Consider the following 72,089-nt stretch of genomic DNA (forward strand, 5'->3'; position numbering starts at 1 on the left):
GCTCCTAGCTTCGGCCTAGGCCAGCCCTAACTGTTGTAGCCATGTGGGGCATGGACCCTTCAATAGAAGATTTCTCTCTGTCTCTCTTTCTGTGCTCTCTGTCTTTCCATTTTTTTTTTTAAAGCACACACCCAAAAAAGATTAGCCCTAGTTAATTAAACGGTCAAGTTCATTACCTTGCCACATGGCATCGATCTGCTTTGATCGGGCAGAGACTGTACGGTAGCTGAGTGGCAAGCTTTCTTCCGGAGCGTTTCATGTTTTCTCTTCTATTTTCCCTCTTCACCTCTGCTGCTCTGTAGTCGTCTGTGCCTTGCACTACCTCCCATGGTTTTCGTCACTTGCCTCCGTTCTTCTGCACAGTGTTTCCGCTGCCCTGCTGCTTCCCCTCCGCTCTCTAGCTGGGTTTAGGTTGGGCAGTTAGTAAGACAAAGCTTCCAGTCTGAGCTAGGCTGGCATGACATTCCATCCAGTAGAGGTCAACACGACAAAGGGAATTTCCACAAACACAGGCTTATGCCCAGGCTGCGGTTAGCGTGATAGCACGAACAGGAGGCTACTCGTGACTGCTCGCAAGGTGAACAGACTATTCTCTCCCAAACTGCTGTATTCTTTCATGATCAAGAGTCCTTTACTTTAAAATAAATTTTAAATAATTTTGAAACAGAGAGCCAGTATAAAGGTAAAAGTTTCTCACAGTCCTTAAACATCAGGGTAAATGTCAATTCATGCTTTCTTCCAAAAAGGAAAAGAAACCAAAAAAGGGGAGGACATTCAGTGAAAATGTCAGTCCTGGCAGGTGGGTTTAAACACCTGGCATGTGCTTCCAGGTCTGTCGTCGGCCAAAAAGAAGAGGCAGGTGTAACAAACTTGAACAACCACCAAAAGAATTAAGTTGGATGAGCCTGGAACCTGATCTCTTGTAGCTGTATTCATTGGTTTATAATGAAAGAACAGTTGGATAGGAAAACATTTTCAGCAAATACAGAGAAGACGAGGGGTATTTGTATAGTTGCCTTTGATATCTCTCTCTCTCTCTCTCTCTCTCTCTCTCTCTCTCTCTCTCCCCCAGGACACAGAGCATGCAGGTGCTGTCTTCTTGCGGCTGGTGGAGAGAGGTGTTCACACATCGTTACACTGCAGGCATTTAGAAGAATGTCAATTTTCAACTTCACAGACTCCCTGAGTGCCCAGTGCAGCGCAAATCGGATCCCTAACGCTGGAAATGAGACCTGATGGGTTCCGAGGGATTAGAACTTCAGGGTGGGGATTCGTCCTCTCGGATTGGCAGGACTCTGACCGCAGAATTCAGTTACACTCTCTATTACCTTTCTGGGGCACCTGCAACTGAATCACAAGCTGAGTGGCTTAAAACAAGAGAAATTTGTTCTCTCAGTCTAAAAGAACAAAATTCCAAAATCAGCTTCCGTCAAGGCATCCACAGGGCCAAGAGTTCCCCCTGGGAACCAGGGCAGAGTCTGGAGAGAGTGCTGATGTTCCCTGGGTTCTGCACTTGGCTCTACTCTCTGCCTCCAAAGCCACATGGCCTCCTCCCCTTCAAACAAATTCCCCTCTGTTTCATTGACTTTTTTTTTTTTTTGAAGTGGTACATGGTTTTATTTTTCTCATTAACTATGGCCAACTCTCAACTCTCTTATTCATGGCTGTTCAGAGATAACTTTTTTATTTATATAAGGGGAAAACTTAATGAAATACACACATATGTATACATATACAGTTTTAAGAACATAATAATCCTCATCTTCACTCTTTTTAAAAATATTTATTTATTTACTTGAAAGAGAGTTACACACACATGCAGAGAGAGAGAGAGAGAGAGAGAGAGAGAGGTCTTCCATGTACTTGTTCTCTCCTCAAATGGCCACTATGGCTGGTTAGTCCGGTCTGAAGCCAGGATCTAGGAGCTTCTTCTGGGTCTCCCATGTGGGTGCAGGGGCCCAAGTGCTTGGGCTGTCTTGTGCTGCTTTCTCTTGCACATTAGCCGGGAGCTGAGTCAGAAGTGGAGCAGCCAGGTCTTGAACCCAGCACCCATATGGGATGCTGGCACTGCAGGTTATAGCTTTAACTCACCGCACCACAGTTCTGCCCCCTGAGCGTCACTCTTACAAGGACATTTATCACTGGGTTGAGGGCCCGTCATCATAATTCAGGAGAACCAACCCATCGTAGCAGTTGGTTTAAAATTTCACCTGCAAAGATTCTTTTCCAAAACTGGGTAATATCTACAGATTCTGGAGATTAGGATGTGGACATACCGTTTGGGCACCACTACTCAGCCCTCTGCATACATCATGTATACACAATGCTGAGGGCCCCAGGGCTGTTCAGACGCCATTGATATCCTACACAGACATTTTATGCTGCTTTTGTTCTTGTTTCTTCCCTGGTAGTGATTATAACAAGAACAGTTAGCCTATGGTGACTGACTAATAGAGTTTTACATTAATCGCTCGTCAGATTTTGACACAGAGAATCAGCAGTTTCCTTTAGTAGCGTGGATTCACATATTTAAAACTCCAATTTGCTTGAAAATAAAGTGATCATTATTATCCCTCTCTTATAGACAATGGAATTGAGATGTAGAAATGTTGGGGAACTTGCTGAAGGGCATTTTGGTAACTGCTAGTAGTGCTGGTACTTACCCCAGATAGCTCAGTGCCTGCACTGCTGGTTTAAACTGCCTCCAGTTGAGATTTTATGCCTCTCTCTCTAGGATCTCTTTGTTCAGTTGCAATTTTTCACATGAGATTTGTTTGTGGCTTACACAGGATTTTGAACTGGGGGGCAGCTCTGGTTCTTGGTGGTGACCAGGTCATTCTGTACCCATTCTCGCATCTGCACACAAATCACAGAGGAGGAAGAGAAACTAGAGGGACCCTGTGAAGGAGGTGAGGGACAAAGGGACAAAGAGAAAGAAACAGAAGTTACAGAGAGTCAATGGAAAACAGAAAAATGAAATTTCTTTGAGGAAAAGAAGGCAGGGATACGCATATGTTTTTGGATACCAAAAACTCCTCTAATGATTTACTCCACTAGCTGTTAGTACTCAAGATCCCTGCCAGTCTTTCCTTGTTATCCCCAATTCATGGCTGGAAACTTAGAACACCCCATGAGCAAGCGACTTAGACACTGGAACTTAGATAGCCAGACAACGAAAATGAGGCAAAAACAGAAGTGGAAGAAACAGTTCAAACAGAATACTCAGCGATCTCCAAGCCAGATACTGACTTCTGAAAGCAAACTCTGTCACACATAATCAGCCCTTAATTCAGAGATAAATAATTAGGAGAGAGACAGATTCAGTTACCCCCATGAGGGAAAAGAGGTAGTAGGTGATATAAGGGAGTGTTTACGTACGTAACTGTGTCCTTAAGGAGGGATGACTTCAGTTCTGCACCAAACCGTGTTCTCATGTTGTTTAATGCAAACGGAAAATGAAGGGCCAGCATTGTGGAGTAGTGGATGGAGTTGCCATTTGCAATGCTAGTATCCTTTTGGGTTCCAGTTTGTGTCCCGGCTGCTCCACTTCCAATCCAGCTCCTGGCTAACGGCCTAGAAAAGCAGCTGAAGATGACTCAAGTGTTTGGGCCCCCGCCATCCACATAGGATACCTGGATGAAGCGCCTGGCTTTGGCCTGGCTCAGCGCTGCCGCTGTGGTCGCTTGGGAAATGAGCCAGCAGATGGAAGTCCTTTGTTTCTCCTAATCTCTCTGTCACTCTGTCTTTCAAATAAATGACCCCCCATTAGGACATACTTTTTTTCCCCCATTCTTTATTATCCCTTATTGTATTTATACAGTAACAGGACCTGGAGAATAGGATACCGGGCCCCTTGGAAACAAATTTCTACAAAAAGGAGTAACTACAGACATATGAAGAGTGGAATGCTCATTGAAGAAGGACCCAAGATGTCCTCAGGTAGAATCTTTTTTTTTTTTTTTTTTTGGATAGGCAAAGTGGACAGTGAGAGAGAGAGACAGAGAGAAAGGTCTTGCTTTCTGTTGGTTCACTCCCTATATGGCCTACACAGCTGGCGTGCTGTGCCAATCCGATGGCAGGAGCCAGATGCTTCCTCCCGGTCTCCCATGTGGGTGCAGGGCCCAAGTACTTGGGCCATCCTCCACTGCACTCCCAGGCCACAACAAAGAGCTGGACTGGAAGAGGAGCAACCAGGACAGAATCCGGCACCCCAACCGGGACTAGAACCTGGGGTGCCAGCACCGCAGGCAGGGGATTACCCAAGTGAGCCATGGCGCCGGCCCTCAGATAGAATCTTTCAATATCTACTTCTGGGAAGATCACATCCATGCCTTCTATAAAGGTTTGGTGATTTTCTTCTGTAAGTGCCTCCTGCACAGTTGGGACACCTGTTGAACAAGATCGTCACTTCAATTCTGTGACATGTGCTTTCGTTTATATTTTCATGGGTACTGGATTCCTCTATTTTTCATTTCAGGCAGTGAAATTTCAACTAGAATATTTGTCTTTTAAGTCGTTTGCCTTTTTTATTAAATAATGTCATTTTCCTATTGATTAAGAAGCAATGTATATTCTCATAGATAATCTACAAATCTGGATAATTTTTTTAAAAATGAAACTATCTAATAATCCTAATACCCACAGATGACCTCTATTAACACTGACTGTATTATCTTAAAGCTTTCTTCAGATTTATAGACATATAATATAAAATGAAATATTACTATGTAAGGAATACCAGTTTTCATCTTTTTTACTTAACATCAAATAATTACTGTTTTCTGATCTTGAATATTCTTCACAATGTGATTTTTAAATGGACATTTTGTGGTATGATTGTCATTTTTAGCTTTTGTTTATGCTTCTATGAACTGTGATCTTCCTGCTTTCTACTTGTTGAATATTATGGTTAGTGGTGAATTAATCCTGTGAACATAGAGTAGATTAAAACTGATGAAGAGAAGGGAGAGGGAGAGTGAGGGAAGTGTGGTTGTTGGAACTAAACCTACAGTATGTATGAAATCCTTTCTCTTTATATTAATTTTTTTAAAAAAGAATAACATGATTCTCCATTAATGTGTCTTCAGTCAAGGGTTCCCAGAGACACAGAGTCAATAAAATGGAGAGAGAGAAGGTGAGGGAATGAGGAAGGGAGGGAGGGTGGGAGGGAGGACGGGAGAGAGAGAGAGAAAGAGGTTTGCTGTAAGGATTGGGTCTTAGACGATGGAGACTTCTAGACTCACGTTCTGGAAGCTGGACCAGTGGCTGAAGGAGATGCAAGAAGAGTCCATGTTCTAGTCTGAACTTCATCAATGAAGAAGAGGCACTGTTACAGAGGAAGTTTGAAGACAGCCTCTGGACAACCCATACTTATTCAGTTGAGGGTCAATCTTTTCACTTGCTATGGTTTTAACTGATTGAAAGCCTACCCATATTATGAAAGACAATTTACTGAAGTTCATGAATTTTACATCTTCATCTCAACCAGAAGTAGCCTGACAGAAACTCCAGAAATAATGTGTTTCATCTCTTGACCTTGTCCAGTTGACTCATAAAATTGACCGTTAGTATCTATATATAGGCATATCATGAAGATATTACCAATTAGCTCCAGCCCTCCACAATAAAGTGAATCATACAAATTTCTTGGTGTCTTAGTGCATTTAAAAGTTACATTTACACTACACAGTAGCCAATTAATTGTGCAGTAGTTTTGTATATAAAAAAGATAAAGGATATGTAATATCTTTACATGATAGAATATTACTCAACCACAAAAAAAGAATGAAATACTGATGTTTGCAACAGACTGTGTGGAGCAGAGATCATTAAGCTAAGTTAAATAAGCCAGACCCAGAAAACATCACGTGTTTTTCTGTTATTTGTGGAAGTTAATATATAGAGAGTATAAAAACTGTGTGAATGTCATATCACTTGGTATATACTTAAAATATTACTTCACTGAGTAGTATCCTGTACATGAGAATGTACCCTTCTTTACCTACATTATGACCATTGTCATGCTTTCTCACTATCTTTGTTCAAGAAACAATATATATGTACATGTAAAATAAATACATAAAATGTATATTTTTTGATTTTCAAAATATTATTAAAATATGCTAACAGTCATCTGAGCCACCTTCAGCAAATGTTTTTTGCTGAAAGTCAGTCTTACTCCAACGTTGATGGCTGCTCACTGATCCGGGTGATGGTTGCTGAAGCTGCGGAAGCTGTGACAATTTCTGAAAATAAGGCAGTGAAGTTTGCTGCAATTGATACTTTTTTTTTCACAAGGATTTCTCTGTGATGTAAGTCGCTGTATGACAGCAGTTTACTCACAGCAGAACTCCCTTTAAAATTGGAGTCAGGGGCAGGGGTTTAGCAGAGCAGTTAAAATACTAGTTAAGATGCCCATGTCCCATATGGGGAGCCTGGGTTCAATTTCAAGTTCTGGCTCCTGACTCCAGCTTCCTGCAGATGCAGACCTTGAAGACCGTGATGATGAGCCAGATAATTGGAGGTCTCCTGCCACTCATGCGGGAGACCTAGAATGAGTTTCTAAATCCCAGCTTCCACTAGCCCGTCTGCCAGTGGTGGCAGGCATTTGGGGAGTGTGCCAGGAGAGGGGAGCTCTCTCTCTCTGTGTCTTTGTCTGTCTCTTTGCCTTTCCCCAGTTAAAAAAAAAAATTGGAGTAAATCTTGTCAAATTCTGCTGCTTCGGTTTACAGTTTTCTCAAGTCTGTGAAAGTATAAATAAAGGAAGAAAAGTGGAGTTTTTTATAAAGCAGTGCAAGGACTTATGTGCTGCCTTCCCTGTGTGGAAGAAATGGAGAAATGCCTTAGGATATTGGAAGTATCCTTTATTGCATAGCGATAATATTGTTTTAGTGCTGAAACCATATGGATCATGATTTGGTAAACATTATAGTTGTTTACTATCATACTGCTTTGTTCTTCTCTTTAATTGGCATACATTTTTATGACTTCTATTTCACATAACATGATGTATTTGTGTTCACAGTGCCTTTTTATAATGATAAAATAAGTCTAGAATTATTTTGGATAAAAATGTATGACTTCTCTATTTTCTTATTTTCTTTTATGTTGAGTCTTTCTTTCTTTCTTTCTTTTTTTTTTTTTTTTTTTTGGGACAGGCAGAGTGGACAGTGAGAGAGAGAGACAGAGAGAAAGGTCTTCCTTTGCCGTTGGTTCACCCTCCAATGGCCGCCAGGGCCGGCGTGCTGCAGCCGGTGCACCGCGCTGATCTGATGGCAGGAGCCAGGTGCTTCTCCTGGTCTCCCATGTGGTGCAGGGCCAAAGCACTTGGGCCATCCTCCACTGCACTCCCGGGCCACAGCAGAGAGCTGGCCTGGAAGAGGGGCAACCGGGACAGAATCCGGCGCCTCTATTTTCATACCATGGTAGACCACAGACAAACTTAAGAACTGATGTGTGGTCATAAAAACATCCACAACGCGATGTTGGTTTACACTGGTGTTCAGAATTTCCAGAAAAGGAATGGAGTCCTCTCGCAGGAGGCCAGCACAGGTGCACTCTCTGAGAGGAGCAGGAGGAACTTAGCACCTTGACTTCTTCTGACATTAGTGGGCATAGCACAGCCAGATCTTTGCACCCTGCCTTGAGAATTTGCCCAACTGTAAAATTATATTCTACATAGCTTTATGTGGGAATATGACGCATGTTACTTCTGGAAGCCATAACATGTTCCCTACAAATTATGTCACCCATCATCTTTTACTGTGGGTAGTCAGTGGAGACTTAATTTTTTTTTTTTTTGCCTTCAAGTCAACTGCTAGAGAATGGCAAAGAAAGCTAATTTAATTGTTGCAAATCTATAACATCAAGGTTGAGTAAACTGAATTATTTACTATTGTCTTAAAATTTGTTATGGTAATAAAATGGCATATTGTTTTACCCGATGCCAAGTTGATCACTAGGAAGCCTGTTGACAGCTTCTAACTGACAGATGTTGAACTGGCTACATTAAAAGTTCTGCATGGTAATATTACATAGTTAGTTCTTCTTTATCTGGACTTTTCATGTAGGTTTAGGACTTTGTTGATCAATTATATGATTTTCATAGAGTCAATTTTCAGTTGACAAAGTATGGTTTTACTTAAAACATGTGGTAATACTAAAACTGTGGGTTGAGACATATTAAATCATTGTGAATGCCTTCTCTTTTATAATGAAGTCTCCTGAGCGCTCAAATCGATTTATATCTTTTAAAAATTTTTGTTCAGCAGTTCATTGTGACAGGACAGTTGTGTTCTATACACTGCACTACCTTTGTCTTTTACTAGATTATGACTCAATGTCTCTAATGTACATTTCTGCAACTACAACGACAAAATAAATTATTAACTATGCAACAGGTTTTATATAAGAATTTAATAAGATAATATATTTAAGCACTGAATGTAAGATCTAGTTATGGTAAGTGTTGTAGACATCCATTAATTTTTTTTTATTTGACAGGTAGAGTTAGACAGTGAGAGAGAGTCAGAGAGAAAGGTCTTCCTTCCATTGGTTCACTCCCCAAATAGCCACTATAGTCGGTGCTGCGCCAATCCAACACCAGGAACCAGGTGCTTCTTCCTGGTCTCCCATGGGGTGCAGGGGCCCAAGCACTTGGGCCATCCTCCACTGCCCTCCCGGGGCACAGCAGAGAGCTGGACTGGAAGAGAAGCAACCAGGATTAGGACCGGCGCCCATATGGGATTCCAACGCTGCAGGTGGAGGATTAACCAAGTGAGCCATGGCACCGGCCCCTACATTCATTAACTTTTAATTCAGCATATTCAATTTGTATGGAAAGCTATATCATTCAAATTTTTATTCTTCAATTCTTTCTTCAACTTCACAACAGTGCTCACAAAATGTTTGTGAGCATTTAAAATAAATAAGTAAAAACTCTCTTGCTGCTTTGTCAACTAAGTTTATGAAATATTCCTAGCATTTTATTTTAACTATTTTCATAGCATCTTCATCAAGAGTAGATTCTATCTCAAGAAATCACCTTCTTTGTTCAGTCATAAAGCAGCTCCTCATATGTTAACATTGTTCATGATATCAATGCAATTCAGTCGCATCATCAGACTCTCCTTCTAATTCTAGTTATTTGACAATTTGTAGCACGTCTGTAAGTACTTCCTCAAAGTCAGCCATGAGGATTAGAATCAACTTCCTCCAACTCCTTTTAATATGGACATTTTCATCTCTTCCAGAAATCACTGCCATTTTTGACATCTGGAAGGTTGATTACTTTCCAGGAGGATTTTTAGTTACTTCTCTCAGATCCATCAGAGAGTCACTATCTATGTCATCTACAGCCTTACAAAACGTAATACTTAAATAATAATACAAAAGTCAAGAGTGCTCTTTTGTCCTAGGTGTTTAGAATAGATATTGTGTTGAGAGGCATAAAAAACAAACACTAGTCTTGCTGTACGTCTCCATCAGAACTCTTGGGTGAGCCGGTACATTTTCAATGAGCAGTGGTAATCTGAAAGGCATCTTTTCTTCTTCTTCTTTTTTTTTTTTTTTTTTTTGACAGGCAGAGTGGATAGTGAGAGAGAGAGACAGAGAGAAAGGTCATCCTTTTGCCGTTGGTTCACCCTCCAATGGCCGCCGCAGCCAGCGCACCACGCTGATCCGAAGGCAGGAGCCAGGTACTTCTCCTGGTTTCCCATGGGGTGCAGGGCCCAAGCACTTGGGCCATCCTCCACTGCACTCCCTGGCCACAGCAGAGAGCTGGACAGGAAGAGGGGCAACTGGGACAGAATCTGGCGCCCCGACTGGGACTAGAACCCGGTGTGCCGGCGCCGCAAGGTGGAGGATTAGCCTAGTGAGCCGCGGTGCCGGCCAACATCTTTTCTTCTGATAGTAGGTCTGAATACTATGCTTAATATACACTTTGTTGTAAACAGATGTATTGTCATCTAGATTTTGCTGTTCCATTTGTAGATCACAGGCACAACAGATTTAGAGTAATATTTTTATTAAAAAAGATGAATTGTTTTTATTTGAAAGGCAGAGTTATGGGACAGGGGAGAGAAAGGAAAGGAGAGAAAGAGGAGAGGAGAGGAGAGGAGAGGAGAGGAGAGGAGAGGAGAGGAGAGGAGAGGAGAGGAGAGGAGAGGAGAGGAGAGGAGAGGAGAGGAGAGGAAGGGAGGACTTTCTATCTGCTGATTCACTCCCCCAAAAGTTGCACCAGCCAGGGCTGGCCTGGGTGTGGAGCCTGGAACTGCATGTGGTTCTCCCAGATTTTCTGTAATTCTTAAGGGCCCTAGGATTTCTGGGAGAATCAATGAATGTTGACTCCAATTTGAAGTTATCAGCTGCACGAAGCCCTTACAGAAGGGCAGCCTGTCACTTAAGGTTAGCGTTTGGACTATCTTGCTTTCAGCATGACTAGGCTTAATCAGTTCCTGCTTTTGATTTGCAATGATAGATGCATGAGTCTTCCCTTCACATGAGCACTCACAGGCCATTGTAAGGCTATTAGGTGGATTAAGTTTACTGTTGTGTCTCAGAGAGTAAGGAGATCATGAGAGAGGGATCATGGCTGGTTGGCAGTAGCCAGAACATGTAAATGTTTATTAATTAAGTCCACAATTTTATATGGGTGCAATTGGTGAACCTTCCAAACAATCGCAGTAGTAACATCAAAGATCAGTGGTCACAGCTATAGAAGATCCCGTTACAACAGAAAGTTTGAAGTATTTTGAGACGTAGCAACATATTACAGGGACATAAAGTGAGCACATGCTGTCGAAAAAATGGCACCAATAGACTTGCTGAATTCAGGGTTGCCACAAACCTTCAATCTGTAGGATGTGATGTGTCTGTGAATCTCAGCAATGTAAAGCACAATAAAATGATTATGCTGGGGTCCCTATATTTCTTTAATCACGTTTTCTGCAGGGTATACAGGTGCACAGAACGTTACAAGAAATTGCCCTCTTTCACTCGTGATAATCACTGATATATCACTACACAACTCTTCCTACTACGAATGGGTGGAGTTTTTTAAGCGCAGCAACCCAGACCCCCCAGACTGTCAGTCATTCAGAGTGGACGTGTCACGAGAAAGATGTGTGTCCTTTCCATCCGTGTGTCTCTGATCACCTGGTGTGAAATCATGGTCTGCTCCCACTGCCCAGTAGTCAGTGTCCCTGGGGCAAAGCTGTAGATGTAGATGTAGATGTAGATGTAGATGTAGATGTAGATGTGTATATGTATGTGTATGTGTACATGTATATGTAAATATATGTATATGTAAATGTGTGTAGTGTATGTGTGCATGTATATATGTGTGTGTGCATGTGTATATGTATATGTATGTATGTGTGTATGTGTATATGTGTACGTGTATATGTATGTGTGTATGTGTATGTATGTATATGCATGTGTATGTGTATAGGTATGTGTGTATGTGTGCATGTGTGTATATATGTATGTGTATATGCATGTGTATGTGTGTATGTGTATGTGTATATGTGTATATGTATGTGTATGTGTATATGTGTGTATGTGTATGTGTATATGTGTATGTATGTATATGCATGTGTATGTGTATGCATATGTGTGTATATGTGTATATATGTGTGTATGTGTGCATATGTACATGCATATGTGTATGTATATGTATGTGTATATGTATATGTGTGTATGTGTATGCATATGTGTGTATATGTGTATGTGTGTATATGTGTATATGTATATGTGTATGTGTATATGTGAATGTGTATGTGTATATGTGTATGTATGTATATGCATGTGTGTGTATATGTGTATGTGTTTATGTGTATGTGTGCATGTGTATATGTATATATGTGTATGTGTGTATGTGTATTTATGTATGTGTATGTATATGTGTATATGCATGTGTATGTGTATATGTGTGTATGTGTATGTATGTATATATGTGTATGTGTATATGTGTATATGCATGTGTATGTGTATATGTGTGTATGTGTATGTATGTATATATGTGTATGTGTATATGTGTATGTATGTATATGCATGTGTATGTGTGTATGTGTGTGTGTATATGTGTGTGTATGTGTGCATGTGTATATGTATATGTGGATGTATATGTATGGACCTTCCCTGCCCCCAGGACGCCCTCGCAGTGCTCTTTGTCATCTCAGCTGCTCCAACCATAGGAGTGTAAATTTGCCCAGATCCAATGCCCATCTCACCATTCCCCGCTCTACTCTGGAAGCCAGTTTTCTCCATGGTGTTTTCAGTTGGTTGTGTTGAAGGAGGGAGGGTACAGGAGGTCACAGGGAATTGGCAATGCTACAACATCTCAAAAAGCAGCACATGGCAGGAGAGGTCCAGCGAGGCAGATTATTTTCCACTATTTGTTTTTCCATTTGGTCAGGGCCAAGTGGTGGGAGGTGCCAGTTGTCTTCCTAACTCCTACACTCCCACCCATCCAACACCTGAAGTTTCTTTTATACAGGAAAGTCTAATTATGACATCAAGTGCATTTCAGGTATGTCTGTGACTGTGTTTTTAATGTATAATGCAGCTAAATTTGCCTAATTACCGGGAGAAATCCTCTCCAGATTCTGGATTTAGGTTTCCTATTGGTATTGGTGAGATTTTCACCTGACTCATTTTTCACTGGTAGAGAATTTGAGAAAGACTGCTTCTGAGCCTGCGAATGAGACATAATCTTAACTGATGACAGGTTTTACATATGAATCCCCGTCACTCTTATCTGGGGCTCTTATAGACACACTGCAGCCACAAAGGCTGGTGCCCTCACAGATTGAAGTGACTTGATAGACTCGAAGCTATTTCTTAATGCTCTATTGTAGATTTTACATTTGCAACATTAACTAATTGCTTTGAATGTGAAATCTAATTAAGACTTCATGGTGCCATCTGTGTTCTTTGGTTAGAGGACGTGTACTATTTAACATGTGCTGAAAAGGAGGTACTGAAGGAGTTACTTAAAATTCAATTCCTTCTATTCTCAGAGACAGGATGGAGGCAAAGCATAATATTCCATTGTAAGACCCAGGCTTTAAAGGTTCCTTGGAATCGTCGCTAATTCGCTCATTCGTTACAGGCTATAGATTGTACCACAAAATGTACCCTCACAATCTCAGCCATGGGGAAGAGAGAGAAGTTTACACACATACACATTAATAAATTAATAGACAAACCTTAATAACACACACACAAGCGTTTCCTGTGAATAATGCCTTGTCTTCTGTCACCTCAGTGAACTCAAATGAGAAGTGTTTTGCCTATTGTACTGCAAAGCATGGGAATTTCTTCGGCCTGCAAATGGACTGACTTCTAAATAACATTGTCTCTTCACGTCCCGGGTGCAAGTTAATGAGAAGGAAAGAAAGGGAATCAAGAACGCGTGCTGTGGGACTAACCCCACAAAGCTGCAGTACACTGACTTCCATGATTTCGCCCACACCAGCGCCCACATGTGACTCATCCGGCTTCCAACAGTCACGCGATACCTGCAAAGATGGCAGCGGTAGTAGAGGGTTGGCTGAGATGCCAAGCTCAGGAGCTGAGGAAGCTTCCCGGAGTCCTGTTCCTTCGGAGAGACGGCACTGTCGGCATTCACCCTTCGTAGGGCTCAGACGAAGACGCTGGGCGCTCTGCAGTTTGTAGAGCAGCAGCTGCAGGCTCAACTTCAAGACGCAGTGAAACCATGTCAAGGCTGCATGCATCTGTCGTGACAGAGAAAGCTCAAGGCCGGCGCTGCAGCTCACTAGGCTAATCCTCCTCCTGCGGCGCCGGCACACTGGGTTCTAGTCCTGGTCGGGGCGCCGGATTCTGTCCCGGTTGCCCCTCTTCCAGGCCAGCTCTCTGCTGTGGCCAGGCAGTACAGTGGAGGATGGCCCAAGTGCTTGGGCCCTGCACCCCACGGGAGACCAGGAGAAGTACCTGGCTCCTGCCTTCAGATCAGTGCGGTGTGCCGGCCGCGGCGGCCATTGGAGGGTGAACCAACAGCAAAGGAAGACCGTTCTCTCTGTCTCTCTCTCTCACTGTCCACTCTGCCTGTCAAAAAATAAAAAATAAATAAATAAATAAATAAAAAGAAAAAGAAAGCTCAGACAAACGGGCAGGGGCTGCCGACTGTCGTGACGGTGGGCACAGGGAGACAGCAGTTCTTTGTCAGTGGAATTGTGTGCTCAGGGCAACCAAGCCAGCAGTGTAGGCATCAGCATCCACTCCCTGGCCCTTCTGTAAAATGGCCTCCTTATTCACTCTTCAGCAGTGGTCTCAGCCTGTTCTGCACTGCCGGGACAGAACACCACAAACTGGACAATTTATACAGAACAGACGTCTGTCTCTCACAGTTTCAGGGGCTGGGAGGTCAGGGGCCAGCATCTGGTGTGGGCTTTCCTGCCGTGTCCTAGTGCGGCCGAGGGCAGACGTGGCCACAGCAAGGGAGCTGTCAGCCCTCGGCCCATCCTCTTCTCGAGGGACCAGTCTGATCAGGGAGACTGCGACCTCACACATCATCCAGACTTAGTTACTTCCAGAAGCCCCACTTCCAAATACCATTAATAGATGCTTTTGAAGCTAAGCTTCTAAGGCATGAACTTTCAGGGACACAGTCATACCCTACCAGCAGTCATCAGTTCACAGGAAAAGGGCCGACACTGTGGCATAGTAGGTTAAGCTTCTGCCTGTGGCACCGGCATCCCCACTTTGGGCGCGTTTATGTCCCTGCTGCGCCTCTTCCCATCCAGCTCTCTGCTGTAGCCTGAGAAAGCAGTGGACGATGGCCCAAGTCCTTGGGGCCCTGCACCCATGTGAAAGGCCTGGAAGAAGCTCCTGGCTCACGGCTTTGGATCAGCCCAGCTCTGGCCATTGCAGCCATTTTACAAGCAAACCAGCAGATGGAAGACCATTCTCTCTCTCCCTCTCTGTATGTAAATCTGCCTCTCAAATAAATACATCTAAAAAAAAAAAAAAAACACAGGAAAAATAGAGTGAAACAAAGTCTCTTTTCCCTTGGTTTGAAGCTGTGTGTCTTAAATACAACAAGCCCTGCAGAAGACCTGTGTACAACATAGTGATTATAGTTACAAATAATACACTGCATTCTATGTGAGTCAAGTACATATGTTATCTTGATTTAGCCTTCCCTGAATGTATGTATAGTTCAGAGCATGTTGTGCATGATAAGTACATATGGTTTTAATTATCAATTAAGTAAGTTAGGAAAAAATAGCATTGATTGGGGCAGTGGGAACTTCAGACCCTCACCCACTACATGAGACCTGCTACCTATTTTTTTTTAAAGGCTGTTCCAATTAAACATCAGGCAGATTCATTCATGATCAGAGTATTCATAGCAACCGTATACTGGTAGGCAAAGCAGCTTTGTGTTCTGACACGATAGAGGGTAGTTAGGCTCAGAGGTGATAAGTGGTCTCCTTGTAGCTGATACAGGATGAACATCCGGTTGTTAAAGCAGCTCTGAGTCACGTGGGCATACACACACCTTAGTTTGAATTCTGATGTCATCATTATTTTTTTCTCTGAAACCAAGTCTCCTTTTCTGTTTGTGGTTGATGTAGGAATGAAATGCAATAATTTATATCTGACAGCAACAACAAAATCCAGCAACAACAACAACAACAAGATAGGAGTGGCATACCTAGGATTATGCCTGGCAAGTAACATGACACGAGAACAGGCAATTTTCCCACCACCTCTAAGCGTGCAGACCTACCTAAAGGACCTACCTTAAGACCGTTTTTGTTTAACAGAGAGCCAGAGGGACAGAGCTCCCATTCACTGGTTCCCTCCCCAAATTCTGGGACCAGCTAAGGCTGGGCTAGGGCCAGAGCTGGGTATGCAGTCCAGGTATTCCATGTGATAGGCAGGAACACAACTACTGAAGCCAACAGCACTGCCTCCCAGGGTCCGTGTTGGTAGAGAACGGCAGTCAGAAGCCGGGTTCCAAACTGTGTGCTGCAATGTGGTAGAGGTGTCCCAGCCACAAAGCTAAGCACCCACGGTATCTCAAAGGAAATTTAAAAGAATCTGTAGGGTTCCATCTGTCCCCTAAAGCAAGAGTCTCACAACTCAGGGACAGCCACACCTCGGCCAGATTACGCTCTGGTTTCTGGATGCCATCGCCTAGAGGTAATGCGGTTTTTTATTTAAGGTCTCTGTGTAAAGTTCTCCCCAGCCACCTGATCAGCTCTTGTCCTGCTCCTTCTGACTGTGGATGGAAGAGGACCAGGCAAATGAGATCAGTGGTCATTTGAAGGCATCCTCACGAGAACAAATGAGAAATACTAGATTCTAAAAGGAAAACTCTGTGGTTTCCAGTTTACACCTTTAGATGCTACGTGGTTTTCAGACTTAGGGAGAGCTCTTAAAAGAAAATTTCTCAACAGACCTTTTACATTCAAACACACTCACACGTGCCGGAGCGCCTGACCCTTGCAGAATGAATTCTGTAGCCAGAAGGCCTGTGTTCTCTGTACTGACTCCCGCAACAACCCGTGCTTCTTTAACGGACTAGGCTTCAGGTAACACCTGGGGACCCTTAGCATCTCAAGCAGATTCGGAGGTTCCCTAGTTATGTCGCTTTTACATATAAAATAAATTTATGCCGATAGCATATAAATCCACTGGGCCCTTGCTGTTTGCCAAGCACCATACCAGGATTTGACAAACAATCCCACCCTGAGTTGGGTAATATTAGTGCTTTCATTTCACAGGAAAAGAAACTCCAAAAATCTCCTGGAGGTATTCAGAGCAGGCACTTAACATCGCATTTACCATGTGCACTGTCAACTCTGTATCTTCCTATCTAAATATACACGCATACATAATATGTACAAATGTAATAAACATATATATATATACATTCTTCACAAAAACACTAGGAAAGGAGAATTATTATTTTATTCTCATTTCCAAATGAGAAACTGGAGACAAGCAGAGGCTAAGAAATCGCCCAGACTCATACAGTTACAAGCGGTGCGTAGCAGACTTGAACCTAGAATTTCTGTTCAGAGTCAATACTCTCAATCACTAGGCTACAGTGCCCCTGAAGTGCTCAGAAAGGATCTCTGTAGAAACAGGTGGATGAATGTACGGGTGAACATCCCTACAATGATGTAGCAAATAAAGGATGCAGCAGAAACCCTGGATCTCAGCAACGGTGCTATCATGCTTCTCACCTTGTCTGAAAGTTACTTCAGTTGGCATGGATTTTCCTTTAAAAAGATAAAATCCTCAGTTTTCTGCGCTCATCAGCGATATGGTAAGATATTAATTGCTCTGGGAGTGTTGCCTCCTGGTTAATGCAAATGTATTTTACTTACCATTCCTTTCAGTAATTGGACAAAATATTCTAAATATATTGTGGAAAAAATAATGATAAAGAATCACACATGTATTAGTAAGCTCCCTCATGAGCAGGAGAACTACCACCTGGTTTAACGTAACTGTTAATATTTTAAGTCATCAGAAGGGAGAACAGGAGACACAATCTATAGAAAATGTAGCATGAAAGGCAAGTTTTCTCATTTGTATGTATCATTATGTAGATAATATCTGATTCACAAAAAATTGGCAATTGTTTCAGAATGCATTTGCTTTTTAAAATATATGCTGCCTTTCACAGAAGTTTTAGATCCACATAAATTTGGACAGAAGGTACAGAGAGATCCCAAAGGCCCGAGGACCTCCCACACACATGCATGTATGACAACATGCATCCACCATTAAGGTAACACACAGAGGATTTCCACAGCCCTACAAATCCTCTGTGCTCTGCCAGCTCATCCCTCCTCCCTGCAATCTCTGATATACAGTGAGACTGTTACTGTCTACATATTTGTCTCTTCCAAAGTGTCATTTAGTTGGTTCATAGAGTATGCAGGCTTTTCAGACTGCACTCCATTTGTTTCTTCATTTGGTAACACGCATTTAATTATTTCAAGTCTTTCCACTGCTTAGTGCTTTCTGTATTGTCAGTGAATAACATTCTTCTGCAGGGTTGTCCATGAAAGACATCCTGGTGGCCTCCAGGTTTTCACAAATAGGAATAAAGCTGCTAGTAATAGCCAAGTGCAGGGGCTGGCGTTGTGATGTAATGGGAAAAGTAGCTGCCTGCAAGGCCAGCATCACCACATGGAGCCTACTTCATGTCCCAGCTGCTCCACTTCTGATCCAGCTCCCTGCTAATGGCCTGGGAAAAGCAGTGGAAGATGGCCCAAGTGCTTGGCCACTGCCAGCCACATGGGAGACCTGGAGAAAGCTCGTGGCTCCAGGATTCAGCCTGGCCCAGGGCTGGCTGTTGTGACCTTCTGGGGAGTGAACCAGTGGATAGAATTTCTCTCTCTCTCTCTCTCTCTCTCTCTCTCTGTCCCCAACCTGTCTCTCCCTCTCTTTCTGTAGCTCTGACTTTCAAATAAATTAGTAGAATCTTTAAAAAAATATCCAATTGATATTTCTCCTAGCTGATACTCATTTTAAACCAATTTAGGAATTAACAAATAGTGTTAACTATTGAATCATATAGTAAGAGTAGTTTTGCAAGAAGCTGTCAGTCTGTCTTCCAAATTGGTTATACCACTTTGCATGCCCAACAACCAATGAGGTTCTGCTGTTCCACATCTTTGTCAGCATTTGGAGTTTCTGTTCTGGGTTTGGGCCATGCCAAAAATGCACAGTGCTATTTCATTGTGGTCATATTATGTGGAACATTATTTTTCATTTGCTTAGTTGACATGTGCATATCTTATTTCGTAAGGTGTCTCCAAAAGTGTTTGGTTCATTTTTGATGGTGTTTGTCTCTCATCTGCCTGCCGTGGGCCAGACAGGGGCATAGTTGAAGCCAGGAGCAGAGAACTCAGTAAAGGTCTCCCACACAGTAGCAGGAGCTCAACTACTTAAGCCATCACCTACTGCCTCCAAAGGTATACGAGAACAGGACATGGAATCAGTGCTCCAGACAGGACTCTAATCCAGGCACTGTCATGTGGGACACAGGCATCTTAACCACCATTTTAACTGCAAGGCTAAGTGCCCACACTAGTGTGGATTTATTTATGGTTGAGTAAGAGTTGTTCATATATGTTGGATAAGTCTTTCAGAAATGCCTTTTATGAGTTTTTTATTCATCATGTGTCTTCTTTTCTCTTTATTCTCTTTGTAGTGTCTTTTACTGTGAAGAGATTTTACACTTGATTTAATTTTTATTTATTTATATCATTTAAGGGACAGGAAGAGAGAGGGGAGACACACACACACACACACACACAGAGAGAGAGAGAGCAAGCGAGCAGGTTGCTAGAGTTGGGAGACAGAGCCAGGACTGAGCCCAAACATTCAGATATGGGACACAGTTGTCTTAACCAAGTGCCCACTCCTAAGCTCTAATTATGATGAGGTTCACGTTAGCAATAATTTTCCGTCCCTTACATCCTTGGTGTTGTATCTCAAACATCACAGCCAAAGTCCAGGTCAGGTAGATTTTCTTTTATGTCATATTCTAGTAGTTTAAAATTTTATACTTTGAAGGAACTGTTATCACATAGAATACTAAGAATAAGACAAGATGAAATGTTTTTACTTTCACTCACTTGTTTTCTGATGCTGCTCTATTCTTTACATAGATCTGAGTTTCTGCCGAATGTCTACTGGCATCAGATGCTCTCAAATTTTGTTTATCTGAGGAAAATCTGAATTTCTCCTTCACATTTGAAGGACAGTTTCCCAGGATACAACTTCTAGATTGGTGGGATCTTTTCCTCTCAACACTTAAAAAGTTTTACTCTGGTCTCCTCCTGCTTGAACGGTGTCTGAGACATCAGCTTAACTCTTCCTCTTACTGCTGTTCACGTACGGCATTCTTCTTGCTCTGGTTTCTTGTAGGATTTTTTAAATTTTTCTTTGGTTTTCTTTTGGTTTCTTTTGGTTTTTCTTTTGTTTTTTTGACACATTTAGGGATAGTTTTTCTGGCATTTGCCCTGCATGATGTTCTCTGAGCTTCCAGGGTCAGTAGTTTGATCTGATATTAACTTAGGGAAATTCTTACTTATTTTTATTTCAAATATTTCTGTTCTTTTCTGTTTTCCTCTTCCTTATAGGTATCTTACACATTCTGTAGTTGTCACACAGACCTTGAATGTTCTTTTCTTTTCTTTTCTTTTTTTTTTTTTTTTTTTTTTTTTTTTTTTTTTTTTTTTGCTTTTCGCCCCTTTGTTTCTCAAATTTGTTTCTGTGAGCTATCCTAAGGCTTAATAGATCCTTTTGTCAGTTATGTCCAGGAATGGGCCCATCAGAGGCGTTCTCCATTTCTGCGATCGTGTTTTGTCTATCTAGTATTCCTTCCTGGTTCCTGAGAATTCCCGTCTTTCTGTTTCCATTGCTCGTCTGTTCATTCATGTTGTCTACTTTATCCCTAGAGCCTAATCAAAGTCATATATAATTCCCAGTTTGAGCATTCCAAGGCCCTGACATATCTCAGTCTGTGGTACCTGTTTGCTCTCTTTGACATGGTGTTTTGTTTTTTGTTTTTTTTCTTTTTTCTTTTTTTTTTTTTTTTTTGAGTATGCCTTGTAATTTTTTCCTTGATAGTCAGCCATGGTGTGTTGGGTAAGAGGAACTGCCATAAATAGGTGTCTAGTACGTGGTGGGCAGAAGGGAGGACCTTGGCAGTGTTCTGCAGCCCTGCCACGAGTTACCAGACCTCGGTGAGCTCATTCCCCTGAGGGGGAAGCTCACAGGTGCTCCTCCGAGCCCTCCTCCTTGGTGGGACGGGACTGGCAGAGGCGGCTTCAGAGAGACAGCTAGAGGTAACTGGACTTGGCCCTGTCTCGCACCCCCAGGAAGTCGGCTCTGGTAAAAACCCAGCCTCAGTCCATCTGAATCAGTTCCTTTTGACAGCAGCCTTCGTTAGGAACAGAACGCTTTGGGGTGTTTGTAAGTGATGCTTTTTCCCCTCGCCTTCTGAGGGTCCCTGGGAGAATTTGGTAGAGTTTGGTTTAAAAAAATCACAGAAACACTGTGGAGCTAAGATTGGATCCCCCGTGCTTTTTAACTCCCAGGGTTGTTTACACTGGTTCTCAAGCAGTTTGTCAATTACAACTGGGGCATCCCTTGCTCCAGGGCTGATTCATGGGGAGATGTTTCTGGAGGAGGTCTGTCCTCAGCTGTGGTTCTTTGTAATTGCCTTTGGGAGTTCCCAGTTCAGAGCGACTGGCGTGTTCTTGGATCTTGCCTGTCTTACACAGCTAAGCAGAGTGCTGATTTTTCCGTTTGTTAAGCCCTTCACTCGTTGTTAGGAAGGAATGAAGATGTCCATGCCTATTACATGCTGGACCAGAAACCACAAGCCTTTGGTTTTCTTAAAGACCCCCAAAACCTCCTAGATCTACAGACAGACAACTTTGGTCAAATGGATCCAGGATCTAAAATCCAAGTGCAGATTCGTGCAGGATCCTTAGCTGACTTATCTTTTTAAGCAAATATTATTTTTATAACTATACATTATAAAAATATTGGAAAATACAGAAAAGCATAAAGATGAACTTTATATATCGGTATTTTAATATATTGATATATGTGTCCAACAATGTGAGTTGTTTCTTTAAGTCTGCATTTTATGAAGTGATGATTGTAGTTTCATTTTGGCTTTTACTATTTTTTCTAAAACATAATTTTAATGCAGAATATTTTACTGATTAGGTGAGCCACACTGTATTTAACCAAACCCCAATTCAACATTTAGGCTTCCTGTTTTAAACAATACTATGTCACACATTCCTGAACACTGTCTGTATCTCTGATAGCATCTTCAGATTATCTAAATATTTCTCAATAATTTAACGAAGAATTGATATCTTAAGAAAAACTATATAAAATATGGTTTGCAAAGTACATTTAAATACAAAAAATTTGAAAGCGGTATATGCTTTTTCTTTTATAAGTAAAAGTATTAGTTGTATATAAATTCAACCAATGGTTTTCAGATTAGAGTTGACTAAATCGCATCTTCACAGCAATTAAAATATCTTGTTATCAAGATTATTCTAGTTTCAGCTAAGGATTTGGAATGGCAATTTCTTCACAATGCTTACACATACTATGGTGGGCCCTTAGGAGAAATATAGAAGCAGTAGCATTTTCTCTGGGAAGAAAGAAAATGTTTAAGTATTTAGCATATGCAACTTAGAATGATATAACTGGCATCCATTGGGATACTATTTCAGTCTACTGTTAAGATCATGTGAAATACAAGAACACTTACTATCCAAAGATAATTTTGAATTTTTAAAAAATGTTTGTTTGTTTGTTTGTTTATTTGAAAGGCAGAATGACAGAGGGAGAGAGAGGGAGAGGGAGAGAGAGAGGGAAATATCTTCCATCTGCTGGCTCACTCCACAGCTGGCTGCAATAACCAGGTCTGGGAAGACCAAGGCCAAGAGCCAGGGGCTGGAAAGGGCCCAAGGACTCTGGCCATCCTCTACCGTGGGCAATACCGGGAGCTGCATCCGAAGGTGAGCGGCTGAGACTTGAGCTGGCACGCTCACATGGGATGCCAGTGATGCGAGCAGCCGCTTAACCTGTTGTGCCACAGCGCAGGCCCTGATCATCTTGAATTTTACAAAGGGCTCATGTGTTTGCACATTGTCTGTGATGAAAGTATACTATGGCCGGCGCCGCAGATCACTAGGCTAATCCTCCGCCTGCGGCGCCGGCACACCGGGTTCTAGTCCCAGTCGGGGCGCCGGATTCTGTCCCAGTTGCCCCTCTTCCAGGCCAGCTCTCTGCTGTGGCCTGGGAGTGCAGTGGAGGATGGCCCAAGTGCTTGGGCCCTGCACCCCATGGGAGACCAGGAGGAGGAAGCACCTGGCTCCTGGCTTCAGATCAGCGTGGTACGCCGGCCGTGGCGGCCATTGGAGGGTGAACCAACGGCAAAAGGAAGACCTTTCTCTCTGTCTCTCTCTCTCACTGTCCACTCTGCCTGTCAAAAAAAAAAAAAAAAAGTATACTAAATAAAGCAGAACATATTCTCATGTGAAGAATCCTCATTCCCCCCAAAAAAGACCAAATAATAACATTCTTGACTTTGACTCTAAGTACCATCCACATATTCCCACATCCATTTTCCTTACTGCCATTTAAATATTTACGTGATTAACTGGTGCACTCTTTTAAAACCCGCGTATCTCCAGGATGTTTGAGTTGGTTTAAATACGTGGCTAACAATCCCGATGTGAACATTGTCACTCTGGGGAAGAGGAAAGAGTGAGCATGCAGACAGGGGTTGCGGTTGGCAGCTCTTCAAGGAAGTCCTGTTGTGGCTGTGCCTTTGGTGGCCATGCAGTCAAGCTAAGGCTGGAGAAAATGTCCCCGGTGTTGCTCTTCCACAACTCTTCATTCCATTAATGAACTATAAAATCTTTGCTTTTCTGTGAAGAAGTGCTAAAGTAGAAAACTCTAAAGGCAAACTCATCAAGAGCTGATTCTCTTTGTTTTTTTTTTATTATTATTTACTACAATTCTCATGTTAATACATTATTAATGCAAAAAGCAGATTCAATAATGTTCATAGATACAATTTTAAGAATATATTGTAAGAGCCAGCACTGTGGCGTAGCGGGTGAGGCTGCCACCTGCAGAGCCAGCATCCAGTTTGGGCGCCCCTTCAAGTCTTGGCTGCTCCACTTCCAATCCAGCTCTCTGCTATCACCTGGGAGAGCAGTAGACGATGGCCCAAGTCCTTGGGCCCCTGCATACATGTGGGAGACCAGGAAGAAGCTCCTGGCTCCTGGCTTCAGATCAGCGCAGTTCTGGCAATGTGGCCATTTGGGAAGTGAACCAGCGGATAGATGACCTCTTTCTTTCTCTCACTCTCTTCTCTCTCTCTCTCTTTCTCTCTCTCTGCCTCTTCTTCTGTGTGTAACTCTGAGTTTCAAATAAATAAATAAATCTTTTTAAGAAAAGAATAGATTGTAATGATACTTCCCTTCCTTCCTCCCTCTTCCCCTCCTCCCTTTTTCTTTCTGTCTCTCCTTCCCTTCCTTCCTTCCTTCCTTCCATTTCTAATTTTTGAGATAATATTTTTACAGATTTATTTGTTTATTTATTTGAAGTTCGAAGTTAGTGACAGAGAGAGAGAGAGAGAGAGAGAAAGAGAGACACCTTCCTTTTGCTGGTTCACTTCCTGATGGCTGCAATGCCCAGGCTTGGACTAGGCTGAGGCCAGAAGCCAGGAGCTTCATCCAGGTCTCCTTCATGGGTGGCAGAGGTCCAAACACTCAGGTCATCTCCTTCTGCCTTACCAGGCCATTAGCAGGGAGCTGGATCAGGAGTGGAGCAGTAGGGACACCAACCTGCACTAATATGGGATCTTGGTGTCTGCTTTACCCACTCTGTCACAATGCCAGACCCGAGATAGCATTTTTTAAAATTTGCTTTGTAGTCAAAGGCTTATTGTTACACTAAATAAAAAGTTCAACAAATAAAATTAAAAAGACCATAGATCAGCACAATTATAGGCAATAATCGAATGAAAAAATTATAGACAATAATCAAATGAAAAAAAATGTCAGTTTTACTCACATACAGTAAACTTTAAAATAACCATAGATGATTAAAACTATAGAAGTATATCATTTTTAGCCATTTGTGTGACAAAGATATAAAACAAAGCTTGACAAAACTATATTTGCAGCATATGGATTTCTTTCTCGTTTGCTTTTGTTTTTATTTGATTTTTTTCTGTTTTTTTTTTTTTTTATTTTATCTCCCCCATATAAGGGAGAACACACAGAATTTGTCCTTCTGTGATCCATTTTGATGCAAATGGTAGAATTTCATTTATTTTTGTAGCTAAATACTATTCCATTGTGTGCCTCTGTGTATGCGCCACATTTTCTTTATCCGTTAATCTGATAATGGACACCTTGACTGATTCCGTATTTGGCTACCGTGAACAGTACTGCTATAAACATGATGATGTGGAGCTGCCGACAGTGACTGTCCAGAGACCCTCCCACACAGCCACAGTGTTTCCACAGTCTCGGCATACAAGGCTCTTGAGGATCCACTCTGCCCTGCCAGTCCATCCTGTCCACAGAGTGGCGGAAACACTCCCAGAGCCAGCTGCCTGTGGCTACTCCATCAGGCAGCCTAAGCCTCAGAGCCTGTGATGGGCTGGGAGGCTGGGGGCACCTCACAGTCCTACATAAGCGCCTAATCCCCGCACCCGCAGCCCTCCCAGACTCAGGCATCTCCTCTCAGCTGGTTGCTGGCACGCGGACACAAGCTGGGCCAGCTCTTATGTATGTCCAAAACAACACCTGCCCTTTTGGCTAATTGCAAGGCACTGTTGTTGGGGGTCAAGGAGAGAGAAACATGCAGTTTTTTCCCCTCTAGGTTGGCAGGTGCACCGTCCCCCACAGGCCTCTAGGCCAGACGAGCGGTATCAGCACAGATTTATCACTCGCAGATAGGGCTGCTGCAGCCTGGACCATCTCACTCTTTAAAGTTGATGTGATGGGTCCCAGCCACTGTGGTCTTGTGTTGTTTCTCTGTCCATGCTGTGTGTCTGCACCCTCCATGGAGGGTCACGGCGTCCCTCTAACTTCTGTGGAGTTTGCGGGGCAGTTTTCTCCCTAACTTCCCTGAGACTGCACTCTCTCCACATGTTTTAAACTATCTTCCCCTAGACGAGAGCAGTAATCTCCCTCCCTATTCTGCCATCTTGGAGACATTCTGTGACATGCACACTTAATCCACCTATGATTTCAATCATCGCTGGAGGGGCAGTGATTTGCAAGTTCAGCTTCACCTCCTACGACTGGCTTCTCCCAGCCAGTAAGCACCAGGTTCTCCCTGCATTTTCTAAAGTTTCTGCGATCCCTGGGCTGATGTTTGCACACTCATTCTGGAGGTGTAGGGGAGTTAATAACCAAGAGACAACCCCATAGGTAGTAGAGCAAGTGGACCAATTCCCAAGCTGGTTCTCTATCTCCAGGTGGTCTACTTTGGCAAGTATTCCACCTGCTCCTCAGGGGGGCCGGGAGGAGGGAAGTCCCTACTGTTTACATGGGAACGTTGATGACAAATCTGTTTTCTGGTCCTTCCTCCTCGCCTTTCTCATTGTCTTTACTCCCTCATTACTATTTCTTGGAATCACTTCCCAATGTAACCTCTAGTACTCACAAACTAAAACAACATTGTTTGGTTTAAATAAAAAATAGGCAAAATAAACTTAGGGAAAATGTTGTTTTCTCTTGAAAACTTTCAAAAGATGATATGGTTAAAGTCACAATCAATACAAGAATGTAGTACAAATATCGATAGTCATTTCTGTAAGGATCATTGGATTTTAATAAAACATTATGGATCTCACCAAAAGGATCAAAACACAAGGTTGACTGATTCTGAAATTCAACTCTTAGCTTAGATCTTCCATGGAAAGGAATTTGAGGTAACACCTTGTCTTAAAACAGTAGTTAGCATAGCATCGAAGCTTCCAAGTTTTTTGATATCATAAAGTAAACTGAGCAAAACAGGAACAATTCTTCCCGCCACTCTCCTTCCAAAATTCAATTGCCCCCGCAAAGTAAAAAGTAAAGGTCTCGGATGCTGTGTCACTCTGCATGGAGCTTCTTGAGAGAGCAGCCATTAGGAGAGAACCAGTCATGCTGAGATAATTGGTGTAAGCTTGGATCGGATCACAGTGCCCCCCAATATTCTAGATCGCACGCCAATGATGTTGTTTGTGAGGCTGCTTTATTTAGTCTCCCGTAATTTACTGGAATTGACCATTCAATATAAGGAACATTCTGGAAATGACTGAAATGGAAGGAAAAACAGTCACACTAAAAGCAAATTCATCTGAGGATGAAAAATTAACACATCTCCGTAAATGTCAAAACTTCATGGCTTGTTTTAAAAACGAAAGGTCAACAGTAAATATTCATTTTCTCATTAAGCTTGTCTCTTTAATTTCCTGACAGATGGGTGAGATAAATCACTCAGAGACATCGGGTATCGACTGGTCTGCCCTTCGGGATGACCCAGTCCAATTGTTCCCACCCTAACTGGCACAGCCTCCGGATGAGTCATGTTCAGATTCATTCTCTGTGATGCACACCACTAGTTCTCACAACATTCAGACTGAGACTGTGTGAAAATTACCAATATTTTCAAACTACAAATATTTAATAACACCAGAGTCAGGACTCAATCTCATGGCTCTGAAATTTCTGACTTTAACTATGCTAGGATACCTTGAACATCATTTTCATACGTTGAGCTTTAGCAGATACAGCATAAAGTATACTCATTTTAATTACATAGCTTGATGGATTATTTCATAAGTAAAGAGCTCTATAGCCACTACTTCATCAAAATGTAAAATTCTCACAAAGTTTCTCTCGAACCCCTTACCAATGTGTAACCTAGAAAGAATTACCATTCTGACTTCTGTCACCATTTGGTTAGTTTTCTATGTTCTTAAACTGCATAGAAATGGGTTCATAATATGCACTTGGAAATATTTTTATCAGCGTATTTTTATTATCTGTACCTCTATTATTAACATTATTTGGAGTAAGTTGATTGAGAACCCAGTATCTTAGGAATGGAAAAGAAAATTTATATTAGCCTCTATGAACACCACTAGTAACGTTAGTGCAGTCCTCTTTGAGATAGGTCCAGCTGACATTTGCACCTTGAAATGGCTTTGGGGAGAACTAGATACCCTGAAAAGTCTCTCTATATAAATTAAGTAGAATTGTTAATTAAATTTAACCAGTATCTTTTTAAATGTACGAATGACTTCACAGACCTACAAGGTAAATTACCAAGGACCAAGAAGATTAAAGCCAGTGGAAAACTAGAAAAGTAATTTCATACTCTGTCCACGGTAGCCATGCCCTCAGCACACAGAGGAAACCACAATCCACGGCAGGAAGAGGCTACGGAAGATTCTGCCTGTTTCGAGGACCGCCTGGCTTGGGGCTGCCTCTTCCAGCTGGACACATCACAGTGACCCATTGGAGGCACGGGCAGACTAGGAGAAAGCCTCTTTCAGCTGCATAGGGAGGTGACAAAACCAGAACATATGCATTTAGTTTATTTTTTATTAATATGAAGAGTGCATGCATTCCATAGTACAGTCTCAAGCAGACAACCACTCTTCACTCCCTTCCCCCAATTCTCCTCCCCCCTCCCCTCTCTGCCTTCCGTCAGGTTTTGCAAAGACATAATTTTTATCTGTTTAGAATACGCAAGTATGGCAGTCACTTTGCCTGGGTTTGATATTACAGCTTCATGGTCTAAAAATTCTTACAAAGGAACTAATATAAAAATGGTCAAACTCTGGGCACTCACCCGAGGAGCCACATATCCCCTGGGATCTACTGGATCCTCACGGAGAAAGCCCTTCAAACGTGAGTTCAAGATCCACAATATACACACATGGAAGTCAAGATGTATGTGCAGATATCAACATTATTCATGTGATTTTCATTATTGGCCATCTGTTAAAATTTGATGAAACAATAAAAGCGAAATCAATAGGAGAAATGAATAAAACACTATAAAAAGATCAGGAAGATGAGTGTAATGTAAAATTTTGTGATGAAGTATGTAAACATATACGCATATTTGAATATTTATATATGACACATACCATAAGTGGAAAACATATTTAAGATAGTTATCCAGAAGAAAAACAGAATTTTGTAAATGAAAAACATGAAATAATTTAAGAAAAGTGAAGAAGAGGACATGCTAATAAAACGTAATATACATTTATTAAGTGTTTCAAGGTATGGGAATTCAGATAAAAAGTTGTTGAATACTATTCAAATAGAAAAAAAAAGTCATATGCTATTCCAGAATGGATAAAAATCATGAAATTTTAGATCTATAAACTATAATAGATCCCAAACATAATAAATATAAATGAAACCACACCAAGTAGAAAAAATGTGGAATACCCAAGAAAATTAAAATGTGAAAAGCAGGATGTGTGATGGGCATCAATACTTCCCAAGTCAAGATAATCCACCCCAAGTCAAGATAATCCACCCCAAGTCAAGATAATCCATCCGAAGCCGAAGTGCCTCACTGACTCCTGGCTCAAGCTCTTGATTGCAGCTTCCTACTATTGCAGATTCTTGAAGGCAGTGGTGATGGCCAGAGTGATTGGGTTCCTCCCTCTCATGTCAGAGGCCTGGGCTGAGCTGCCAGTGTTGGGCCCAGCCCAGCCTCGGCCACTGCAAGCCTTGGGGAGCGAAACAATAGCTGGGAGTTCTCTCTTTCTGTCTCTCTTTTTCTCAAGTAAATAACGTAAAAAATAATTTAAACATAAAATAAAGGTAGGAAGTAAATAAATCGGATTATAGGAATGATACTGAAGATTTCTCAAAAGCAGAAATAAAGTTTGAAGAGACAAAAATAGATAAAATATGAGAATAAAATAATCAATATAGATTTTCATTCCCAACAGTATTACTATCAAACAATAAATACTAAAAAAGGTATTTGAAATACGCCAAAAGTCACAAAGTCCATGTGTACTTTTCCTTTTCCTTACATCACTCTGTAGCTTTGTAAACCAAGTCAAATCCACTTACTTACACACATGTAAAATTCTTTAAAAAGCTATGTAAGAAAATGAAACTTGACATTACACCAGAAATATTTAACCTAAATGTAATGCCACATGCATGACCAAGTTTGGCATATCACACAAATACAAGAAACATGTAATATTAGAAAGCATTCAAAAATATATATTAGAGTGACATCATCAATCCCTTTTGTTTGAATGATACACCTTCATCCATCTTTCAGATAATATATCATAGAAATCAAATAACCTACTATAAAGTCTAGCACAAAATAGTTATATTTTGTATTTTAAATATGAATTTAAATAAACATATTGGATGTTTTATGACTCGGATATGACTATATAATATGCATTAACACAAACACAGTGACTGAAACCAATCCACACACTTACTGTCTCGGAAGCTGTGTGGGTCTCAGAGCAGCGTGCTTCGATTCGCTGTTTCAGGATCTCACGTGGCCACAGCGGAGGTGCTAGCTGGGCTGCCGTATACTCTGAAATTCAATCAGGAAAAACTCACTGCCCGTGTCTTATGGGTTTTGGTAGCCATTTAGTTCTTCCGGGCTACCAGACTGAGTGCCTACGTTATCTTTCTGGTCGTTACCTAGCAGTAATCATGAATTCCTTGTCAACTGGGACCTCCTATTAAGACCACTTACTTCCTGAGAGACTCCAGAGAGTCTCCTAGAAGTGTGGATCACAAACTCAAATGTCATAAGCACAGCAGTGACATTCCAGGACTGTTGCCATCTTTTGTTGATGAGAAGCAAGTTACAAGCCCCAACCAAGTTGAAGGGGCAAAAAGTCACAGAGCATGAGTACCAAGTCAGGAATGTGAGAGCCACCTTAGACTATACGTGCTACAAATGTATTTATGGACTTATCTGTTAGCTCTAAATATATGACACATATTTTTCTTAACCTCTCTTTCTCTTCTTTTTCTCTTCTTTTCTGTTTGAACTTGCACTTATCCCATCGAGCTGGTGATATGGATTCTTCTTAGGCTGAGGTAGGTGGCACCATCCGTGAGTCATGATCTTAGCCATCTATCCACATCACAGCATATACTATGACTCGTGGGTTATTTTAACAAGGTTATGCCACAGGAACCTGTGGCACGGGCAATCTTTCCTAATAATTAAGTAATTTAAAGAGATGATGATACTGGAGGAAAAGAAAGCCAACTGCATAGAAACTCACTCAACGCTTCAACTCATAGAGTATGGCACTGAAAGAATGGATTTGCACATTTCATTGCATACAACTAACTCAAGTTGGAACCTACTAGACTGAGAATAAAATTCTCTTGTGTGTTAGTCTGGGATTTTGTTATTCTATCTTGGCAGAATGAATTTTTCGGGGAGGTAATCATTTATGTCTATTCCATTGTCCTGTAGACAAGGCTAATTTCTTTCAAACAACCAGAGCTCATTAATTTAGACTACTTCTTGGAAGTCTAGCCAAAGTGTTCAGAAATAACTACATTCATTTCAGAAGGACCATAGAAGTTCTCACTATAAAACAGCACTGTACTTTGGATTTTGAAGCACAGGATGTTATAATTAATAAAATCTCTATGTGTCATTGTAACTCAACTAGATCAACAAGAGACTGTCCTCTTCCACCACAGTGTATTCACACAACTCCTTCCTTTACCAGAAATACCAAAAACACTCTCCTCCTTTAAACAGCAGCTCTCCTCCCCTTTGTTAACCATCCTGTTAAACCTCAGCTCCACCTTTACTTGCTCAATAGAGCCTCCCCTGATCTTCCAGAGGAGAGTTTATCTCAATATTAATGCATTTCAAAGCAACATGTAGTTCTTTTCCCTAACAATTAACATAACTGCAATTTCCTGTAGTTAATGCAAATGTATGGTTAATGTCTATCTGATTACTAGATTGTAAGCTGTATTAGGGCTCTGTGTGTTTCATTTGTCATTTTCTAAGTCACGTATTCACAAAAGGGGTCAGTAAATCTCTGTTATTGATTCAGTGTATCATGCTTTCACCATAATGCTCCCTCCGACTGTTGTCATGTATGTGAGTACTCAGAGGGAAGCAGTAACTTGAAAAGCTGGTGCTGTACTCTCTGTACTGTGGTACACAGAGATCTTTTAGACAGGCTCAGGGACCAACAAATCTTTAATTTCATGATGAAAATTATAGCTTGTCTGATTACTCTTTGTCATCACTTAATGGCCAAGAACAGGCAACAAAAAAGAGAGAGTAGCACGTGGGAGGAATTAACAGTTCAGAGGCTGGTTTATACCGCATTCCTTCAAAACCCAACACAGTGTACCAAGATGAGTTCCAAAGGTACCCACAGTGGGATGCCTTGCATGATACAATTTTGTTGTCCCAATAAGCAAGAGAAGAAGACAAAATCTCTAAAGACAAAGTAGAGCAGAAACACTTCATACTCACCCCATGAGGAAGGGTGTGGATGGAGGATACTGACGTGGCTTGGATGTCAGGAGCTAAGAGCTCCTGCAGGTATAAAGCGAAGACACATTGCCACTGTGGGTAATTAGTGATTGTAAGGAAAGGGGATCACTTCTTTGATATGCATTCATTTTGCTCTTTGTAGGAGAAATGCAGGAGCAAGCACAGATAAAGTTATCCTGAACCTAATCATTAATGGAAACACTCTCTTCCAATGATAACTAAGTGTCCTACAGTCAGAACTCTGAAACACTGCCCATCTTCTTTCTTCCTACCCCTGTTCTGAGCAATAGAGCCTTCCAATACCATTCAAAGATGACAGCAAACATTGCCTTGAGAAATCATCAAGAAAAAGCCACCTAAGGCACACTTGAATAAATAGTCTGATTAGATATGCTCTTACATTTTATTTTATCCTAAGTAGAAATACTATAGACCACAGTATACTGAAAATGATAAATAGTGTTATTAGCAATTTTAGGAACTAATATTCTTATAAATATTTTAAAACTCTCTTAAGCAATATTTGAATCAAAGACAAAAATCAACATTCCAATGATATACTACAAATTGGCAGTAATAATCTCTGAATAGAAAACCAAACGTTTAGACAACTAAAATGACATTACATCATCCACACACTTGTATTATTAAACCAGAAAGAAGAAAATCAATCACTTCTATCAAAATCTTGAAAAAAATCACAATAAGGAAAATGGAATTAAAACCCTAGTAAAAGAAACATACCAGTTAATAGATTAAAAAAGAGTGATATAAAAATGTATCCTTAATACATGAAGTAAGGTGTTACTGATTTTTTAATCCAATAGCACCTAACTTTTTGATACAGGCTAAAAATGGGAAACTAATCACAAATTACTGAAAAGGAGAAGAAATAATCACACCTTGGGAAATAGAAAATATACTGTAAAGTATATGCAAAGTTATAAAATCTAGGTGCATTCTTAGAAAAGCAGAAGTTAATTTAGTTACTAAGTGTTATTGAAATGTTTTAGAAAGAACATTCAACAGTCATTTCTGGTTATAAATCCTTAATAAAGTAGAAATAAATGGAAAGTTTTTTTTAATATGTGTTTATTTACTTGAAAGGCAGAATGAGAGAGTGAGAGAGAGAGAGAGAGGTTGATTGATTATTGGTCCATTGGTTCCCTTCCCAAATGGCCGCAATGGCTGAACTGAACCAGCTTAAGCCAGGAGTCAAGAACTCCATCCAGATCTTTCACGTGTGTGTCAGGGCCCAATCACTTGGGTCGTCTTCCACTGCTTTCCCGGGAATATTAGCCAGAAGCTGGATCTGAAGTGTAGCAACTGGACTCAAACTAGCAGTTGTATGGTAGCCTGACACTGCAGGCAGTAGCATAACCTACTGTGACACAATGCAGGCCATGATAGCTTTGATACTATCTCTCACACAAGCTAAGCATAAATACCCCCCACCCACAAACACACTCATACACACAGACATAAAATTTCTAGAAACAATAAAATGTGTAAGTACCACTATAATTTATTAGTATTGTGAATATACTGGCCAATACAATTAGTTAAGAGTATAAAATAAGATGTAAATATTGAAAGAAAACATTATTATTATTATTTGGTGATACACCTTGAAAATACATGGGGAGATATTGTGGTACATGGGTTTAGCTACCACTTGTGACACCAACATCACACATCAGAGATCTGGTTCAAGTCCCAGCTGCTTCTCTTCTCACTCAACTCCTTATTGATGCGCCTGGGAAGGCAGCAAAAGATGGCCCCAGTGCCTGGGCCCCTGCACCCATGTAGGGCACCAGGATGGAGTCCCTGTATCCTGGCTTTGGCTTGGCCCACACCAGGCCGTGGCAGACATTTGAAGAACCAATCAGGGGATGAAAAATCTCTCTGTCACTCTCTCTCTGTCACTCTGATTTTCAAATACATACATACTTAAAAATCTTTTTAAAAAAGAAAAAGAAAACACATGAGGGAAGAAAAAGAAGAAACTAGTTACAAAAATGGTTACAAAATTACTCTACAAATATTCATCTACACAATAACAAATTAGAAAATAGGGAGAAGAGAGAGATCCACATCAGGGAAGAGAGACACTGCCCCTTAGCACAAAGTAGCATGTAATTGACCCAAGAAGTCCTTAGAATTCTACTTAAGGGTATCACAGAAGACTGAAATAAAGCAGGACACTTAACTGGTCTTAGATAAGCACTCAAGACATCAGTATTCCCTACCATGATCCTTACACTTTAATTTCAAAGGGTTTTATAGGAGGCTTCTCAGATATTAGTATATATGTAGGTTTCTAGGTGGTTGGGATTGGGAGTGTGTGTGTGTGTGTGTGTGTGTGTGTAAGACTATGAGAGATTGGAGGAGAGAGAGAGGAGAGGGAGGGAAAGGGAGTGGAAGGGAAGGGAGGGGAGGGGAGAGGAGGGATGAGAACATAAATGTATGTAATGAGAAGAAATAAATTAATACAACAAAATAGATACAGCAAAAGGGGTGGACATTAGGCAGAGCTGTTAAAAAGCTGCTTAGGATGACCACATTGCACACCACAGTGCCTGAGTTCCGGTTCCAGCTCCACTGAAATTTCTGTTGTCTACTAATGCACACCCTAGGAGGCCACAGGTGAGGCCTCCAGTAGTTGAGCCCCTGTCGCCAGCTTAGGAGACAGGACTGAGTTCTGGACCCCTGGCTTTGTCCTGTCCCAACCCAGAGTTGTTGTTGCAGGCATTTGGGGAGTAACGAGAAGATGGAAGATCTCTGTCTGTCTCTCTGCTTCTGCCTTTCAGATAAATATATTTTTTAAGTAAAGAGAATACCTTCTAATATTTATGTTTAATGTGACAAGGAATAAAGTCTTCTATATAATATACTATATAAAGTGTAATTATTTGATTTTAGTGTTGGAAGACACAGAAAAATTAATGAAATAAGCTTAGATTTCCAGGTCTGATCTAGAAAAAATGTTACAATAAGTAAATAAAACGAATGTTATTTCAAACAACTGGTGCAATTGGCTGTGTTTGGAGAAAAAAGAAAATATGAAGTATCTATCTCCCTCTTTAAACCAAAAGACAGTTATACTAAATTATTAAATGTCATAAAATATTTAAAAATAACTCAAAGAAAGCACAAGTGATTTATTTGCATCTTCCTTGAAAGGAGAAAACATGACTAACTATAAACTATATTCCAGAAAAAGTATTACATCTGACATAAATACTAAAAAAATTTACACCAAATACAGACTTTAGAAAAAGAGAGATAACAAAATATATTATAGAAGTAAATTCTTGTATTTTTAAAATTATAGGTAAAATCATATTTCAGGCAAGGAATTTTTTTTAACTTTTATTTAATGAATATAAATTTCCAAAGTACGGCTTATGGATTACAATGGCTTCCCCCCCATAATGTCCCTCCCACCCGCAACCCTCCCCTTTCCCATTCCCTCTCCCCTTCCATTCACATGAGGATTCATTTTCGATTCTCTAAATATATACAGAAGATCAGTTTAGCATACATTAAGTGAAGATTTCAACAGTTTGCTCCCACACAGAAACATAAGGTGAAAAATAATAGATGATTTTTTAAATGATGATGAAATCAGATCAGACCTATTGTCATGTGTAATCCCAGTGAGAGTCAAGTTGGGAATTGCTAATTTCTTCTTTTTTTTTTTTTAAACAGAAGATCAGTTTAGTATACATTAAGTAAAGATTTCAACAGTTTGCACCCACATAGAAACATAAAGTGAAATATACTGTTTGAGTACTCGTTATAGCATTAAGTCTCAATGTACAGCACATTAAGGACAGAGATCCTACATGAGGAGTAAGTGCACCGTGACTCCTGTTGTTGACTTTACAAATTGACACTCCTGTTTATGGCATCAGTAATCTCCCTGTGCACCAGTCATGAGTTTCCAAGGCTATGGAAGCCCCTTGAGTTCTCCGACTCTTCTCTTGTTTAGACAAGGTCATAGTCAAAGTGGAAGTTCTCTCCTCCCTTCAGAGAAAGGTACCTCCTTCTTTGATGGCCCTGTTCTTTCCACTGGGATCTCACTCATAGAGATCTTTCATTTAGGTTTTTTTTTTTTTTTTTTTTTCCCAGAGTGTCTTGGCTTTCCATGCCTGAAATACTCTCATGGGCTTTTCAGCCAGATCTGAATGCCTTTAGGGCTGATTCTGAGGCCAGAGTGCTGTCTAAGACATCCACCATTCTATGAGTCTGCTGAGTATCTCGCTTCCCATGTTGGATCATTCTCCCCTTTATTTATTCTATCGGTTAGTGTTAGCAGGTACTAGACTTGTTTATGTGCTCCCTTTGACTCTTAGTCCTTTCATTATGATCAATTGTGAACTGAAATTGATCACTTGGACTAGTGAGATGGCATTGGTACATGCCACCTTGATGGGATTAAATTGGAGTCCTCTGGTATGTTTCTAACTCTACTATTTGGGACAAGTCAGCTTGAGCATGTCCCAAATTATACATCTCTTCCCTCTCTTATTCCCACTCTTATGTTTAATAGGGATCACATTTCAGTTAAATTTCAACACTTAAAAATAACTGTGTATTAATTACAGAATTAAACCAGTCATATTAAGTAGAGCAGAGAAAAAAAACTACTAAGAGGGATAATGTATTAAGTTGTTCATTAACAGTCAGGGCTATGCTGATCAAGTCACCGTTTCTCATAGTGTCCATTTCACTTCAACAGGTTTCCTTTTTGGTGTTCAGTCAGTTGTCACCGATCAGGGAGAACATATGGTATTTGTCCCTTTGGGACTGGCTTATTTCACTCAGCATGATGTGTTCCAGATTCCTCCATTTTGTTGCAAATGACTGGATTTCGTTATTTCTTACTGCTGTATAGTATTCTATAGAGTACATATCCCATAATTTCTTTATCCAGTCCACCATTGATGGGCATTTAGGTTGGTTCCAGGTCTTGGCTATTGTGAATTGTGCTCAGGCAAGGAATTTTTATCAATTATAAGAAACAGGGGCACTCTTTGAGGAAAAATAGTTAAAATATGCAAAGTCAGCACAGTGAGAAAGGAAATATAGTGGCAAATGATGCTGAGAAAAATATATTAAATTTAATTAGTAACAATGCAAATAAGATAATTTGGCACATTTTCCAAAAGCAAATATCTTAATATCTACAAAATTTAAAAGTTTGTTCATATTTAAATAAGCCAATTAAAAAGAATATTTGAAGAAATGTGGAAAAGTTTAATATAAACTTGGAATTAGATTATAATAAGGAATTACTAATTGTGTTGTGTTTGATGATGATATTGTGGTTCTATAAAGAAGTATCCTTATATGTTGAAAGCACAAACTGAAATTTTGAGAATGACATGGAGTGATGTCAGAGTTCTTTTAGAATGCATCAGGAAGAGTAGAAGAAACTAAAAAACGGCAATATGTTAATGTTATATCTAATGCTGGATTGTGTGCAGGTACATTTTCCTATTCCTTTGACAGATGTGTCCTTGGATTTTCCACAATAGGAAGTGAAATAGGATAACCCACTGCTATACAGTGTAGACCACCATGTAAAGAATTGGGCACTTTCTTGAACCCACTAGCAAGCTGAATTGGGGTGCCCGTTTGTTAACTCACATTCTGGTTGCCATGTTGGCAACCCTCAATCAAACTCTGCTGTCGCAGCTGCTGGGGTAGCATCCTGTGCTGGAGACCATACACACTGTTGCACTACTTGTGCTCAGTACCCATGAGCGCTTCCTTCTCGCTGGTCACTAGCTACTGTGGGTCCTCCAGGCTCCATCTTGAATGATTTCAGTTCATTCTTGTCCACACCTTTACATGGAAAGTACTGACCGACTGGAGAGGCACAAGTGATAACCATGGTGTAAAGAAAGAGAGGAAAGGTTAGAGTTCACAGTCCCCTCCCTCCAGCATGGGGAACTGCTTTGGCCTTCCACTTCATCCTCTGTTAACAGTGATAGTAGCAATGATGTAGCAAGCTTGTTAAGATTGCACATACAACTTATATAACAGTCTCTGGCATGTAAAAAGGGTCTGATAAACCAAAGCTAACATTACTCCCATCAATTTACCTCTAATTCTTATTTTCATACAATCGAGGGCCTACTTGATATCTCCACAGGCATCTATATGATGTCCAACTTTAATTTTTCACGTTACTCCTAAACGTGGTCATTTTTCCGTGACATTTACACCAGTAATTAATACCATCCGGTTTGTTTTGCGAGGAAGAAATCTATTGCATTAGTTTCCTCTTGCTGCTGTAGCAAATTCCCACAAACTTTGTGGCTTGAAAGAATGCAGACTTATTTTCTAACAATTCTGGAGGTCAGAGGTCTGAATTGGGTCTCACTGAGATTAACGCAAAGTATTGGCAGGACTGAATCCTTCTGGAGTGTCTCGGGAGGGAGACTGTCTCCTGGCCTTCTTTAGCATTTAGAGGTTGCTCAGGTTCCTAGGTTCAATGCCCTTCCCTCCATCTTCAAAAACAACTGTATGATACCCTCTAATCTCTCTCCAACTATAACTCTTATCTTTATAAAAAAAAGTTTAGGGCCGGCGCCGCGGCTCACTAGGCTAATCCTCCGCCTAGCGGCGCCGGCACACCGGGTTCTAGTCCCGGTCGGGGCGCCGGATTCTGTCCCGGTTGCCCCTCTTCCAGGCCAGCCCTCTGCTGTGGCAGGGAGTGCAGTGGAGGATGGCCCAGGTGCTTGGGCCCTGCACCCCATGGGAGACCAGGAAAAGCACCTGGCTCCTGGCTCCTGCCATCGGATCAGCGCGTTGCGCCGGCCGCAGCGCGCCGGCTGCGGCGGCCATTGGAGGGTGACCCAACGGCAAAAGGAAGACCTTTCTCTCTGTCTCTCTCTCTCTCACTGTCCACTCTGCCTGTCAAAAAAAAAAAAAAAAGTTTAAAGATCAATCCCATTCACAATAGCTACAAAAACAATCAAATACCTTGGAATAAACTTAACCAAGGACGTTCAAGATCTCTACGATGAGAATTACAAAATCTTAAAGAAAGAAATAGAAGAGGATACCAAGAAATGGAAAAATCTTCCATGCTCATGGATTGGAAGAATCAATATCATCAAAATGTCCATTCTCCCAAAAGCAGTTTATAGATTCAATGCAATACCAATCAAGATACCGAAGACCTTCTTCTCAGATCTGGAAAAAATGATGCTGAAATTCATATGGAGACACAGGAGACCTTGAATAGCTAAAGCAATCTTGTACAACAAAAACAAAGCTGGAGACATCACAATACCAGATTTCAGGACATACTACAGGGCAGTTGTAATCAAAACAGCATGGTACTGGTACAGAAACAGATGGATAGACCAATGGAACAGAATTGAAACACCAGAAATCAATCCAAACATCTACAGCCAACTCATATTTGATCAAGGATCCAAAACCAATCCCTGGAGTAAGGACAGTCTATTCTATAAATGGTGCTGGGAAAATTGGATTTCCACATGCAGAATCATGAAGCAATACCCCTACCTTACACCTTACACAAAAATCCACTCAACATGCATTAAAGACTTAAATCTATGACCTGACACCATCAAATTATTAGAGAGCATTGGAAAAACCCTGCAAGATATAGGTACCAGTAATGACTTCTTGGAAAACAGCCCAGAAGCACAGGCAGTCAAAGCCAAAATCAACTATTGGGATTGCATCAAATTGAGAAGTTTCTGTACTGCAAAAGAAACAGTCAGGAGAGTGAAGAGACAACCGACAGAATGGGAAAAAATATTTGCAAACTATGCAACAGATAAAGGGTTAATAACCAGAATCTACAAAGAGATCAAGGAACTCCACAACAACAAAACAAACAACCCACTTAAGAGATGGGCCAAGGACCTCAATAGACATTTTTCAAAAGAGGAAATCCAAATGGCCAACAGACACATGAAAAAATGTTCAAGATCACTAGCAATCAGGGAAATGCAAATCAAAACCACAATGAGGTTTCACCTCACCCGGTTAGAATGGCTCACATTCAGAAATCTACCAACAACAGATGCTGGTGAGGATGTGGGGAAAAAGGGACACTAACCCACTGTTGGTGGGAATGCAAATTGGTTAAGCCACTATGGAAGTCAGTCTGGAGATTCCTCAGAAACCTGAAGATAACCCTACCATTCAACCCAGCCATCCCACTCCTTGGAATTTACCCAAAGGAAATTAAATTGGCAAACAAACAAGCTGTCTGCACATTAATGTTTATTGCAGCTCAATTCACAATAGCTAAGACCTGGAACCAACCCAAATGCCCATCAACAGTAGATTGGATAAAGAAATTATGGGACATGTACTCTATAGAATACTATACAGCAGTCAAAAACAACGAAACCCGGTCATTTGCAACAAGATGGAGGAATTTGGAAAACATCATGCTGAGTTAATTGAGCCAGTCCCAAATGGACAAATATCATATGTTCTCCCTGATCGGCGACAACTGAGTACCAAAGGGGAAACTTGTTGAAATGAAATGGACACTATGAGAAACAGTGACTTGATCAGCTCTTGTCCTGACGGTTGATGTACAATGTAATACTTTATCCATTTTAGTATTTTTTTGTTCTAGTACCATTGGTTGAACTCTGTAATTAACACACAATTATTCTTAGGTGTTTAAATTTTAACTGAAAAGTGATCCCTGTTAGGAATTTGGAAAACATTATGCTGAGTGTAATAAGCCAATCCCAAAGGGACAAATACCACTTGTTCTCCTTGATAGGTGACAACTAACTGAGCACCAAAAAGGAAACCTGTTAAAGTGAAATGAACACTATGAGAAACGGTGACTTGATCAGCCCTCACCCTGACTGTTGATGAGCAACTTGATATGTTATCCCTCTTAGTATTTTTTTTTGTTTGTTCTACTTAATACTTTTGGTTGAATACTGTAATCAATACACAATTCTTCTTAAGTGCTGAAACTTAACTGAAAAGTGATCACTGTTAAATGTAAGAGTGGGAATAAGAGAGGGAAGAGATGTGCAATTCGGGACATGCTCAAGCTGACTTACCTCAAACAATAGAGTTAGAAACATACCAGGGGATTCCAATTCAATCCCATCAAGGTGGCATGTATCAATGCCATCTCACTAGTCCCAGTGATCAATTTCTGTTCACAATTGATGATAATGATAGGACTAAGAGGCAAAGGGATCACATAAACAAGACTAGTGTCTGCAAATACTAGCTGATAGAATAAAAAAGGGAGAGAATGATCCAACATGGGAAGTGAGATACACAGCAGACCCATAGAATGGCAGATGTCCTAAGTAGCACTCTGGCCTCATAATCAGCCCTTAAGGCATGCGGATCTGGCTGAAAAGCCAAGACACTCTGGGGGAAAAAAAAAAAAAAAACCTAAATGAAAGATCTCTGCGAGTGAGATCCCAGTGGAAATAATGGGTCATCAAAGAAGGAGGTACCTTTCTCTGAAGGGAGGAGAGAACTTCCACTTTGACCATGGCCTTCTCTAAATATGATCAGAGTCAGTGAACTCAGGGGGCTTCCATAGCCTTGGCAGCTCATGACAAGAGCCTAGGGTGATTACTGATGCCATAAACAAGAGTGTCAGTTTGTTAAGTCAACAACAGGCGTCACTGTGCACTTACTCCTCATGTAGGATCTCTGTCCTTAATGTGCTGTACATTGAGATTTAATGCTATAACTAGTACTCAAACAGTATTTTTCACTTTATGTTTCTGTGTGGGAGCAAACTGTTGAAATCTTTACTTAATGTATGCTAAACTGATCTTCTGAATATAAAGAGAAATGAAAATGAATCTTGATGTGAATGGAAGGGGAGAGGGAGTGGGAAAGGGGAGGGTTGCGGGTGGGAGGGACGTTATGAGGGGAAGCCATTGTAATCCATAAGCTGTACTTTGGAAATTTATATTCATGAAATAAAAGTTTGAAAGCAAAAAAAAAAGTTTAAAGCATTTTCATTTATTCTATTTTTACTTATTTGAAAGTCAGAGAGAGAGAAAGAGAGAGAGAGAGAGAGAGAGAGAGAGAGAGAGAGAGAGGGATCATCTATCAGCTAGTTAACTCCTGGATAAGATGCTGGCGCCATAGGCAGAAGCTTAGCACACTACACCAAAGCACCAGCCCCTATCTTACACCTTTTTTAAAAAACAGAAAATTAGTACATTAGCATGATCTATGGTCATCCCACTGTGCAATAAAGCTCTAGAACTTTTTCTCCTCTCCAGCTAAAACTTAGTACCCATTAATCAAGTTTTCCCAAACCCACCAACTCTTCTCTCTTTCTCAGTCTCTGGGAGCTATCATTGGTTTGTAACTTCTATGCGCTCACTTTTGCTTTGTGTACACAAATGAGTGAGGTCATATGACCCTTGTCTTTCTGTGCTTGGCTTACAGCACTTAACATAGTGACCTCCAGTTCTATAGTTTCTGTGGCAAATGGCATGATTTCATGCATTTTTATGACTCAGTAGTATCACATGGATATATGTTACCATGTTTTCTTAATACATTGATCTATTGATGGACATAGGTTGTTCCCATTTCTTGGCTATTACGAATAGTGCTGCAATAAACGTGAAACACTGCAGCCTCTCAGATACACTGATTTCATTCCCATTGGCTAAACACCTGGGTAAATTTACTGGATCCTATAGTAATTCTATTTAAATTTTTTGAGGAAACTGCATAGTGTTTTCCACATAGAATAGTAATCTACATCACCAAAATGGTTATCTTTTTTCCACATCCCCAGTAGCACCTTTTATCTTTTGTCTTTTTGATGATAACCAATCCAACTGAAGGGAGCTGATATCTCGTTGTGAGTTGATTTGCAATTTCTGATGATTCATGATATTGAGCTTTCTTCATGTATCTGTTTGCAGTTTGTGTATCTTCCTTCCAGAAATGCTTGCTTTGGTCTACTGCTCATTTTCTAAATTGAACTATTTGGTTGTTTGTTATTGTTTGCTTTTTGCTGCTGGGTTGTTTGGTAACTTCTATTCTTATGTTCTCCTTTGCTACAAATAAAGAATTATTGTGATTATATTAACCCCCAGGATAATCCAGGGTAATCTACTTATTGTAAGGGCAGCAGATTAGCAATGTCAATTCCCTCTTGCCACAAAAAGTAACATATGCACAGGTTCTGAAGATTAGTGAACAGAGATCTTTAGAGGGCAATTTTTTTCTGCCAGTAATAACTGATTTCTCCTTATTTCTGACTTAACCCACATCAAGTCCTCTTCGTTGTGGATTTTTTTTCCTGTTTGTTTTATGTTTTTACACCATTTTAGGTGGGAAGTAAAACTGAGCATAAAGTACAGATATAGTCCATACCCCATGCACACATCGTAACTTTTTTCATTATTAATACCCTCCACCAAAATGATACACTTATTTTAATTAAGGAATCTACCGTGATTCCTTATTACCCAAAGCTTAGGTTTCCCACAAGGGTTCGTTCCTGGTGTTGTACTGTCTGTGAGTATGGATAAATTTCTAATGACATGCATCCTGAAATACAGTATCATACAGAAGTCTTCCCCTGCTCTACAAATGCTCTGTGCTCTGCCTGTGGGTCCCTCCCTTACCCTCAACCTCAGGCAACCACTGAGACTTTCACTGTTTCCACAGTTTCACCTTTTCCAGAAGGTCATACAATTGGGATCACACATTGTCTAGTGTTTTCAGACTGAGTTCTTCCACTTAATAATGTATATTTACAATTTTCCCATGTCTTTTCATGACTTGGCATCTTATTTTTTATCATAAATAACATTTGTCTCAAACTCTATTTATCTGTCCACCTACTAAAGGACATCTTGATTGTTCCCACGTTTTGGCAAATACGAATGAAACTGCCATAAGCATCTATCACATCAGCAGCATAAATAAAATGATGCTATGATTACCACCTAAATAGCAGCAGAAAAAGCATTTATGATAAAAATGGGATAAGAGGTATAGAAAAACAAAGCTCCACATAATAAAGGATAAATATGACAGACCCACAGCCAAAAGCATATGGAATGGGGAAAATGTGAAGGCATTTCCTCTAAGATCTGGAATCAGACAATTATGTCCATTCTCACTGCTTTAATTCAATGAAGTACTATAAGTTTTAGCCAGAGCCAATAGACAAGATAAAGAAACTAAAAGGCAAACAAATTTGAAAGTGGGAACTCAAATTGTCCCTGTTTTCAGATTAGATGATTTTATATAGGGAGAAATCTGGAGCTTCTGCCAAGATACTATTAGAACTGATAAACAAAATCAATAAATTCAGAGTATACACAAACAACAGGAGCATTTTATGTACACCAACACTGCGCTCCCTGAGAAATAAAGCGTAAGAGCAATGTCATTCATAACAGCTAAGAAGATCTACCTTGGAAATTACAAAATTACAAAAATTCGATGGAAGAAATTGAAGAGGACACACAAAAATGTCATGACCTTCCATGTGCATAGATTGAAAGAATTAGTATTATTAAAATGCCTGCATCACCATCATAAATTTAGATATTCCGTGCAATCCTGCCAGAACACCAATGATATTCTTCACAGAGCTAAGCAAAACAATCCTAAAATCCATATGAAAGCACAAAAGGTCCCAAACAAGCAAAATAATTCTGAACAAAGAACAAAGCTGGAAGAATCACAATACCATATTTCAAGATATACTGCTGAGCCATTCCAACCCAAAGATCAGGGCACTTGCATAAAAACAGACAGAAAGGCCAATGAAACATAACTGAGATTCCAGAAGTTATCCACTCCTCTAGAGCCAAATCATCTCTGACAAAGTCATCAAAAAACATCCACCGGAAGAAGGACAACCTCTTTAGTAAATGGTGTTGGGAAAACTGGATATGTATATGTAGTAGACTGAAACTTTACCGCTATCTTACATTCTACAAGCACACACACACACAAAATCAGCTAAAATGGAGAAAGATCTAAATATAAGACCTAAAGTTACGAGACTACTAGAAGAAAACAGGGGGAACATTCCAAGATATTGGCATAGGCAGTGGGTAGGACCCCAAAACATAGGCAACAAAGGCAAAATTAGACAAATGGGGTTATGTCAATCTAACAAACTTCTGCACAGCGAAACAAAGAATAAGCAAAGTGAAGAGACATCAGACAGGTTGGAATAAAAACTGCGAATTTTCATCTGACAAAAGATTAATATCCAGAGTATTTAAGGAATTCAGAAAACTCACAAATAATTCAGTTAAGAAGTGAGCAATGGATCTGAATAGACATTTCCCAGAATGGGTAATATAAATGGACAACAAATACATGAAAAAAACTCAAATAGCTCTAGCCCTCAGGAAAATGCAAATCAAAACTGCAATGAAGTACTATCTCACTTTAGTTAGAATAACTGTTACCAAAATGAAAAAGACTAACAAATGCTGGTGAGGATGTGGAGAAAGGGAAACTATCAAACCTGTTTTGCAAATGAAAATTAGGAACAGCCATTCTGTATGGAGATTTCGCAAAAAACTATGGACAGATCTATCATAGGACCGAGGTATCGCACTTCTGAATAGGCATCTGAAGGAAATGATACCAGCACTCCCACACTCACTGCAGCACTCTCCATGATAATCTACATATGGAATCAACCTAGATGTCCCTTCTGTGGATGAATAGGTAAAGAAACTGTGATTTATTTGCACAACGGAACATCATTCAGCCATGAAACAAAGAATGAAATTCTGATACTTGCAGCAGAGTGGATGAAAAGGGAGAGGACATGTCAAGTGAAATAAGACAAACACAGCCATGCTTTCTCACTGTAGTTAGAAAATATAGTTTATCTGCACTTTGGACCTTATTAGAGGTTGTAAAAGAGATTGGCGAATAGAGGTAGGTTAAATGTGTGTACCAAAACAGACGGAGAGCAGCAACAAGTTCTAGTGTTTTATAGCACAGTGGGATGGCAATAGTTTAATACAACCTATTTTATACCATACAAAGAACTGGAAGAGGGGAGCTGCTAAACTCCAGATACAGAGAATAGATAAGAAAATGTAAAGGTGAAATGTTTGGCTTGATTGAATTACACTGTGTGCATGTGTTGAAAAATTGCACAGTTCCCGATAAATATTCAAATATTACCTATTAATAAAAAATTAAAGATAATAATTTTTAAGACAATGATCTCTCTCAAGAGAAAAGAGCTGCCAGAAGCATCCTCTCCAAGAGGGGGAATATATACCCTCCACGTGGCCATCCTCCATTGCTCTGATCTCATGGCAGCTCTCCACATTGGCCAAAGCCTACAGAAAGCCGAGGACATGGGAGCTCTGTTGCTCAACCCAGGCATCTTCCCAAGGCAAAGAGAAGAGTGGACATGGGTGAGACATCTTTTTGCAAGGGCAAACAGAACATGTGTGTCCCAGGTAGGGTCAGAATAAGTGAACAGGAGTTAGAGAGTCTATCCTGAAAAGTAATGATGCATATGCCTGAACAAGGAGAGACAAGGACAGCATGGAAAACAGCCAGATATTAAAATCCATGAACATGAATTTTTGCATGTCTTCTTCAATTTCCTCCACCAGTTTTTAAAAATTTTAACTTTAGAGCTCTTTCACATCCTTGTTTAAATACAAGTTTTAGTGAATGAGCAGCTACAGCAGATTTTTGAACAGGGAAATGAGATTTAAAAATGGCCTCATGAAAATTATGTTGGCTTTTGTGTGCAGGTTAATGGAAATTTGGGAAGTTCCAGTCCAGTCTTGAATAAATGTCAACATCCAGTCTAGCATTATGGCCTCCGAAGTAGAAAATAAATGTTTTAAACCGTTGTGGTTACCTGTATCTAAGTATCTTTTATTTATTTATTTATTCATTTTTGGCAGATGAGTTAGACAGTGAGAAAGACAGAAAGGTTTTCCTTCCGTTGGTTCACCTCCGAAATGGCCGTGATGGACAGAGCTGTGCTGATCCAAAGCCAGGAGCCAGGTGCTTCCTCCTGGTTTCCCATGTGGGTGCAGGGCCCAAGCACTTGGGCCATCCTCCACTGTCCTCCCGGGCCACAGCAGAGAGCTGGACTGGAAGAGGGGCAACCGGGACTAGAACCTGGCGCCCATATGGGATGCTGGCACCGCAGGTGGAGGATTAACCAAGTAAGCCACGGTGCCAGCCCCCTATCTAGGTATCTTTGAGCAACAATCACTTTACAATTTGAGGCAACTTTTTTTCAGGAGATTTTCAAAGGATAAGAACCACTTTAAGGTTGTGGATATAAATTGCCACATTACCCTTCAACAACTTGTATCGATTTATAGTCCTCACCAATAGCTATGGAAGTGTCAGTTTTCCCAATGACTATGGTCACTGATTTTCTTTTCCTACCTGATAGGTCAATGCACATTCCTTCCACGAACCTTGTAATGTCGCACAGACATCTCTTTCACCTTCCATCTTTTGTATTTTTCACCTATTTACGTGTTCGTCCTAGGTCATCAGGAGCCTTTCACTTCGATGTTCCTGTTGCCCCTCTAACTTTCTCACATTCTTTCAACTCGGGAATCTTTGAGAGCCAAAGTAAACAGAGCGTCTCAGAGGGGAAGGTGATGAAAGAGATGATATTCTTAGGGCGAAACTGAAAAGGTATGTCGAATAAATGCACGGACTTGATCAGCAAAAGGAGTTCACTACATCAGATGGATAAAACATCAAGGAAGAAAGCCAAGTCCTATTGTATCCCTAATAAAGTAAATGTGTTTGTGTGTGTGTGAGAGAGAGAGAGAGAGAGAGAGAGAGAAAGATTGTGTTGTGAACATGTGTTGGGGGGGTATTCATTTATGTAAAACCATGATAGAGTGTCAAGATAAAGAATGTACTCACTATTAGAAGTACTGGGAGCTGGAGCTGGTGTTTGGGGCTGGGGGTTAAGCTACTCCTTGTGATGTAGCTACTCCTTGTGATGTAGCTACTCCTCCTGTTTGAGGATACTCAACAGCATCAGCATCAGCATCAGCAAGCAGTACCTGTTTGAGTCCCAGCTGCTCCACTTCCAATCCAGCTCCCAGCTAGTGTGCCTGGGAAAGCAGCAGCAGATGGCCCAAGTACTTGTGCACCCACGTGGGAGACCTGGATGGAGTTCCGGGCTTCCGGCTTTGGAGTGGACCTGGCCAGCACAGCCATTGGAGGAATAAACCAGCAGGTGGAAGATCTCTCTCTCTCTCTCTCTCTCTCTCTCTCTCTCTCTCTCTCCCACCCCTCAGTTATTCCCTCACTCTCTGTCACTGTCCCTTTCAAATAAATCCATCTTTTTTGAAAAAGAATGAACAGCTGGTAGGTTTGGCATCTTGCTCTGATGATGATCAACCTATAGAAATGTAACAAAACAGAGCGACAAGATGACAACAAGTGATAAATCTGAGTTAATTAAGCAGTTGTATATGGTCCAGGAAGAGCTGCTCTGATGAAACCAGATAAGGATCCGATCAGAAATCAGATATCATCAGTGAGAAACGCAGGCAAGTGCTAAAGTAGCAGAGAGAGAGGTTGAAGGCGAGGAAAAAAGGTAATACATAGGCATTGCATACCTGGGTCTAAACAAAACTGAAAGCTATCAGCTTTTATGTAAGACCAAAGAAGAGGGAGAAGATGTATGAATTTAATAGTACAGTGAAGACCTTACTACAGAGCCCATCCACATGAGAAAAGGTGGGTGCCCTCCATGTCTGCAGAAAAATGAATTGAGATACACAACTTGAAAGTTCATGTCATTTGACATTATGACTAGAAAAAATCTCAGTAGTCACATTATTGTATGGTATTTTTTCCTGTAAATAAGAGATTTAAGATGTATATATTAAATATACAAACCTATAGTATCTGGATTATTATTCTATTCAATTAGCACTTAAGACAGGATATAATAAAATATTTTATTAAAGTTCCCCCTTAACAAAAAAAATGAAAATAGGAAAGGAATTCAGCCATTAGGAGAAAATGAAATAGGGCTTGTTTACACAGACCCAAGGTCTCTGTAAGCTGAGAAACTTCAGTGTATTCTACTTCTGCACTACTTTCATTTGCACTCCAGACAGGTTGGAAAGCACTCTATGGAGACTGCTTATTGCAATAATTACATACTTTGACAGAGACGTTTGACTTCAGACTACAAAACTGGAATCTTACTGGCATGGGTTTTCTTCACTGGGAAAAACAGGCAACCAAAAATAGAATTGTGCGTGCGTGTGTGCGTGTGTGTGTGTGTCCATTTGCCAAAGCCCTTGTAGCAGATGGTGAGTGAATATACCTGGGAGGGACATCCACTACTCAGGGATGCAAAAGTGTGTAAAGAGCTACACAGATCAGAAGCATCCATCCAGACATGGATGGTGAAGGGACACATCATCTCTGAACTGCTTCGGCGGCCAGGATTCTGGATATAACCGCCTGTGGTTTGGGCCCCTTGGTCTCCCGTTACACTTAGTCTTCTCAACAGCTGCCTAATTCCTCAACTGCTCTTCTGAGCGGGGACGATAATGTTCCTTCCCCTCCCACACACAGAAGAACTTTCATTCTGGCACCTGTTTATTTTGGCATTAATTTCCTATTAGTTTCCCTGTGTGCTGTCTTGATTTCCTAGGTTTTTACGTCTTCAGTCTGATGAGCACTCTTGCCCCTCATTGAAAGGTAGTAGCTGTAACACTCAAGAATATCAAGTCTGATCCCCATCACAAATATCACTAATACAGGTTTGCTTCGTACACCCCAACCACTGCCTCCTCTGCAAAGTCCGTTTTCAACTCCCCAATTTCCATCAGATAGTCTTCCCTTTCTCTGTTTGCATAAACTGAAGACAGTGAAATCAGAGGATTGGAACACCAGGACAAGAAGAGACGCTGGGAAACTTCTAGTTGCTATGCTGGAAACTGATTTTGTTCTGAATGCAAAATCCCTTCAGATGGTACCGATTGCTTAAGATTAATTGATAAGGACTGTGTTACTGACTGCACAGGACACGCTCCTCAGATTCATGAAGAGGTTTAAAGTTCAAAGTCAGTTCACAGTTACCAGCTAAAGCATGAATGCTAACGGATGCTGGGTTAGGGTAGAGATTCAATTTAGGAGTGGATGCTAGGAAGTGTGGCCAACTGGAGGTCCCTCGGTTCACTGGAGCTTGTCCTCAGAAGATAGCTCTTTCCAAGAGAGTTGTTTGTATGGGCTACCAAGGTCTCCCTGTGCATCCTAGCTTCCCATTTAAGTGGTCCTCTGCATACAACTCACCATTGAACTAATGGGACTGTACAATTATGACCTATGCACCCCCAAAATATAAGCTTGGTCCACTGTTAGCTTTCACAAGCATTTGAGGAATGAAACAGCAGGTGGAAGATCATACATCACTCCTTCTCCTTCCATGTCTTTCTTTCTCCTTCCCTCCACCTCTCTATTACACTGCATTTCAAATAAATTAATTTATTTTTTCACTACTTTTAAAACATTTGTTTATTTATTTATTGGATGTCAGAGTTACAAAGAGAGAGGGAGAGACACACACAGAGAAAGAGAGAGGTTGTGAGAGAGAGAGAGAGTGAAAGAGAGAGAGTGAAAGAGAGAGAGTGAAAGAGAGAGAGAGAGAAAGACCTTCCATCTGCTGGTTCACGACCCAGATGGCCACAGTGGTCAGTTCTGAGCCAGCCAAAGCCAGGAGCCAGGGTCATCGTCGGCTGCTTTTCCCAGGCCATTAGCAGAAAAGTGGATTAGAAGTGGAGCAGCCAGGACACGAATCATCACCCATATGGGATTCTGCAGCAGCATTACCCACTACACCACAATGTCAGCAATAAATTAATTAATTTAAAAATTACTATTTGACAAAACACTTCATCTATTTTCTTTTCTCAAATGTAGGCTCATGTTACCTAACAAGTAAAAGAACTACACACATAAATTCACACTGCACTTTTACCTATCGAAAAGCCCTTCAAAAGTGCAGGGCCCATCAAAAATAATTGGAAGACTGAAGCGTTACATCAAGACCTTGCAATATGAAGAACCACAAAGAATGTTTGCTCAGATCTATTCTGTACATGCAAGGAACCCAATAAATACTTTTCAGATGATATTGATATCAAAAGATTTTTGTTCTTCTATTTTGCCATGATATTATTAATCTCAAGTAGATCTACATACTGATTCCCTCCTAAAATAGACCATTTGGATTCCCTTGCCAATTCTTTTCATTACTTTTCTGAAATTGATCAATTTTATCCCTTGCTTGTTTGACAGTCAACAAGGAAATTGAATTGCTTTTGAACAAATAAATGGGTTTCCATTCCTTTTCCTACTTGAAAGAAAACACTTATTTGTAGCACAAATAAATACCACACATGTCCATTCCCACAATACAGAATTCTCTGAAGAATTCACTCAGTTGGAAAATATACTGCAGGAAAGAAAGCATACTTGAGTCTGGAAAATGCAGTGGGGTAAAAAATAAGCCTGACAGTGTGTGTACCTATTTATTCCTTGTATGAAGGACAGCTGTGGCAGCAAAAGTTCTAGTTATTTTAGGCATCTCCTCACCATAAGCCTGGGTGGGGTGAGGTTTAGGAATATCTACTCAAGGCATTCTAGAATTTGTTTTCCTTTAATGTTATTTGATTCATTGTGTTTTTTTATTGATTCATTTTAGTGAAAGAGTCATAAAATACTATCAGTTACTAATGGCTAAATTCTGGGTAGACGTCACAGAATTCCATAATTAGTCTTTAGTTAAAAGACCATCACCCGGTCACCATGGGATTTCTCCATGGCCTTTATTTATTTTTTATTTTTTTAAAAGATTTATTTATTTACTTGAGAGTAGAGAGAGGAGAGGCGGAAAAAGAGAGAGAGAGAGAGACAGAGAGAGAGAGGTCTTCCATCCTATGGTTCATTCCCCAGTTGAACACAATGGCCAGAGCTGAGCCGATCTGAAGCCAGGAGCAGGAGCTTCTTCCGGGTCTCCCACACAGGTACAGGGGCCCAAGGACTTGGGCCATCTCCTACTGCTTTCCTAGGCCACAGCAGAGAGCTGGTTCCGAAGTGGAACAGCTGGGCCTGAACCAGTGCCCATATAGGATGCTGGCACTGCAGGTGGCAGCTTTGTACATGCTATATCACAGCACCAGTCCCTCAATATTTTAATCTTAATTTCAACAGTTTTATGTTGAAATATTCAGGTTTAGCCTTAAGATTTTTAAAACTTCAACAAGTTAAAGGAAAATACCAGATTCAAATTTTTTTAAATCTTGGTAAAAATGAAATTATGCAGGCAAAAAAAGAGTGTTGTGGAGTATTTAAAATATGGGGAGAAAAATACCCACCAACATTGAATTCAGAATCCTAAGGAAATGTCCTTCAAAAGTAATGGGGAAATATTGAATTTCTCAGACAATTAACTAAGGACATCTGTTGCCAGGAAACCCGCATTGTAAGGAATGGTAAAAGAAAGTTTTCAGAGAGAGAGAAATGAATAGAGGTTAGAAACTCAGATCAGCATAAAGAAAGGAAGAAATTTATAAAATAAAAAAAGAGAGATAAATGAAAACTTCATTTTTTCTCATTTTACTTGCTCTAACAGGAAAGAAATAATTCAAAATAGTATAAGCAACAATGCATTGATAATATACATGCCTATGTGTAAGTAACAGGAATGATAGCAACGATGCATGAAATGGGAGGGGTAGGTTAGAATTCTTCATTAATACAGGATACATCTCTAGGAAGCAGCATAGTGCTGCTTGAAATTGGACCAGGATTAATTGTAACTAACATCGCAAACTCTAGCACAACCACTAAAAATAAAAGGTAAAAGAAGAAAGTACAATTGATGCACACAAAAGGAGAGAAAATAGAATCAAATGCTCCCTTAAAATCACAAATGACATAAAAATTGTGGAAGACAAAATAGGAACAGAGAACAGTAACAACAAGTAGGAAACAGTAACGGACGTGTAAGACATCAACCTGACAATATCAGTAATCACTTTAACCATCAATAATCTAACTACAACAAATGAAAGATGGATACTGTCGGGCTGAATCAAAAAGCAAGCCCTAACTCTATATTGCCTATAAGAAACACACTTTAATTTTTTTAAAGATTTTATTCATTTATTTGAGAGGTAGAACTATAGACAGTGAGAGGGAGAGACAGAGAGAAAGGTCCTCCGTCCATTAGTTCACTCCCCAAATGGCCGCAATGGCTGGAGCTGGGCCAATCTAAAGCCAGGAGCCAGGAGCCAGGAGCCTCTTCCGGGTCTCCCAAGGACTTGGGCCATCTTCTACTGCTTTCCCCGGCCATAGCAGAGAGCTGGATTGGAACAGGAGCAGCTGGGACTAGCACCAGTGCCCACACAGGATGCTGGCGCCACAGGCGGGGGATTAACATATTGTGCCACAGGCACCAGCCCCAAAGACACATAAATGAAAAAAAAAAAAAAAAGTGATGAGCTTCCAGTGTCTGGTCTGGCAGGAAGGGAACTTAGCAGTCAACATTCTGCTCTAATGCTAAAAAGCTGAACCAACTGAAAAAATCAGGAATCCCTTTTTGACCCAGGGGAGAATTGTGGCGATGAAAATTAGAGTGACCAGCATGCCACAGTAGAAACCCAGAAGCAACCACACCTTGGGATCCACTGCCAGGGTAGAAAAATCTAAACTGTAATTGACAAATTGTTGGAGGACCAGTGTCTACAGCTCTGCATTTTAAACTCCAGAGGGACCCTGCTATAGTGCGATAGTGTACTTGGGGCCCTGCCACTCACGTGGGAAACTTGGATAGAATTCCTGGAGCTCCTGGCTTCCACCTGTCCCAGCCCCAGCTGCTGTGCCCATTTGGGGATTAGCCAGTGGATGCAAGATCTCTCTCTCTCCCTCTCTCCCTCTCTCCCTCTCCCCCCCCCCTGCCTTTCAAATACATAAGTAAATAGTTTAAACATTTGAAGTATAAATAAAGACTTTCTCAGATAAACCAAAGCTGGCAAATTCATTCCCAGTATAATAGTCTGGTATGAAAAGTGGGAAGGAAGTTCTTACAGAGGAAGAAAGCGACTTAGGGAATGCCAGCCCTCCTGCTTAGCCACGGACTGCTGAGCTGATGGTGAGTCCAGCAGCCTCCCCTCCCAAGCAAGCCTTTAAATGTTCAGGTTGGTGCTCAAGGGATATATCGGTTATGACCGTGAAGCAACTTGCCCTCTGAGGATGCTCGCCCTCTCCTTTCCCTCTCGTCCTCCGATTCTGGGCTGATGTAGACCAGAGGCTAGCCCTCTCTGCAGAACAGAAAAGAGAGGGCCCTAAAGGCAACCATCTTCCCGTTCTGTTTCTACTGCAGAAAACTGAGATTTCTCGTGTGCCCTAACCCCCAAGTGCCGTTTTCTTCCCAGGCACAGTCTCATTTCACTTCCTCCCTGTCTTCTGCTGTTAGGACGTCTGCGTGGGACAGATCAGATTTTCTTCGTAAGGGAACAGGTGCTGAGTCGTCGTCCCCAAGTGCTGGCCCTCTCCTCCTTCTCTGGTAGCCGAGGTCTTGTACACTCAGTTTCTCCACCCCAATCCTCAAAGAGCTGCAGGAGCTTTGTTTTCTTGATGAAGCCCTAAAACAAATGGTGCTGCAGAGAAGGCAATGCAAGTGTGGGACTTAGCTCCCTGGGGGCCACAGTCTGATGCCGGACGTGGATGAATAACTCACTCCACACAGCCACCTTGATGGTATCCATTTCTCTGCTCATAGATGCATCGCCTCTGAGAATTTTCATATGTGATATCTTGTGCATTATAGTTTTTCTCTATCTTATCTTCTCCCCATGGTATTTTAATTTTTTTCTAAAAATATTTATTTCTAAAAATATTCAGAAAAATATTTTTCTAAAAAATATTCATGACAGATTTCAGAGAAAAGAGAAAATTTTATGGGCTACTTATTATGATATAAAAAAGTACAGAATTTATGGGATATCATGTTATGTCTGTATACTTTACGTAAACAACAGGAAATGCTATCTTTGCAGTTGAAATAGAATAACAATTACTATTTTCACAAGATCTGCTACCATTCTATAATAGTATGTTTCCATAAAAAACAGGAAACAAATTTTTATAAAGCAATTTTAAAACGGAGAAACAGAGCATATGAACAAATCAATGGACATTTTTAGAACATTTTATAGAAATAAATTCATGTAAAAGGAAAAAAAAATAATAACCAGAAGAGAGGAGCTGGTAGATTCCAAATATACCAAAAAGGTATGATTATAAAAAGATTAGTTACCTGGTGTGACCAATTCTTGCTGTGAATCTGTGTTGAAATGTTGATCTCTACCCTACAAAATATGGAAGCATTAAGGAAGCAAACCTCATTGAATAAACTATGTGGTTTAGTTATAACAACCATGTGCAGATATTGCAAGTGCTAATTATTGATTTAACAGAAATGTTTTGTATAATCATGATAAAGGGGTGAAGGGAAAGTGATGGAAGTAACCTGAGGACGATGTGAAGAGAGGAAACCACAGTATCCAAGGGAGGAACCACCAGGCCCTGCACAGCCCTGATCACCATGAACCGGATCTGTAAGTCTCCGTCAGGAGTAAGGAGGAAAGACAGAGGAAGTCACTCGGATTTTAGAAGGAAGTAGGAGTGAGAATCAAGAATGGGATAAGAGACTCCTTTAACTTTGCATTTTTAGCCTTGGTGTACTTTTTTTTTTTTTTCATTTTTAAGCCATAGTCTTATAATAATTTGATAGAATAATGTTTAATTTTCTGTATATCAGGAAATATCTTGATGAGATTTAGAAACAATTAGTAAGCCAAAGACAGTGCCTAACATAACATAAAAAAGGTGTTTAAGATAATTGCATGCCGTGGTTTTAAAACAATGCAAGTCACAAGAAAATGGGGAAGAGACGCAAAAGACAAAGGAAAGAAAAATAACAATGAACACGCAAAAATGTTCAGTTTCAACTTTCAATTCACAGGATTCTCACCAATTTTGCATGCCAGATTGAGAAGATTAAAAAAGACAAATCTTTTTTGCATAGTGAGTGACTCTGTAGTATGGAATTTAAATTGAATAACATTTCTGGAGAGTGTATTTTAGGACTTATTAAAATATTTTAATAATGTATATTCATTTTAAAGTGTGATTCGCCTTCCAAAATATATCCTGAGAGTGACGTGGGCTTGATGCTGTGGCAAATGGTGAGGGTATTTACATTATGCCTGGCTACAATAATCATGCTTGAAATGTTAGACTCCTCACAAAACCTACATAGCAAGTGATGTGAATTAGTTAATATACGTGAAACATTTCAAACAATATGTGAATACAGTAGCATGTTTGTCTGTGAAAGATCTTGAGAGAGCATTGCCGTGCGTAGCATGTTGCCGAGTTCCTGGAAGACCAACAGCAGCATGGCTTCTCCTACGGGCCCATGCTAATCCCAGAGGAGTGGAGATTTCCTGTGGTTCCAGTGCGCGAAGGGTGAGCACCAGCGGCTGGAGGGACGTGAGTGGACCAGCCTTTGTGTGGAAGGGATTCTGCTGTCCTCCTCCAGGTCCGATCCCTGTGCCCAGCCCTGTGTCCCGGAGCCTAAGTCCTAGGTTGCTTCTGCAGGAAGCTTCTCCCTCCTCCCCTGTGGACACTCTGACTCCAGCTTCCTCTCCTGAGACGCAAGGTTCCTCTCCTTGGGCCGAGTTTCCACCTTCCTCTTGTTGCCATGTCACCCCCTCCCCACCATCCTGCTCACTGTTTTTTGCTTGATAAACATTTCCTTTCCTTTCATAGCACTGTAATTCATTTGGGGAATGGAACGAACAACCGACAAACACCTGTTTATCGGGAAAAAGCAACATCATAAATTTCGACATCAAGAATGTAACTCAGGGGCCAGTGCCGAGGCTCACTTGGTTAATCCTCCACCTGCAGCGCTGGCATCCCATATGGGCACCGGGTTCTAGTCCCCGTTGCTCTTCTTCCAGTCCAGCTCTCTCCTGTGGCCCGGGAAGGCAGTGGAGGATGGCCCAGGTGCTTGGGCCCTGCACCGCAGGGGAAACCAGGAGGAGACACCTGGCTCCTCTTTTCAGATCGGCACAGCGCTGGCCGTGGTGGCCATTTGGGGGGTGAACCAATGGAAGGAAGACCTTTCTCTCTGTCTCTCTCTCTGTCTATAACTCTACCTGTCAAATAAATAATAAAAAAATACAAAAAATACAAAAAAAGAAAAAATGTAACTCCAAGAACTTCCAGTGGTGTAATTCCCAGGTGTGTTTTGAAATGGATGGTTGTTATTGGATCTTCTCTAAAAAGTTAGTATGAAGGTGTGGGGGAAATTCCTGAGAGTGGGTTGTGTGGGAACTTTTTTTAAGATTTATTTATTTATTTATTTAAAAGGTAGAGTGACAGAGAGATTGGGAGAGAGACACAGAGCTCTTTCATCCACTGGTTCACTCCCCAAATGGATGCAATAGCTAGGGGTAGGCCAGGCCAAAGCCAGTACCTTGGAACTCCCTCCAGATGTCTCACATGAGAGCAAGGGGTCCAAGTACTTGGGCCATCTTCTGCTGCTTTCCCAGGCACATTAGCATGGAGCTGGACCGGAAGTGGAGCAGCCAGGACTTGAACTGGTGCCCGTATGGGATGCCAGCCTGGTAGGCAGTGGTTTAACTTTCTGTGCACAATGCCAGTCCCACGTGGGGATTTTTTAACCTTATTTCTTTTCTCTGACTCAGAATCATAAGCTGTCCTGTTTCTTGCCAATCACAGCTTCTGCCCCACCCCGCTCCTTTAGTGGACAGCTCATCTCAAAGCAGGCGTGTTCACTAGTGAGGCCAGCTCTTCTGACTGTCCATGGAGTCACACCAGCTTCAGGGAAGCTCATGGTATTGGTATTCTCAGCCTATAGTTATTGGAATTGCCAATCAGGGAATGTCACGTACTGTGAAGAACCCTTCTTCTAGCTATTTGGACTGTGTGATGCTGTGTAAAAAGAAACATGAACAGTTGACTTGGGAATATTCTCACATAGAGGCAAGCTATGTAAGATGTTAACATGTACAACCAGGATTATGGTTTGGAGTGTGGAAGGTGCTGGTCATGTTCCACCCAGTTCCCACAGGGTCAGATACATTTCTCTAAAAATCACTTGCCTACCCCCTTCAGTTTGATGGTGCCTTCGTTCTGAAAAGCTAGCACCTGTGACTTTTTGTCCGAGGACTGCCATGTATCTGCCGTAGTCTGCTGTATCTAAATGGGTAGAGAGATTCTATCTCTGTGCGGTGGTCTTTGGCCAATGACTCTGGATGCAATGGTACGAAAGCCTTTTGCTCTTGCCCTGGTCAAAATAACTGATGCATGACTTCCACTCCCGAGTTTCCCTGTAGGATAACCGGCGACTGTGCCCCGTGGAACTCTGCCCGAAAGCTCACCTTGATTGCTTTCCTGGGCCCCCCTGTCCTGTTTGCTGACTCTCTGATAAGTTTCCCTGGTGACACTTCCTTAATGCATCACTTGCACACAAATAGCAGGCGCTGGTTCTAAGGAGCTTGGCCTGCGAGGTGGGGAATGCGTTTAGATTATTCTTAAGCCACAGAAGAGTGCACCGACCTTCCCTGTAGCTGGAGTGCTTCTGATGAAGTGATGCCTGCTGCAGACTGAGGAAAAATGATTTCCATTGCAGAGTGCAGAAAGCAACAAGAAGACTTTCTCAGATGTGTAATTTGTCAGACAATACGGCATCTGTATATTATTCTTCAAAAGCTTTCCTGAAGTCATAAACCTGAATGAAATAAATAGAACTCAAGAATGAGCAATTTGGAGTAAATCAGTTTTAAGAACTTATCTTTTGTGCAGATACAAAACAAAGAATATGCCGAACATTCAGTACACTTTACTAAGTGTTGCAGACATATACCCAGGAATGTGACAGTGCGTGAAAAAACAGAGACCCTGACCTCATGACACTTGCATTTAAATGAAGGAGACACACGGTGATAGTGGCAATAAATGTTAAACTATGACTGTCCTGGAAACCATGATATGAAATTTGGGCTAACAAATCCAAAGATGAATACAAATTCCTCACAACTCCCTTTGCTCTTTAAATGTTAGTAGTTCCTTATAACTGATCGTCACAGAACTTCCCAAGAATTCTAGCATAGTGTCTGTTTGATTGTCAAAGAGAGTGTAGACTGGCATGCACTATGATGTGATGAACAGTAGTTCTGTCTCCAACAAGTGGACGTGGGTCAGAACAACACCAGAACCCCCAGTCCCCAGATCCTGTGATCTCCATTCCCATACCCTCATGATTTCACACCACTGACTCCCTCTTTGCATGTCAAGAAAGAACTCTTGAATAATCAGTTCAAAAAACACATGAAGGGGGCCAGGGCTGTGGCATAGTAGGCTAAGACTCTGCCTGCAGCACCGGCATCCCCTGTGGGAGCCGGTTTGTGTCCCGGCTGTTCCTCTTCTGGTCCAGCTCTCTGCTATGGCCTGGGAAAGCAGTGGAGGATGGCCCACGTGCTCGGGACCCTGCACCCACGTGGGAGACCCAGATGATGCTCCTGGCTCCTGGTTTCGGATCAGCCCAGTTCTGGCCGTTGCACACACATTTGGGGAGTGAACCAACAGACGGAAAACCTTTCATCCTCACTCCCTCTCTCTGTCTGTAACTCTCAAATAAATAAATAAAATATTTTTAAAAAGCATCTAAGGTGCACACAGTGTGTGTCAGAATGGAGACTCTGGGGGCACAGATGTCAATGTCATAGGACTTGCCCTTGAGGAAGGAAGGCACAGTCTCAGACAACAAGTCCCACGCTCATCTCGAGTAAATTCACTCCAACAGGAAAATTATTTCTTATTACAAGAGTCATTTGTACCAGCAGTAAAGTCTTGTCTTAATTTAACTCCTCAGCAGAATTCTCATCACAAAAATGAGAATTTGGGGAAATGCTCCATTCAGGAGTATATGCCTGGATTTTGAATGTTGGTTTCCCCTAAGCCCAGTTCAGTGGATGAGAGCAGGTTGACTTTCACATCAGAAAGAATGCAAAGCTATACCTACTTAACCTGTAACCAGTTCCTGCTGGAAAAATAATAAGCAAGTCTTAGAAGAGGAAAAGAGTCGCTAGAAATTCTTCAGTTCTTTTAATCTTGTGAAGGATGGGATATAAATCAATAAATAACAATAACATCAAGAGATGAAATTACATTTTCTAACCACTTAAGAACACTGGAAAGAAGTGGTTGGTTCCAATAGCTTTCTTCCTTTAAAAGTAATAACAGACGATCTTTCATTCTAAAACTAGGACATGAGTCTAGCCTGGGTGAATGGCCTTTCAGTGCCCTGGAAGGCTTCCAAAAAACAAATTGAAAAATAAGTCTATATCATGAGATTTTTTCTTAAACTTTTTCAGATTAAAATTTTTTTCATGTTAAAGTCATGACTTAAATACCCCCACAAAGTAGATATCTGCTTGAGATTGTAGATCTAACTGGAATCTCAGAGGTCAAGTGATCCATTTCAAGTGATAAAAACATGATTTATCCAGAGTAGCTACTTTCTGGTATTTTCATATGACAACTTATCTAAATATGAAACATTATGCTAAAAATTGGACTACAGTGGGCCCAAGATTGCAGTTTGTCCTTTGTGCAGTTAAGTACTATGCCAAAGGTACTTCATTTCCTTAATTTATAATTCTTGGGTCTTTTCCACATATGGGCTTCATACAAAAGGTGGTGAGATTTGCTTTCACAGAAGAAGGTCCTATCACACCATTTAGCTTGAGATGCAAAGTAATTTGCCTAAATATTCAAGTAGACAGTGCTTATCAGATATTCGTTCAGTGTCCATCTATATATGTTTTCTTTCATTTGTTTATTCTTACTTTCTTTTATTCTATTTTATTTGAAAGGCAGAATTATACACATACACACAGAGAGAGAGAGAGAGAGAGAGAGAGAGAGAGATACCCTCCCTCTGCTAATTCACTTCCCAAATGGCCACAATGGCCAGGGCTGGGCCAGGCCCTGAATCCAGGAGTAAGGTGTTTCATCTAGGTCTCCCACGTGGGCGACAGGCTCCAGTACATGGGCCATCATCCACTTCTTTTCCAGGCACATTAGCGGGGCGCTGGGTCAAAAGTAGAACCGTGGGACTGTAACGGTCAGTTACATGGGATGCTGGTGCTGCAGGCTGCGGTTTAACCTATTATGCCACAACACTGGCTCCTCCTCTATTTTTAAAGGTTTATTTATTTGTGCATTTATTTATTTAAAAGTCAAAGCTACAAGAAAGAAGGAGAGAGAGAGACAGAGAGAGAGAGAGTGCACGCCCTATATGTTTCCATCTTATAAATCAGTTGTTCTTCTCTTAGCATCTCAATTTTTAAACAGGGACTTTTGAGAGAGAGGTGCTAGAGGAGAGGTTGCTTGGAGACCATTTATTTCAATAGATAAAGGGTTTTAGCCTTCCAAGAATCCCAAGGTCCACAGCATAACAACAAGGAAGGAAGAAGTCAGTTCAAGTCCTGGCTGCTCCACGTACAATCCAGCTTTCTGCTCCTGACCTGGGAAAGGCAACAGAAGATGGTCCAAGTTTTGGGCTCCTGCCACCCACATGGGAGACCTGGATGAAGCACCTGGCTTCAGCCTGGCCCACGGCTCTCCATTAGGGCCACCTAGGGAGTGAACCAGTGGATCTAAGACCTCTCTCACTCTTTCTCTCTGTATCTCTTTCAAACAAATAAATAAATAATATAAATAAAGTAAACACACTGAAAAGGAGAGCTAGCTAATAAAGTAAGCTGTAAACATTCAGGGGAATACTAAGTAGTTAAAAATATTGAGACAGAACCATTCGGGTAATCCTTCACTCAAAAATGTGCACACACGGTCCTAGTATATGGGGATTTGGAGATAAACACCATAAACAACACCCATTATCTGGGAGCAGCCCATTGGCCTGGCAGTAAATATGCTGGCTAAGGCACCCACAGGCCATATTAGAGTACCTGGACTCTATTCCCCACTCTAGCTTCTAACTCAAAGTTTGCTAAGGTCGAACCCAAGTGATGGCTCAAGTTAATTGGGCCTCTGCCACTCATATGGGAGATCAGGATTGAGTTCCAGACTCCTGGATTTGGCTCCATTCTAGCTCTAGGCTTTGGGGAGTAAACCTGTAGATGGAAGTATTCTCACTCTCTCTGCCTCTTAAATAAACACATAAACCTTTTTTTAAGTTTCATTTTCCTTTTAGAGCTTACATTTGAGTAGGAGAGACAAATGACAAATATGCAAGCAAAAGTGAGTAAGCAGTGCCAGTTATTAACTCATCAGAAATGCCTTAAAGTAGAGCAAAATAGAATCAGGGTTAGACAGGAAGACTGATAGGAACCTTTGGGTGTGCAAAGAGGAAGAAAACAAAGTGGTTGAGTAAGAGAAGGGGTCGAGATGTCATGGAAACCTGTCTTAAAAGCAGCCAGCGGCGTTCACAGGTCAATGGTCCTGCCCTTAACATTATAAGGAAGGCTCAGGGTCTGACTCCCGGAAGACTTCTTCCCAGTAACAAAACATCATGGGGGATCTTGCACCCAGGAAGTTTCCACACCCAGCAACACTGGGGGCAAGGAAGGGGAGATGGAGGAAAGAACAGTGTTCCATACCCATTAAAATCGCCAGACCAGATAGCAGGTTTTCTGCCAAGTTGCCACCTGATCCGCCAGGTGTACTGCTTCATTCAACTTTGCTTGTCTCTCCTCTGAGTCTCTCTTCTCATGGGTAGACAAGGAGCTCTGTGCCAGCATAACCGGTACTGCTCTCTGCAGTTGTTTTGCTTCCCTGGTAGGATTTGGGCAGTGCCTAGTTTCAACTTCTAGCAGTGCCAGTAATACAAAGAGATGGAAACGAGCTAAAAAGGTGCTGTCCACACAGGGGCTTTCAGAACCATGAGCACAGGAACAGAGTAGAGTGAGGTGAAGGAAGAGAATTCTAGTCATTGTGAACAAGGGAAAGAAATGTTTGAATAAGATCAAGAAAGTCAGAGTGGGAAAACTGTAGGAGCTAAATTCCAGGGGGAGGGAATATGGATCATGGAAGACATTGGGAACTGCAGTAAGGAGTTTGGATTTTGTTTTAGTTGCCCTGGGAAACCACTGGGAGGATTTTGTGCGAGATAATAACCACCATATTCCTGTTTTTAAAGATCATATTGATGGGGCCAATGCTGGCATAGAAGGCTAAGCCTCCAACTGTGGTGCCGGCATCCCATAGAGCGCTGTTTCGTGTCCTGGCTGCTCCACTTCCAATCCAGCTCTCTGCTTAAGGCCTGGGAAAGCAGTAGAAGATGGCCCAAGTGCTTGGGTCCCTGTACCCACATTGGAGACCTGGAAGAAGCTCCTGGCTCCTGACTCCTGGCTTAGTATTGGGCCAGCTCCAGCCATTGCGGCCATTTGAGTAGTGAACCAGCAGATGGAAGATCTCTCCCTCGCTTCTGTAATGCTGCCTCTCAAATAAATAAATAAAAATCTTTTTAAAAATGAGATCCCGTTGGCAGCCAAGAGAAAGGGTACTGTTCAGGAGGCTTCGTGTTGTAGACTTGGAGACTGATGCTGGGGAAGGGGGCTCTGCAGGAACCCCAGTGCAAAGCTCTCCCATGCAGAGTTGGATTACAAACTGAAAAAGCAAAACCTTTCTAACGTGTGAATCTAATCAAGTCAAAATAGAAAGACAGTGCGATTACTCTATAACTCCTTTTCTGAGAGGGGCAAGAAATCCAAAAAGCATGTTCTTTGTTCACTCGGAGTAGGGAAGCTAGGCTGAACATCGACAGCACAAGCCAAGGATGGGAGAAGCCGGAGCCTGACTTGCAAACCAACTTCTCCACCTGCTGGATGCTGAGGATTCGTATGTATGCAACAACAGGGCTGAGAGGGAGGTGTGCAGTATGTGGGAGGAGTAGTCCTCGTGTCTCTGGGAACGGGGTGGCATACTACACGGAACTGGGAAGCCACCTCTTTTTGTCTTTTTATGGTCTCTTCCAGCAGTTGTCATGGTGACTGTCAATAGCCATGGAGCTGGAGCTGATAGACATGTCATGTTGCATGGAAATTAGAGGATAATGAAGTTAGAGGTGTTCTGATGGTGGTACAGGGAGCCATTTTGGATCTTGCTGGTTCTGACCAGTTAGCCTGAAAGGGATGTTGACTACAAGGCACAGGTGGAGCATTAGCCTACTGTGCCACAGTGCTGCTCTCTTCTCCCATTCAAACAAAAAGTAAATTAATTTTTAAAAAAATATATAATGTATCATTTCAGAGTCCAAGGCACACTGTGTTTGTCTCCTTCTCAGTTTCTTGTTTACTTAGGGCAACAATACAATTGAATAGAATAGAGAAAATGATGAGAAGAATCTGAGGCTCACAGATTGTGCCAAGCCTGAAGAACAGGGAGAGCAGTTGCTAGCAGACACGGGGGATCCATCCACTTTGGGTACTGCCGGATAATCAGCCTCAAGCAGGAGCTGCTCCAAGGAAAACTTTTCTCCTGACAAAGGAGACAGTGAGAAGGTAGAGTTCCCTAAAGAAATTGTCTCCAGGGATGTAGCCTGTTAAGCCGCCACCAGCAGCATGGACATCCTATAAAGGGCCAGTTCTAGTCCCAGCTGTTCCACTTCCAGTCCAGCTCCCTGGTAATGCAATTGGGGAAGAAGCAGAAGATGGCCCAACTGCCTGGGCCCCTGTACCTGTGTGGGAGTGAACCCGCAGATGGAAGGCTCTTCCTTTCTCTTTAACTCTGCCTTTCAAATAAATAAAATGTCTTTAAAAAAAAGAAAGAAAAGAAAGAGAGACGGTCTCCCTGAGCAGCAGTTTGCTGGGACTTTTATAGCAAGGGTTAGGGAAGTGTCCAGAAGAGATAAAAGGAGAAACAGGAGGGGGTTTACTATTTGCAATATACATCCAGGATGTAGAAAAGGGGGAACAAGAAGACGCTTCCCGCCCAAGCATTCATTCACTCTAGGTTTAAAAACTCAAAGTCAGACTGGTCTCTCGCAGCTTTCCTTGGTCGACTGGCTGTCCACCTCCATGTGCAATAGTAAGAGACAAGATTTCTGGGAGTACCCCCCTGAAAAAATAACCTCAAGCAACTGTTCCCGTGCCCCGCTGTTGCCTGAATCCTCCACTCAGTTACACAGTGAACCAAGCACAGTAGGAGAGACAGGAGGCCTGGGGGTGGAGGGAGAGTGCAGGAACACTGGCAGCTGGCAAGGAGCCAGCGCCACAGAGCCGCGAGCTTCACAGCCACTCTCTTCTGGCGTCCATCGATGTGCTCTTCCAAACAACACCCTAGCTTCATCTTGAAGCAGTAACTCTGTTAGAAGAGTTATTTACTGATATATTTACTGATCTGAAGGTCAGTAATTTTAGGAGTCAGGTCCTAGCAAACAGGTAAGCGAGTGACCCAAGTTAGGGCAGCAGGAGGTTTCCTTCCTGGGATTTGAAACCTAGAGGAACGAACAGGCTGGATTGTGCGCTGTCCCCTGTGTCCTTGCACCGTGTCCTGGCAGATTGGGACTGCAGTTCTGCTGTTCCTTCTAGAGCTGCCTGGCTTTCTGCATTCTCCTCTAGCTTCGCATCAATTCAGTGAGCATTTGACACGCTTCCGGGTGTTTCATTTTGCTTAAATGCACTGAAGGTAAGTTTCTGTCATGGGCTTTCAAAGCTTCCTGGTTGGTTCAGCGGACAAATTCTGAAATTAAAAGTTATAAAAGTTAGAAAGGAAATATAAACAGACACTCTTAAGACTACAAGGAGTTTCAGGATGGACAAATAGCAACCACAGGGTGCTATCAAATAGCAAGTCAGATGTCGCTACGTCCTATGCAAGGCAGCAGAGACAGGTAGGTTTCCGACGAAGGCAAGAAGCACTAAACTCTTTTATCCGACACGCATGCCATTGGAAGTTCCATGAACAGGGTGAGGCTGTGATTGTACCTTTGGCTGGCTGGCTCTGGGCGATGTCATTTAAGTTGTCATAGAAATTTCTCATGATTGCGCAGTGCCGATGCCGCAGAATTACCCTGTGCCCTTGCAGCCAGTAAGACTTCACGGGGTCAGCTGTTCCAATCTCTTCCCTAAGAGAACAAATTGAAGTGGACTTTACTACATGTGAGTCTTTTTATTTTGGTACAGAAGAAAGTAGTTCTTTTTTTTTTTTCTCAGATGTGGGTAATGACTGTCTTGTCAACTGAGATTCGGGGTTCAGATGGTGCTAGTGCTAGTACTTTGAGACTAAGAAAACCTTTTAGGAGCTGATGCAGAGGTTAAAAATGGCAGTCCCCGCCTCCTGTCCATTCCCACATTGCCAATTGCATCTTTCTTTTCTTTTTCTTAAATTTTTTTATTTGCATATATTTCATAAACACTTCCCACCCATCCTCCTGACCCTCTTCTTCTTCCCACCTCTGTTCCCAGTCTTGTTTTTTCACTAAGATCTGCTTTCATTTAACTCTATACACAGAAGATTAACTCTGTTCTAGGTAAAGGGTTCAGCACTTTGTATGAGGAAGAAAAAGAAAAAAAATCAAAACAAACAAACAAACAAAAACATAAAAAAGAACAAAACCATTCCTCAACAGTCCAGGCAAGGGCTGTTCAAAGTCATTGTATCTCTTGGGGCTGGCGCTGTGGCACCGTGGGTTAATCCTCTACCTGCAGCGCTGGCATCCAATATAGGCGCCGGTTCTAGTCCCAGCTGCTCCTCTTCTAATCCAGCTCTCTGCTATGGCTTGGGAAAGCAGTGGAGGATGGCCCAAGTGCTTGGGACCCCTGCACTCATGTGGGAGACCAGGAAGAGGCATCTGGCTCCTAGCTTCAGATTAGTGCAGCTCTGGCCTTTGCAGCCATTGGGAGTGAACCAACGGACGGAAGACCTTTGTCTCTGTCTCTCCCTCTCACTGTTTGTAATGCTGCCTCTTAAATAAATAAATACAGTCTTTTTTTTAAAAAAAAAGTCATTGCATCTCAATGGTAATTTTGCTTTTGTTTTATCTTTAAAGAGGAACCCAAGAATGATACATTTTGGGAGAGCACTTAGACACAACTATAATTTGTTTGACATAAGAATACTCTCCACTTTATATACTAGAAGGAAATAATTCTTTGAGAACAAGTTTTACTATGAAGTCTCATGCTACAACTCCTTGAGGGCAGAGGTCCTGCAAGGGAAATTAGTGCACAGTGACTCCTGTTGTTTATTTAATAATTAACACTCGTATGTATGGTTTCAGTGATCACCCAAGGCTCTTAGAAGCCTTTGGATCCACAAATTCCTTCAGGCATAGAAAGCCAAGACACTGTGGCAAAAAATGTCCTACATGAAGGAACTCTGTGGGTGAGACCCCAATGGAAAGAAGCAGGCACAAAGAAGAATGTACTCTCCCCTGAAGGGAGGAGAGAGCTTCCACTTGGCTTCCACTTTGCCCATTGCATCCTGCTCTGTGTCCCCACCAGCCATGTTTAACTGTGACAGAGAGAGCTCCAAACCCCAAGGGTAAGAAATGTCTCCTTTTCCCATTTATTCTAATCATATCAAATCTAGACAGAGTCCCTCCCACCTGAATGACAGAGTCTCCCTTCTCCCTCCCTCTACCATTAGGCACACAGGAAACTAGACCTCTGTTGGCAGGAGAGACAGGAAGAAGCCTGCTCCTGTCTGCTGTGTTCTCTGCTATGTTCCTTGGAACATCTCTAATGGGCCCACAGTATCAGCCGCTGATGCCACATTGCATCTGTCTTCATGCCCACCCACTCTCGAGAACACTGGATGCAGCTCCCTAGGCAGTGCCCAGGCCTCAGTATCCAGTCACCTCAACCTTCCCTACTCAAAAATCATCATTCCGTTCTCTTCTTTTCCCCAAATTCCGTATAATCTCCTTCCCTCATACTTCAGAGCCACAACAGGTGGAGGTTGAGAGGAAAGGCTAACACCACATCTCTATTGTTTTAATAATGGCTTTCTCTGTAAAATAGCATACATAACATATTTCTCACTGTATCCTCATTGTTTGTGCTTCTCTTTGATTGTAAAATCCTTGAGGATAGGAAAAATTTAATCAACCTTTACACACCCTTTCCCCAGCTCCTGGACCCATTGAGCTCTCCATAAATGCTTGTTAAATAAAACATCATGAAAACTCACTATGTAGACCCATCTTAATGTCTGTGCTCAGTTCCCAAGAACAGCTTTTGTGTGAAGTCATAAAAATGCATTGATGAGTATATGGCATCCCCAAACCAAGATTTTTAAAGGCTGTTCAATAATTAAATGCTGAGGAACAATTTAAAGCTTGCATAGTTTTCTCTCAAATACTCTCTAGAGACAGCTGGTGCTCGCCAGGGTTCATGGGCTTCATTACAAGTTCATTTTCCTGTCTTCAGTGCTGGATGTACAAGGATGAAGTAAAAAGGGTGAAAAAGGGAGTACAGGTTGTCTGAATGGGGTCTGGAAAGCAGCAGAGCCCTCACATCAGTTGTGAAATTGTAGAATGCTCAGTCTTGACCATGCTAGCATTTAATGTTTTAAGTGCAATCAAACAAGTTGTTTCATGGGCATAGGATGGCATTACATGATTAAGGTTATAAGGATCAGTTCAATCCGTTAGGGGCCTGCAACAATCTCATTATGTATTTTATGCCTCGCTTTCTCTCTCTAGATAATGGGGATTATAAACTGCTGTCCCAAAGAATGAGTCAGAAATACATTCAGGGAGCCAGCGCTGTGGAGTAGCAGGTAAAGCCACTACTTGCAGTCCCGGCATCCCATATGGGCACCGATTCGAGTCCCAGATTCTCCACTTCCTATCCAGCTCTCTATTATGGTCTGGAAAAACAGTAGAAGATGGCCCAAGTCCTTGGGTCCCTGCACCTATGTGGGAGACCCCGAAGAAGCTTTGGATCAGCCCAGCTCTAGCCATTGCAGCCATTTGGGGAGTGAACCAGCGGATGGAAGACCTTTCTCTCTGTCTCTCCCTCTCATTGTCTGTATCTCTACCTGTAAAAAAGAAAAAGAAATATCTTCAGATTTTCCACATGCCTAACAACACATACATCCTGCTTAGGAGTTTCGTTCAAATGGAGATTTGGCTTGCCCAAGTTAGCATTCTTTAAAGTTAAGACTGGAGTGTTCTCTTTTTTAACTACCCAGATCTCCAAGCCCTTGGAGTTGTGATAAGATTGCTTAGAACTAACTCCCTACCTCAATCTGCAACCCATCATAGGAACCTCTTTCAGTTCCGGACTACTTTTACATCACCTGTTCCTCCTCCTCCAAGAAACCTTTATCTTAGACCATTTCCCATCATTCTCTTAGGTACTACTTGGTATTACTTATCACTATGGATTACAGAGTAAATATTGCTACTACAGAAGAAAATAGTGGGATTCCTAGAGATAGTTTTCAACTCTAAAGAACAAACTTTGCTGAAGATTTCAAAATATTTTAATAATTTTTTTTAAAATTTATTTTCACTTTATTGAAAAGGCAAACACAGAAAGTTAAACAAAGATCTTTCACTTCTAGTGTACTTCTCAAGTGCCCACAACAACTAGGGTTGGGCAAACTCAAAGCCAAAAACCTGAGGGACTGTGCTGTGGTGCAGTGGCTTTAGCAGCTGATTGCAACGCTGGCTCCCCATGTCGGAGCACCAGTTTGCACCCTGATGTACCACTTGCAATCCAGATCCCTGATGACGTGCCTGGGAAGGCAGTGGATGATGGTCCAAGTACTAGAGTCTCTGCCATTCATATAGGAAAGCTGGGTGGAGATATTCTCCTGGCATCAGCCTGGCCCAGCCTCAGCCGTTGGGGACATTTGTGTAGTGAAGCAGCAGATGGAAGATCTTTCTCTTCCTGTTACTCCCTCTATCTCTGTCACTTTCTTTCAAATAAATAAAATAAATCTTTTTAAAAATCAGGAAGCAAGGACTGAATCCTTGTCTTCCATGTGGGTGGTAGGGACCCAAAGGTAAGCGCAAGCTTGCAAGGTGAAGAAACTGTGGAGCAAAGAAAAGAGATGCTGCTCTTAGTTCTGCCATGACTATGTTAGGGGATGACTTAATGGCTGCAGGAGAGAAGATTCCACTGTGGAATATGAAGTCTGTGGGGTAGACTTCAGAAATTTGAATGTCTTGAGACTCATCATATATTGAGGCAGAGAGAGAGAGAGAAAGAGAGGTCTTCCATCTTCGGATTCACTCCCCAGATGGCCACAACAGCTGGAGCTGGGCTCATCTGAAGTCAGGAGCCAAGAGCTTCTTCCAAGTCTCCCACATGAGTATAGGGGCCCAAGGACTTGGCTGTCTTCCACTGCTTTCCCAAGCCATAGCAGAGAGCTGGATGGGAAAGGGAGCAGCCGGGACTTGTACAAGGGCCCATATGGGATACCGGCACCGCAAGCAGCGGCTTTACCCACCACACCACAGCACCAGCTGCTCATGATGTATTCTTATAAATGCTTTGTAAATGATTAATGTTACACCACAACATAAGATTCTAATCTTTATTAACTTCCTTATGCTGGTCAACTCAACTCAATCAAAAATGGAAATGGAAAATACTCTAGTTTCTTGATTGCTCTTACCATGTCTGCTTTACAATATTCAGTGAACGTTTGAATTATTAATTAATTCAACAGATATTTACTCAGAAATTTCTACTCATACAGATGCTGGTGATTCAGCAAGAGGCAAAACAGGCAAAATTTCTAGCAACTTGACATTTTTGTTTCCGTGAAGGACATTAAATACTTGAAGATATTAGACATCCATTATGTTTTGCTGAAAAAGTTAGGTTTGGTGAAGAGAAGAAGTGGATAGTAGTAAATCAGTGGCTGAGGGACATAATTACTACATTGCAGTGACATTTAATTCAAATGTATGGACACCAGTTTACTCAATCAGGGAAGCTTTGACGTGACAGGTGAAGGTACCATGAGCCATCCAAGCACAGCCCCCAGGAAAGTGAGGACACTTTAACTGATCTAAAAGCTTGCTTTCAAGAAAGAGGTGCGTTTTCATCTTTCTTTGAAGCTTCAAGTTGGAATTCCAAGTCACTGGATCATAACGTATGGAAGCTGGACTTTTACGAGACCTCATTGGTCCTCCTTCACAGTAAAGACATCAACCATTGATCTAGGGAGTGGATGTCTAGCCTAGAGATTGAGATAAGCATATCCTACCTCAAAGTGCCTGCACTCAGTTCTCAGTTCCAGAACGGACCCCAGCTTCCTGCCAACGCCGACTCCACCAGGAAGCCAGTGGTGATAGCTCAAGTAGTTAGATTGCTGCCACCCGTGTGGGAGATTGGGATTGAGTTTCCAAATCCTGATTTTGTCTCAGTCCCATGCCCAGCCATTGCAGAAATTTGAGGAGTGAATCAGAATATGCAAATTCCCTCTGTCTCTCTCTGTCTAGTAAGCAATCCCAATAACTTAAGACATAAAGAATTGAGTACGTTGAGGAGTTTACAGTTGGAACAGCCTTCATGGCCACAATTTGTCTTTCAGTTGCACCCTTTCCTTCATTGAAGAAAACCATGGATCTGTCTAAGGAGCCCTGAGGATAGGATCATGGCTACATCACCATGGTGACATCTCCTCAAAGAAACAAAAACCCTGCTTTAGTGTCTGGGATTAAGATCTAGGCATAGTTGTCACGATTGTGCTGGTGAGCATGTAGACGTAGCTGTTAACTTTGAGTTTTGGATGAATTGCTTTTTAAAAATGCAAGTCTAAAAACAGTGCAGAATTTTCTGTAAAGCACAAGATTTGAGATTCTAATGATCCTGCAATTTATCTGCTATAGCCCACATGGGATTCTAAGTGTTTTGTACCATGGTGAGCACAGATATACA

Source organism: Oryctolagus cuniculus, chromosome 4, assembly GCF_964237555.1.
Source record: "Oryctolagus cuniculus chromosome 4, mOryCun1.1, whole genome shotgun sequence".
Taxonomy (NCBI): domain Eukaryota; kingdom Metazoa; phylum Chordata; class Mammalia; order Lagomorpha; family Leporidae; genus Oryctolagus; species Oryctolagus cuniculus.